Source organism: Petaurus breviceps, unplaced genomic scaffold, assembly GCF_028583685.1.
Source record: "Petaurus breviceps papuanus isolate PSGF00001 unplaced genomic scaffold, PetGlider_PUasm1.0 90919, whole genome shotgun sequence".
Taxonomy (NCBI): Eukaryota; Metazoa; Chordata; class Mammalia; order Diprotodontia; family Petauridae; genus Petaurus; species Petaurus breviceps.
In genome coordinates, this window is record NW_027187378.1 from 43,404,664 (window position 1) to 43,476,752 (window position 72,089).

A 72,089-nucleotide genomic window follows, 5' to 3' on the forward strand; every position below is an offset into this window, starting at 1 on the left:
TCCCCCCGTGGCGGCATGCAATCAAATATAGGATTTACAAATACCTTCACATTAAACATTAGTCAAGTTGTAAAGAAGAATTATAACCAATGGAATGAACAAGAAAGAAAAAACAAAACAAGAAAGAGAGAGCAAGTAGTTTGCTTCAGTCTGCATTCAGATTCCATAATTCTTTCTCTGGATGTGCGTGGCCCTTTCCATCATGAGTCTTTTGGAGTTGTCTTATAGCCTTGCATTGCTGAGAGGAACCAGTCTATCAAAGTCAGTTATCACAGACATGATGTGTCTGTAATTGTGTACAAAGTTCTCCTGCTTCTGCTCCCCTCACTCAGTGTCAGTTTATATAAGTCTCTCCAGGTTATTATGAAGTCCTTCTGCTCCTCATTTCTTATAGCACAATAGTATTCCATTACGTTCATATACCGCAACTTGTTTAATCATTCCCCAATTCATGGGCATCCCCTTGAGTAATGCTTTTATTCTGGAATTACAGGTTCCCCTCTACAGGAGTCAGAATCACTGTAACCAAGCCCTACCAAACTAATAATATGTCACTTTTTTTGAATGTAGGAACTGTTTTGTCTTATTGTGTTTCTATCCTTGGACTTCCCATAGTGCCTTGCATTTGAGAAGTACTTAAGGGATGCATGTTGAATGAAGGCATAACTATTTCTCCCAGCATCCTGCTTCTTGTCTTTATCATGATTGATCCATCTTCGGTTTTAGTACAGATCTATGTTCATATTGCATGAGGAAGGATCCTATGTTCATATTGCATGAGGAAGGATCAATTCAGTGTATCAGGTTAAGTTACAGTGAAAGTTGAACAGAAATGTGTTTGAAAGGAAACTGTCCACTACACAATGGGTAGTAATGAAAATGACTTATCTAGGCCGTACTTAAAAGCCCTGGGGACTAGCTTGCTCTAGAATTTCAATTTTGCAAAGTTGTAGTGAGACAAACATTTGGAAATTTGAAGGCATTATAAAAATGGGACCTATTGTGCACTATTATTATGATTCCTTAGACCTGGATGGCCTTCCCCCAATTAGGATAGTGTCTTTTCCACCAGAATTGTACTCTGGGTTACATCCTCTCCCCGCCCACCCCCTCAACTCTGTTTCCTAATTGAAACAATGGAGTATACTAGAAATTGATAATTTTTCAACTAATAATGCCAAACTGGCTCTTAGACAATCAGTAAATCTCTTGATTTTTGGCTAGTTTATGATATTCTATCTGCATTCCCATATAAGTGTCTTAGGAACTGCTAATTCTTTCCCTTTAGAAGGGAACAGGGGAAAATTGCTTATAATTGTAAGGTTGGGTGTGGGGACTGTTAGTGAACACAACTTCATTGAGTTAATAGATCAGGTGATGAACTAAGCTGGAACAAAGCATATACACCTCTGTTGAATCACCAAATCTTTAGATGAAAAAAAAAACTCATTGAAAGCCATTGAATAAAATGGAGTGATGTTGCATAGGAGGTGTATTTAGATTGGTAGAGGACACTTGGTCACACCCTGTGGGTTTCTTATAAAATAGCAAAAGTTTTGAACCAAATGATAAGAAAATCTATTAGTTCATTGGTGGAAGTTTTCCAGTTGTTGAGAACGAATCATCTGCAGGGAGGGAGAGCATTGTTCTCAGCCTCGGTCCATCCCTTGGTCAGAGGAGGACATTGTGAAACTTGGAAGGTTGGAGGATTTGGAATTTTCGTTAGTGTCCCAGCAGGATCCTCAGAATAACAAAGGCTGGATGAAGTGTCTGCATTACCAAGCAGGGATGAACCATGGAGTAAAGTCAGCTTTAAAACTCTACAAGGAGCTTAGCAAAAAAAAAAAAAAAAGGTATAATTTGCCTAGTGAGAATTTGAAAGAGAGTAAATGACTCCAAGGAATTAGAAGTTGTGAGTCATCCCTTTGTGACATATATTCACTAAGTTTGAATCCAATTTCTCCTGGATTCTGTATATGCTGGTGAGAGAGTGTATCAAAGACTTTTGGGGAAGATGTATCAAAAGCCACTATAACTATAGTACATATCCCTTTCCAAAAGCTAATTGAGCCTCGCTAATTGATTTCCACCAGTTCATAATCATGGATGGAAGAATATCCTGAAGATTTACTTAGACTTATGTTTTCTATAGTACTAGCAAGACAGTCACCTCCTGGTTCATCAGGAATACACCTAGAACCCTGAAGGGAGATATAGCAGTATATCAAAGTCTACCAAAATGCTTTCCATTTTTTCCAGCAATTCTTCTCAAATAAGAAGTTCTTATATATACACATAGCATACACACACATGCATATGTGTACATATATACATACACGCATACATATGCATATACATGTAGGTTCTCTGAGCACTGGACTATTGTCAAGTCAACCAGTATTTTTAAAATGTCAGGTACTATTCTGAGTGATGGGGCCACAAAGAAAAGCAAAACACGAAAACATAAAACACACCTCACTCTCAAGGATCCCACAATCTAACTGGAAAGACAGCATGTAAGTAACAATGTACAAACAGAACATAGAGATAGATACACACAGACATATGGAGTTATAGTGTTCAATTCTTATTGACTTCATTTTTTTCTGATTCTTCCTCATCTAGCCTTTAGAATAGGTCTATTTTCCTATTTTTAAGAAGTAAAATGTTATTTTGATGATTACTACTTTATAATATAGTTTGAAGTTACCTTTCTTTTCCTTTGATATTTTAAGTTTATTCCTTTCCCAATGTTTTCTATTAATAGTTTTTCTAGACCTAAAAAATTTCTCTTTAGCTTAATGTTAAATCTGTGAATCAATTTTGAAAATATTATCTTTTTTTTCTCATATTAGCAAAGCCAAGCCACAAGTAGTGAATATCTCCACAGTTAATTTTTTTCTCTTTGTTTTTAAAGAGAATTTTGTAAATGTATCTATATGTATATTAGATATGCTTATACATTTTATAGTTATTTTAAAAACTACTTCACCTTCTATGATTGTCTCCTGGATTTGGCAATTGTGATATGGAACAATGTAGATTTTTGTAGACTAAAACTCTAGTAAAGATATTATTCTCTGCTGATTTCCTAAAATTTTCTAAGGAAACCATAATTTCATATAAAATTCAGAATGGTTTTGTCTTCTCTTTGCTTACATTTATATCATTATTTTTTGTGTATTATTATCATCAGTATTTCTAAAATGATGTCAAATAACAATTGCAAAAAGGGGCATCTTTGCTCATTGGGAAGTCTTTTCATGTTTCTGCCTTACATATGTTGTTAGATTTGGGTTTTAGGTACAAACTTTTGTCACATTTTTCTAAGTATCCTCTGGTCATTATACTTTGTAGGATTGTTAGCATAGAGTGTTGTACTCTTTCATAGACCTTTTGGAAATCTTTTTCATATGATATTTTGCTAATTGTTTTCCTACTGTTGAAACATTTGTAGTATACTTAAATTCATCATAATAAGGGGATTTTGGATCAAAATTTTGTTTTTTTCCCTAGAATATAATTTAAAACTTAAAATGGATATTTATTAATGATATTAACAATGGTTCTTTTTCTTCACTTTAGCCTTCTTCAATTTAGTTACTAGGAATATATTTGTTTCATTTAGAAAAGAAGGTCTGGGGGGCAGAGCCAAGGTGGCGGAGTAGAAGCGGGACCTTCCTGTGCCTCCAGCTTCCATCTTCCCCAATCCATGTAAAAAGAGGACTCTAAACAAACTTTGGAGCTGCAGAACCCACAAAATGACACAGAGAAGCTAACCTCCCGCTGAGGACAGCCCCACAGGCCAGCAGGAACCGGCCAGCACAGGACTCTGGCAGCCAAGCCCAGCCCCACTCCGAGTTTTTAGCCCCAGGGTGGGCCTGACCAGCCACTGGCCAGAGGGACTCCAGATCAGCAGCAGCTGTGGCCCTTTCCAGATTTATCAACACATAGATGCTAAGGACAAAGTGAGAGGTCAGTGCAGTCTGGACTTTGGGACCAGTAAGTGGGAGTGCGTGGCTTTTACCACCCCCAGGGGCGAGAAGCTGCTGTGATGCCAGCACAGCCAGCCAGTGCCACGTGGCAGCTGCAGCTCCTGGCCTGCAGAGTGTAGGGGGACCAAGCACTGCTCTGAGGGGTAATCGCTCTTGCTTTAACCTTCTTGGATCTGGATTGCAGTCTAGGGTGGAGGTCCTGGGGTGTGTGTCCAGCTTGCCAGAGTGTGTGGAGACCTCAGGGAGGGCACCCATCTAATAACTCCGGTAGCTGAGAAAACCCCAGTGTTTGGGACAAAAGCTCCCCTGTCTGGTGGCAGAGTCCTACTGTGGCAAAAAGCGCAAAAGTCAAGTAATTGAGTGGCAAAATGAGCAGGCAAAGGAAACAAAGCAGACAGAAGATTCCAACATTACACTCCTATTTTGGGGACAAAAAGGAGCAAAGCATGGAACAGGAGGAAAACAGTGTATCAGCAATGCCATATTCACAATGCCTATAGAGATTACAAATATGCTGATATAATTATCCATCACAAAATACATCAGGTTTGCCATTTGGGGAAATAAACTAGAAAATTTATTAAGATACCAAAAGACTGAATCCCAAAACCAGAAAGTGAAAGCCATCAGAGTAGTTATGATATTGGCACAGGTAGATAAAGTAGAAAGCACCCACATTCTCAAGCCTTTAAAACAAAACAGGCTACCTCAGGCAAAGGTCCTCCTCTCCCCACTCACAGCAACCACCCAGCGTGCTCCCAGCAGCTCCGGCCCCTGGCAGTCCTCAGCAGGAGTCTTAACTCAAAAAAAAAAAAAAGGCAACTGCCACCAACTGCCAACCGCAGGACCGTTATCTCGGCTTTTCTTTTTTCTTGCTCTGCTATGTCAGCACGTCCATGGGGCATGGGAGATCTTTAAATCCCATAACCCTTACATTCGGCCCCAAGATTTTTCATGTCCCTTACTTGGCAAAAATACAGTAGGAATAACTGGTGTCAACAAAATTTCACAACAATATAACAAGAATAGCACACAATAAACACAAGAAAACATATTTTAGGGTGGGGCTTGAGCACAAGCTCCCCATCATTCCCCCCACCCCGAACAAATGGGGCCCCAAAATCTTGTGGTAAGGGGTGAAGATCTCTTCTTCTATGGCTACTTGCTGCTGAAATCGGATGTAGAGCTGTCCCTGTCCTTAGGGGTCCCATTTGAGAGGTCAGTTCTTAATATGCTTGATGCCAGGTCCAAGGGTGACACATCACAGTTGCAGACAGAGGGTGACATCCAGCTTAAGCTATCAGGCATCTACAGATGGAGGGTACCAAGCCTGTGGAAACAAATCTAACAAACAAGGTGAACAAACAAAAAATCAAGAACAATAACCAGACTATTGTAGCCTCACTCACGGTAGAATAAATGATTTAAGGTGATGGTATCTGGAACAGCAGCATACAAAGAAGGAGTCACCTTATTCAACTGTCTATAATCCACAGCCATTCTCCATGTCCCATCTGATTTTCTTACTGGCCAGACAGGATTATTCCATCTTGTGGTTGTAGGGACTAACACTCCTGCTTCAACATATTCCTTTATAGTAGTGGCAATTTCATCTTGCCCACCTGGCACACGATACTGTTTTAAAGTAATTACTTCAGAAGGTTCAGGTAAAGTGATTGGGTCCATTTTTAGTTTTCCTACTAAAACTGTATTGATTCCTATCTTCCTCACAGCAAATTGGTATCTTCCTTCAGGTAAATTCAGAGTCATGCCTCTCAATACATCTATTCCAATGATGTATTCAGGAATGGGTACAACAACCACAGTATATTCCTTCTTAGGTAACTGCCCAATTTTCATTGTTATTTTAACCTGTCTGGCTGATATTTCAGTGTCTCCTAGACCTGTGATGGTAATAGGAGTTCCATGTTTAAACTTATCAGGGTTTCCATAGATAAGTGTGGCCTCAGCCCCAGTATCAATCAGTGCCCTCGTCACAGTAGTTGATCCATTCTTCCAATATATTGTTAAACCAATATGGGGTCTGCAATCTCTTCTGCATATTTCTTTTATCTGGGCTGGGGCTTGGCCTATCTCCTATTCCCCCTGAAGGTGGGGCAAACGTGGATACAAAGATTCAGATTCAGAAATACCTGAGGGGGTGGTTCCTGCTTCCCTGTTCATTCTAATGCTAAGTACCTTTTCTTGGTACAGCTTATGCAGCTCTTCAGTTGGAATACCATCTATTCTTCTAAAGTCCACCCCAGCTCTTAATAGAGCAGTAAACAGTTCCCTTCTTGTGGGTCTATTTTGTCTCTGAATCCTCTGGCTGTTTACTCTTCTCTCTCCAGGCAATTTGTCTTTTTCCCATTCCCCTAAATCGCTTAATTGTGAAATCTTATCCAGCACCTCTGAAAGAGGGTGTCCTATTTCTCCAATTAAAAGAGTCAGAATTAGGTGCTTATATGCAGGAGGAGCCGTCTTCACTATGATATTTCTATGAGGAACTCCTAGGGGGGTATCATAATATGCATTTGCATCTCCAATCAGGATAGCAGTTTCATTACCTCCTCCTTTAACTTTCTCATACAGTCTCTAAGTGAGTACCAGGGTCTGTCTCCCCTAGGCCACATAGATTCAGTTGGATATTGCTTTTTGCAACCTTCTGCAGCTAAAGCTAGAAGACTCGTTTTGTTATTTCCTCCTTGCATATGGTGATCCCTAAAAGCCTGGTGTACAAAAGGATTCTGACTGATACTTATGAATTTTAAACAGTCCTCATTGTCCAGTGTTATTCCTCCTGCGCCTTCATCAGTGATTCTTACTATCCAAGACACTAAAGACTCCCCCATTCTTTGGGTAAATCTACTCAATATATCAGTGATCTCCTGTTGAGTGAAATCCTCAATTATCTCCCTGGACTCTGTTTTGCCTCGGTGGTTCTCCTGCCTTCTTCTTCGTATGGGGAGAGCTTCTCTTAGGAGACTCCTCATCTAACCTAATCCATTCTCCTCACACACATTCTCCTGGAAGCTGTCAGGGCAACTCTGCCCAGCCTGTACAAAAGCTGCATGCACATTCCTTCTGCTAGTTTTTTGCTTCCTTTTAGCTACATGAACAGTAGCTTGCTCCTGGACCACATGAGTCCCTCCAGTTTGTTCTTCTGAGTGCTGTGACACAGAAGAATCCCCAGGCAAACCAGCTGACTCCCTAGTCATCCTAGCTCTTTCCTTCAGCAGCTTATCCCTACTTTTACACATAAGGCGATAACTTGTTAGCAGCACCCAGCCTCTCCTGCACACTCCTGCCAGTTCTTTGCCTGGTTCTATGGGTATTGCTTTCAAACATCTTTCCAAATCTCCAGGTTCTCCCTCTTTTAGCCTTGGTTCCCAGTTTTCACAGGGCCCTGTGCTTTTAGCCCATTCTCTGGCTAGAGAGGAATAAGGCAAATCCTCCCATCCTGGAATAGCCATTTCTCCCTCTAAAGCCCCACTGCTTCCAAATAGAGGCCTGACATTTTGTGATCCCATCCTCGTCGCCAAATATATCAGCAATGCCATATTCACAATGCCTATAGAGATTACAAATATGCTGATATAATTATCCATCACAAAATACATCAGGTTTGCCATTTGGGGAAATAAACTAGAAAATTTGTTAAGATACCAAAAGACTGAATCCCAAAACCAGAAAGTGAAAGCCATCAGAGTAGTTATGATATTGGCACAGGTAGATAAAGTAGAAAGCACCCACATTCTCAAGCCTTTAAAACAAAACAGGCTACCTCAGGCAAAGGTCCTCCTCTCCCCACTCACAGCAACCACCCAGCGTGCTCCCAGTAGCTCCGGCCCCTGGCAGTCCTCAGCAGGAGTCTTAACTCAAAAAAAAAAAAAAAAAGGCACCCCCCCCCACCCCCCACCCGCAGGCCCGTCAGCCCGGCTTTTTTTTTTTTTTTCTTGCTCTGCTATGTCAGCACGTCCATGGGGCATGGGAGATCTTTAAATCCCATAACCCTTACAAACAGTAAAGTCAGAACTCCTGCACCTAAAGCTTCAAAGGTAAATACAAGCTGGTTACAGGCCATAGAGGACCTAAGAAGCGGATAAAAAAGTGGAGGAAAAATTGGGAAGAGAAATGAGAATAATGCAAGAAAATTACGAAATGAGAGCCAACAACCTGACTGAGGAAAATAATACCTTAAAAAACAGACTGACTCAAATGACAAAGGAGGCTCAAAAAGGCAATGAGGATAAGAATGCCTTAAAAAGCCAAATTTGCCAGATGGAAAAAGAATCTCAAAAGCTCAATGAGGAGAATCATTGCTTCAGAATTAGATTGGAGCAAATGGAAGCTAATGACTTTATGAGAAACCAAGATGCTGTTAAACAGATCCAAACAAATGAAAGAATAGAAGGCAATGTGAAATATCTCATGGGAAAAACCACTGACCTGGAAAATAGATCTAGGAGAGATAATTTAAAAATTATTGGACTACCTGAAAGCCAAGACCAAAGTAAGAACCTAGAAATCATCCTCCAGGAAGTTCTCAAAGAAAACTGCCCTGATGTTTTAGTAGCAGAGGGCAAAATAGAGGTTGAAAGAATCCACCGATCACCTCCTGAAAAAGATCCCAAAAAGAAAATTCCTAGGATTATTATAGCCAGGTTCCAGAATTCCCAGATCAAGGAGAGAATATTACAAGCAGCCAGGAAGAAACAATTTGAATATTGTGGAAACACAATCAGGATAACCCAGGATCTAGCAGCTTCTACACTGAGGGATTGAAGGGCTTGGAATATGATATTCTGGAGATCAAAGAAGCCAGGCTTAAAACCAAGAGTCACCTACCCAGCAAAACTGAGTATCATGTTTCGGGGGAAAATATGGTCATTCAGTGGAATAGAGGACTTCCAAGCATTCTTGCTGAAAAAACCAGAGTTGAATAGAAAATTTGACATTGAGATAGAAGAAGCAAGAGAAGCATGAGAAGGTAAACAGGGAAAAGAAATCATAAGGAACTTATCAAAGTTGAACTATTAACATTCCTACATGGAAAAACAATAATTGTAACTGATGAAACTTTTCTCAGTAGTTGAAGGGATTAGAAATATATATATATGTATATATACATATATATACATATATATATGAGGGTATATGGGCATATGAATACATACGTGAATGTGTGTATATATTTTACATATATATGTTTACATATACCTTTATATACATCTATAAAGGGCACAGGACCAATTTAACAGGAAGGGATGATACTTAAAAGGTGAAATTATGAGGTGAGAGGAATATAATGAGAGGAAATGGGGAGAGACAGATTGGGGTAAACTATCTCTTTCAGAAGAGGCAAGGGAAAATGGTTACAATGGAGAGGAAGAATAGGAAGGCAAAAGGGAATGGGTCAACCTTATTCCCATTGAATTTGGCTTGAGGAGGGAGTGAAATACACACTAAATAGGGTATCTCACCCTCCCGGAGAGTAGGGGGGGAAGGGGATGAGAAGGGGGATGATGGAAGGGAGGGCAGGCTGGGGGGGAGGGAAGTTGGAAGTACCCACTTTTGAAAACGGATGGGATCAAAGTAGAGAATAGAACAAGTGGGAGGTGGGATAGGAGGAAGGGAAATATAGTCAGTCTTTTACAATATATCTACTATGTTATTGTTTTGCATTAGCCACACATGTACAACCTATACTGAACTGCTTCTCTTCCCAGTAAGGGTGGGTGACAAGGAAGGAAGGGAATGAATCTGGAATTGAAAGTTTTAAAATAAAATATTCAATTATATATATATATGTATATTGTTAATATTAATTATATATTAATATTAATATATATGTTAATAATTATTATTAATACCATCTTATATGTAATTGGGAAATAAGATATACAGGCACTGAGGCATAGAGACCCACTGGAAATGTCGAAAGGGGTATGGGAGAGAGCAGATTGGAGGAGGGGATATCCTGTGGGACTGCTATTTTGGGGTGGTGGGTAGGGGAAAAATGGGGAGAAAATTTGTAACTCAAAATCTGGCAGAAACGAATGATGTAAATCAGAAGTTAATAAAGCATTAAAAAAGAAAAGAAAAGAAGTCTGGTAGAGTTCTTTACTACTAGTATACATGTTAATTTTTTGAGAGTTTGATAGAATTGTCCTTTAAATACATCTGGACTGCTTTTTTATAGTTAATTCATTAGCTTTCTAAGACTGGATCATTTAGTATCCATTTAGTGTTCTTTTAATTTGGGTATTTTGCATTTTATGTATTTTTTCTATTGCTTTATTCCATAGATCTGAATTCATAGTTTTGTTGTTGTTTAACTGTGGAAATAACTTGTGGTGGTTATTTTTATTTCTTAAGAATTTATTATGGTTTCACCCTGGTCATTTTTGTTTTACTAATTTGATTTTCATACCACTTCTTTTTTATATTAAATTTTAGAATATCTTTTATTTTTATAAAATCTACAATTCATTTAATATTACAATCATACCTTTCCACACAGCTATATCTGCAAATATATGTTTTTTAAAAGAAAAAAAAGACAAAGGTCACTGTATATATAGCCAACACTTCAAAGACATGTGTTACTGAATGTGATGTTCCATATTCGTGGTTCCTAGTTCTTCAAAGAAACAAGGGAGCAGTGCCTTCTCTTTGGAGCTTTCTTTCTATCCAAGCTTAGTTATTCTATCACATCTTTGAAACTGAGCTTGGTTATTATAATTTCTACCTCTGATTTTCTCCAGATTGTTATCTTTCCCATGGCCTTTGCTATCTCATTTCTGGATTATGAAAGTGACATTCTAAGAAGTAAAGAAAAGGAAGGAGTGTATTCTAAATATGGGGGGAACACATTGTTCAAAGCAAAGCAATAAAGGAAGGAATATTATGTATAGGGCACAGTAAATAGGCCAGTTTGACCAAATTAACTATTTGTGAAGGAATGTAATATGAAATAATAATAGAAGAGTAGGCTGAAATTAGGTTGTAAAAGATTTTAAATGCCAAACAGTGGAGTTTTTTTTTAATTTTATTCTAGAGGACATAATGAGCCCTGGGGGTCTTTAGAGCAGGGGTGTGAAATGGTCAGTCATATATTTAGGACTACCATTTTAGAAGCTGTGTGATGGGAGAAGAAAGAGACCAATGAAGAGACTACTGCAGTAGTCCAGGAAAGAGGTAATGAGGGTGTGAACTTAGGAGTTGAGAAAAGGTAAAGAATTTTGTGGAAGTAGGAAATGTCTGAACAAATTAAGATATAAGAATATAATGAAATACTGTTGTTTTGTAAGTAATGAGGTAAATATGGTTTCAAAAAGATATGAAAAGATTTGTATGAACTAATGCAGAGTGAAATGAGAAGAGCTGGAAGAAAAATGTATATTTTTAACATTAATGTTATGAAAACAATTTTAAAATACTTAAGAAGTCTGATCAAATAAATGATTAATCATGATTCCAGAGAGCTTATAAACAAGAAAGCTACCCACATAAAGACAGAAAGATAATAAACTAATATATAGAAATAAGAATAAAACTAATAAGAAATACATTTTTCCAAGTGCGAACACAGGTAAACGTGGAAATTTGCTTTGTTTGACTATGTTTATGTAACACAAAGGTCTTGTAATCCTTCCTTCCTTCCTTCTTTCCTTTGTTCCTTCGTTCTTTCGTTCCTTTGTTCCTTCTTTCCTTCCTTCCTTCCTTCCTTCCTTCCTTCCTTCCTTCCTTCCTTCCTTCCTTCCTCTCTTTCTCTCTCTGTGTACATATATATACGTGTGTGTATATGTATGTATATTTTTTAATAGATGGAGGGAAGTGGGAGAGGGAAACAAAATGAATGCTTGATAGTTACTAGTTATTTTTCCTGTGCTGTTTTTTTTCTTTCTTTTAAAATATGTGCTACAAAGGATGGCATGCTAGAAACAAAATTGGGAGGTATATATTGAAAATATGAGTGTGACATAAAAGATGTCGATAAAAATAAGACTTTTTTAAAAAGAGAAGTAGAATTGATAAGCCTTATAAACTGATTGGATATGCTGGAGGGTAGAAGAAAAAGGAAAGAGAGATATGAAGATCTGAGCATGATGCTAATGTTGAAAAATTGAGTAAAAGAATGAATGTGCCCTCAGCAAAAGCAAAAAAAATTAGGAAGAGAGGTGGGTTTCAAGGGAAGATATTGAATTATATACTAGACATGTTGAATGTTAGCTGCTTATAGGAATCCAGTTTGAAATATCTAATAAGTGATAAGAGACTGGAACTCAGGAGTTCCATAAACTAGTCCCATATATGTGTGTATGTATGCATATAAACACAAAAACATGATAGAGATAGATATACACACACATATATACACACATACATATATATACAATATCTGTATATCTGTGTGTATGTATGCATATGTAAATATATCAGAGTAATCTTCATAGGGGTCTAAAATTAATAACATGAAAATGATAGCTCAAATGTATATAATATAATACATTAAATTTTTTTTCCTTCATACAGAGCTTGGGAAGTTTAATGACTCATGTATACAAAATAAGGCAGGAATTTAAAACAAATTATTGAGATTAAGAATGTTACCATGGTATGGTTCCACCTGGTCCTTTTTGTTTTTGCATTTCTTCTGTCTCTTTAATTTTCATGGGGAAACAAAGGATCTTGTGGAACTGAAAACACCACCAGGTAAAAAAGACAATCTCTAAGGGGTGATTGCTGAATCTGCAGGAGACCCATAAGGAAATATGCAGGGCGGGGGTTAAAAGCCATTTCTCCCTTTGCCAGATAAGTGTTTGAGAACTCTAGATTATTTAGATACAGAGGCTCAAAAATAAATTAAATGTTTCTAGGATCTATTCAATGTCTATTCAATGAGATTAGCTGTTACCAATAAATAAATAAATAAACGAATGAATGAAGGAACAAACAGGTAATCAAATAAATAAATAGTTGGCCTTTAGAGATGAAGACTACTTTTTTAGAGAAAAGCAGCCTTAAAGCTTTTCTCTGATCTGATATGGGATGTGTGAAGATACTGCTTCCTTCTTGAAAAAGACTGAAACTAAAGTCTTTACAGAGGTAACAGAGTTTTCTGCTCTGTTTATAAGGAAAAGGTATCACCTCAGCTAAAACTCCTGCTCCCTCCCTTCAACCCTGCAAACCAAAAGCTGGAATCTGCCTCCAAGTGTCTTCTGGAGGACTTTCAAGGCTTGTCATTGATGTTGCATGTATTTGTGGGAGAGTGTGCCTCATGTTTTTTGGTAAATATTCTATTGTTACTCTTCTTTCTATGATATTTCAATAAATGCCTTTGCTTTGAACAAATCATGCCATCTGGTTGCATGGAATGAAGACATGTTATCTTTTAACAAAAAAGTAAATATATCAGTCAGGGTGGGGGAGTTCATGAACAATGAGTTTTTGAGTTGCTAATACAGATCTAGAGTACTTTGACCCTGGAGTAGATTTTCTGGGAGCCCTACATGTGCCCAGGGGTATACTTATTATCTAACTACTCTATGAGGTAGATATGGAAAGTATTATTATCTCTATTTGACAGATAAGGACATTGAAGTTAAGAAAGTTGAATTCACTTATCCAAGGTCTAATAGCCAGTGTCAGACCTGGGTCCCAAGTTAGGATGATATACCTTTGAGTCCAATGTTATTTGCTTCTAATATCCTGACTCTTCTTAGGATGCCTTCTAATAATATCCTTGCTCACAGAACCTAATTATAATCTTAATAATATTTATTGTATATTTGGAAAAAAGCCTTTTCATTTTGAAATCTCAATGGCTTTTCAAAACTTAAGTGTCTTATGAATAGACATCTGGGTCTCATCTATAGTCATTAGGGGAATTACTGTCAGAGATCTGTGTTTATTTCTACTGAAGAAAATCATCCTCTTGAAAATTTTTTGGATATAGAATTTAAGAAACTAAAGATTAGGATCTCTTTCTCCAGTTCCTCCTGAAGCCTCTATTTCAAGTAATGCTTAGGCCAATCATCCCTTATTCTTCAGTTTTCTCACCATTCCCTAGTGCAGGTACTCCATGCTCTTCAGCTCCCTTTAATCTCCACAATTAAAATGGAAACTACTTAAAGGCCGGGGCTATTTTTTTGTCTTATATTTATATCCCTAAGGCTTAGCTTAGTGCTTGGCATGTAGTAATTGATACTAAATGTTTGTTAACTTGAAAACTTTACAAAAGACCACTGAGTAGAGAATTTATTATCCTAATTTTGTAAGGCAGTAAACTGAGGCAGAAAAAATAAGAGAATGGACAAGGCCCTTCAGATAACCCAGAAAAAGGGTTAAAAAACAGATAAAAACTTCTTGTTCTCTGAGCCTATTCTTTTTGGTAATAGGTTGGCTCTACTCTGGATATTCCCTTTTCCATTCCCAGTTTTTCCCTTTCTCCAGAACCTTCTATATACACAATCCTCCAGCTGAAAACTCCTAGCTTCCTAGGTAATTGATATCTGTCTCTATCTCTGACAATATAAATAGAGCCCAATCAGACAGACTGAAAAAAGACCCCACTCACTTCCTATAAAATACCTCATCATCTCCCACATTTGAGTGGGACTTTTCTGTGGAGATAAGTCTACCATCCTTCACTCTTCAGAATGACTAAGAGCCTGGCATAATCTGTATGACAGGGCTGGAGATATTCTACCCTTTCATCTAGATCATCAATCTCCTTTTTCTTACTGCTGGTCTTCAAACTGATCACACCCGAGTTTGGGATCTTGTGTAACCTGCCCTGCCAGAGAAGTTTGTATCTTTGCCCTTTCAGTGAATTGTAAGTTCCTTGGAGATGGGAATTGTTTCTATTTTATCATCATTGTATCTCCAGCACCTAGCTCTGTGCATGTCACATAGCAGTCATGTAGTGCATGCTTAATGAATTGAATTATTGAATTTGGGGTGATCGAGATCCCCATAGATCTTTGCCTCATCCTTATCTCCTTTCCTGTTTCCCTTTGTCCATCCCACGTATCTATAGTACTTTATAATTCATAAAGTATTTTATTTACTACAATTCTATGTTACTGCCGTTATTATCGTATTCATTTTATATTTAAGGAGATGGAGACTGAGAAAGGTAAAATGAATTGGTCAAAAAGAGTCTAGGTCTTAAAGTATGACTAGGAGAATTGTAGTAGAAAAAAAAGTGGAACCATTTCACAAAGGGTCGGATGGTTCTCAGATCTTGGGCTTTTAAAAATAGGCTTAGAAAAAAAGAGGCAGAAAATGTAATGCCACTTAAATGTATGGGCAGTTAAACATACCTTGAAAAATGAAGATTTTTAACTTTGATGGTTCCATTTTTTATAATCTACCATCCACACTTTCATGCCTTGTTTCCCCCATCCAATTTGCATGGTCTAAAAAGAGATGGGGTTACTGAGTCAATTCCAGTATAGAGGAACATTGAAAAGAAGGGGAAGAAAAGTTGCTGAAATAAAAATAGGGGATTTTTTTTACAGTTAATAATAGGTGACATTCACATATAGAAGTTTAAAATTTACAATGTACTTTACCTGCCATACAATCTCATGTAAGGTAAGTGGCACAGGTATAATAACCATTTAATAGATTAGGAAACTGAGGCTCAGACTAATCCATCTTCACATAATTACCAAGTGTCAGAGATCAGATATAAACACATGTTTCTCTTTTCTTAGAGTCAAACACTCTTTCCTCTCCACTATGCTGCTTGTCTGTTTAATTACAGTAGTCAACATGTAGGAAACACCAGGCATGTTCCTGGGAAAGAATGCTGTTTGGAAGGCAGACACTGTTGCCATAGCAACACCTTTCAGGAAATTGTTTTCTCTTTAACACAATTTGAAAATAATTAGATAAGAGGCTATTAACCAATCTCTGGTCAGTAATAACATTCATTGGGAGGCAGTGTGCTGTTCTTTGCTAACATCCTTCCTTCCCTTTGCTGCTCTGCTCAACTGTCATAGATCCCTCCAACTGGTCCCCTGTTGTCACATCCCTGTTGCTAACCCTGGGTCTCCATTATGGTTCTTTCTCTCAGTGTGTGAAGGTCCCAGAAAGCTGGATGGGATTCCCTCAAAAGTTCTTTCAGTATCCATCCAGAGGCAAGTTCTTTAATGAATTCAAGAGCTTTTGGAATGTTTACTGGAAAATGTATTCAAATTAAGAGTCTAGATGTTGAATTTTGGGGATTAGGAGTGCTCAAGACTCTAAAACACCAACATGCCAGGTCCTGCTGAATGAATTCCTCTCAAATCTTCCCTCAACCAAAGAAAAGCAAAGTTTATTAAAGATTCGCCATATTGGGGAGACTCTTAAGGAGCCTAAGCATTTGTGATGTTTGTATTGACAAGCAGGCCAGAACAATCTGACACAGATTGAGTCTGAGCTAGATTGAATCTGACTGCCTTCATGGAGGCAAGATGGATCTTATAGAAGGAAAGACTGTGGGAGAGATCTAGGCATGGTCTAGCAATCTGGGGTGATAGGAGGATAGGTCCAGATAGATCTTATGGGACTGAGGTCAGACTCCAAGAGCCAAGAGAATGGGATTTTTGATGGGATTAAGGATGGAAAAGAGCTAGAGGTAACAGACAGTGGAGGGCTAGGCTAGGTTAAAGTTAACAAGAGATTCAATCATAGTGATCATGGAAGGCTTATGGCCAGATCCAGTGGGAAGATTCAAAAGAATTTAGGGGGATTCCCAGAGCCTGTACCCCATCACAGAGAGACCTGACTTTGAATCCCAACCCTCCAGATTTCAAACAGTATGACCCAGAGCTAATTATTTATCCTTTCTCTACCTCTGTTTCCTCATTCATAAAATGGGAATAAAATACAGAGTTAACTATATGGCCAGAAGCAGGGTAGGGTATGGAGGAGGGTTTAAGTATTAGAAACAGGCTTAGGGTTACTCACAGGGTTGTTTTTAAGAAAAGCACTTTTTAAAACTTAAAGTACTGAAGAAGTAAGTTGTAATTGTAGCTGTAGTTGTTGTCATTGTAGTTGCAGGTAATAGCTGCTGACTCACAAATTCTGACTGGACCTTCAGCAGACTTTTTCTGCTGGAAAGGTCATTCCCCAGAAGATCACACCCTGGCTCTCTAAGGATAAGAGCTGTAGAGATGGAAGAGACCAGAAAGGTGTTCAAGCACAACTTTCTCACTTGACCGATAAGGAAATTGGTACTTAGAGAAGTTAAGTGACTTGCCCAAGTCTACATAGCTAGTCAAGATTCCAGTCCAGGTCTTCCAAACTCCAAATCCAGTAGCATAGAGTTCTGGGCTTATAGTCATGAAGATTTGAGCTCAAATCTGACCTCTGATACTTACTAGCTTTGTGATCTTAAGTAAGATAACCTTTATTTGCTTCAGTTCCCTCAACTGTAAAATGGGGATCGTAATAATATATACCACGGTTGTGGTGAGAATCAAATGAGATAATATTTGTAAAATATTTAACACAATGCCTGGTACATAGTAGGTGTTTAATAAATGCCTGTTTTCTTTTACTCTGTGTAACATAGGCTGAATTCTAGGAGCCACATTATGTAAATGAAAAACATACAAATGAAAAACCTCAATAACTAACTTCCAACCTTGGCTGGTTCCTCCTTTCCTTATGGAAAAGAATCCAATCCAATTCAACAAACATTTACTATACTCCTGGTGGAGCAATTGTCAATGACAATGTGTTACAAAGGAGTTATGTATCTGTCTCATTGGAGGGTATTCTATACAGAGATTTCCCAGGTAAACATTTGGGCAACTGAGAAAGTCTTTGTGTAGGAGGTTGTACCTGAGTTGAAACTAGAAGGCATTTAAAAATGTTGAGACCTAGATAAGGAAGGAATCCACTCTTGGCATGAGTAACAGCCTATGCAAAATCACGTAGCCAGAAGATGGAATATCATGTATGGGGAATAGCTAACAGACCAAATTTTACAAGAATGGAAGGTACGTGAAAGAAGGCAATAAAGAACAAAGATTGTAAAGTTAGATGAATAAGTTAATGAATATAGAAGCACTGATTGTGTGCTTAGTATGTTCTAAGCACTGTGTGAAATACAGAAGTTACAAATAGGGAAATAAGACAGCACTTGTTTTCAAGGAACTCACACTCTAATAGGAATGGGTAGCCCATTTAGGAGGGTACAGCTGCAGGGCAAATTGAAAGATGCAGAGGCCCAAAGCAGTCAGTGGTAGGGTGGTTAACATAGCCAGTAGTAATTCAGGATGTCCACCCTGCAGAATTGGAACTTAGAGGGGATTTGCCCACCCCCAAGGGTCAGAGTGGAGAGGTGAATTCCGGGTTTTCTCAAGCAAGAGGTATGATGGGAAGGTTAAGGTCTGAAAGGGCAATGGCAGGTTTGGACATGGAGTCTGTAAGGGAGCGAGAGGGCAGGTTCAGTTTGGTATCTCACTAGAAGGAATACCAAAGCAAACAATTTGGCACTTTATCTGAGAGGCAATAGGGAGCCCCTAAAGTTCCTTGAGCAGGGGAATGAGATAGTCAGACCTATAATTAGGATTATTATCATGGCAACTGTTTGGAGAATGCATTGGAGAGAGATGACCAAAATAAAATGGGAGTTTAATTAGGAGGTTATTGATATAGCTTAAACAAGTAAGATTTGAGTACTGTGAGAAACATGCTTACTTTAGAAAGAACAATATTCATTGTGAAGCCAGGAAAGTTCTCATTTTATTTTTACATTCATTCCAAATGAATGGGTAACTCCTGAATGGAGTACATTTGCTCAGACAAATGCAAACCTTTTTATGGCATTCACAATTTGAATCCTTCACCCCCCACCCCCTGCCCTCCCTCCCCTTTGGCTAGATGCAACCTCCTGAAGCTCATGTTCTCTTACTTGGTATGTTCTACCTCAAACATCTCATTAACCATGAGTACAAGGTTTTGACCTTTTACCTGATCAGAAGCCTGGTTCTGCTAAGTCACAGCTCTAATTAGAACCAGTCACCTCTGACTTACATTCTGCTATCACTCAAAACTGTTTTTCATCCTGTGGAAACAGAATTCCTTCTTTTGTTTCCCACAGTACCTTGAATGAAGATTGTATGCATGTAGAGAAGGGAATGGGATTAGAAAGAAGTAGTGGAGTGACAACAAGATTTGGCAACCAATTGAATGAGGATGGTGGTAGTAGCGAAATGAAGAATTTAATTGTTTGAGCTCTTCTTTGCTAGGTTGTGAACAAAAATACTATCAATTCAACTTTATAGTATCACCCTGTTGCATTCAGACAGCATAACATAACATAAAGCAGTAGAACAGAACACAATACCTGAAGCACCATGGTCCTTGTGGGATCTTTGTAAGATGGGAAGAATCACACCAGCTACCTATTATCTATTGTCCTAGAACTAACCTATCTATGTTCAGAGAAGACCATTACTAAGGTAGTGACCTCCAGGAGATGATTCCTCTCGCCACCCCCATACTCAAACTGAAAGTTATGAAACTATCTATGGAAGCATAGAGGTACTATAATATGAACCATTACAGAGTATACTCACACCAAAAGAAGCCCAGAGCCTTAAAGCACTGAAGTGAAGACATCATTCAAACCAGAGTACAAGTGTTTGGGAGGTGGGAGGACAGACTTTCTACGTAAATAGGAGTTTGGGGATTCTCTGATGAATTATCATAGCAGAGAATTAGAATTAGGGCATAGTCCAGCATCTAGGTGTCATGGAGGATAGAGTACCAGCCCTGGAGTCAGGAGGACTCATCTTCCTGAGTTTAAATCTGACCTCAGATACTTACTAGCTGCATGGCCTTGAGCAAGTCACTTAACCCTATTTGCCTCAGTTTCCTCATCTGTAAAATGAGCTAGGGAAGGAAACGGCAAACCACTCTGGCACCTTTGCCAAGAAAACCACAAAGAGGGTCACAACATTCAAACACAACTTAAAAGACTTAATAACAAACAGCACACCAGAGAGTTAGTCAAGTGGTCAAGTAAATGGTTAAATTGCCAGGCTGGGATCTGAAACAGAGATCGATATTGAGGATCATACAAGAAATAAGATCAGGAACCCAGGAGCAGCGTGTAGAGCTAATCCAATACTTATAGCGTCCACGATCATGATAAAGACTGTGACTATAAACATTGCATGACATTTGATCGCAAAATATACCAAACTCTCCAGATAGAGGATAGAACTGAAGCATTTATTTAGACACCAGAAAACCGAATCCCAAAACCAGTAAGCTGATTCCATTATAATACCAAAGATATTCAGAAGCCATAATAACTCTGAGAATCACAGCATCCTTTAGCCTTCCCACAAACCAATACAAGATCAATATTTACTCACAAATCTCTCTCTCTGTTTGACTGATTACCTCTCTCCCTCACTGTCTCTCTGGCTCTGACTACCAGCTTCCTATGGGCTCTGTTTCCCTTCAGCAAACTCCTCCCGCCACAGGCTCCATGTGACTACATTCAGACTATCCAGGGGCAGAGTTTATCTTTACAGAAGGGAAAATTCCTGTGGGCTCTGCTCCACCCTTCAGCAAATTCCCTCCATCACAGGCTCCATGTGGTTACCTTCAGCCTATTAGGGGGCAGAGTTTACTTTCAAAGCAGGGGAGGTCTTCAAAATCCCCCCTAGGTCTATTAAGGGTCAGGGAAGATCTTCAAATTTCCATTCCCATTACACAGGGTCAGCTTGTCAAATCAACCCTAGACACACAGAAGATGTAAATCAGTTACTAAGCCAGGGTCAGCAACTCACTCCCAACCTGGGAGGCAAGAGAAACTCCATTGTTCCAAATTTACAGACTGAACCAGGATATGACAAAATGGAAAACCACCAACAGAGAGAAAAATTGTCTAAGGGCTTTCAATACTGTCTCTGTTTGTTAGCACCTCTGGGTAGACCTGACCCTAGCTTGCTAATAAATCCCAATGAATACCACCCCTTTCTAACCCCTATGCTTCATCACCCACTTTGGAATCAGGTGTGAAAGGGACATAGTTCTAAACATCCTTTTTACTGCACCTTGACACTTGTAATGCTCGGAGGCCATCTGTTAGGTGTATATATGGTTTGGTATGTGTTGATGTTCTGGGTTTTTGTATGCTTTTCTGTATTCAAAATTTAAACACTGAAAAATGAGCACTAGAGAAACCTCTTCAGTCAGCACCTACAATCTATTAAGGCAATTAATCAAACACATAGTTTGTCAACTTCTTGTTCTCTTATGTTTTATGATCAGGTTGTTATTTCATCAACCCAATAAAAAAGAATTAATCTTCATTGCATGGGAATCATTTGGGGAACTGAGGGTAAGGAACTCAGCTGCTGTTCTCTATCCTGTGGTCCTAATCAATCTTTGGGTTACAGGGGACCTCTCCACAGGGTGGATTGAATTATTTTTAACCATAATGAAGTCATTAGCTCTCATTGGTAGCTTTTTCATGCCTTATAGAATTTCTTACATTATCAGAAGATGGCCAACTCGGTTGCCCCTATGTTAGCAGCTCCTTCAGAGGACAGGAAGATCTTCAGTAATCTGATGGCAAAAAGGAGGTCACTGTTGCTAAAAATATGTAGAAATGTGAATTGAACAACTGAATAACTACGTTTATGATAACATATAATAACAAATAACATGTTGTGAACTGTTTGAACAACCAGACTCAGAAAGCAGGAAGGAAGGTATAAATGGCTTCTATTAACAGACATGGAAGTACTACTGGGGCAGCTAGGTGGCGCCAATAGTGCATACAGCACTGGGCCTGGCGTCAGGAAGACTCATTTCCCTGAGTTCAAATACGGTCTCAGACACTTGGTATGTGTTGATGTTCTGGGTTTTGATCACATTTTTGTTTTGATGATCACACTAGTTGTGTGATCCTGGGCAGGTCACTAAACCCTGTTTGCCTCAGTTTCCTCATGTAAAATGGGCTGGAGAAGGAAATGACAAAACACTACAGTATCATTTTCAAGAAAATTCTAAAATGGGGTCACAGAGAATCAGGCATGATTGAAACAACAGAATAACAATGAAAGTACCACTGAGTAGAGAGAAAGAGAATTTGTCAGTAGAGAGTCTGAAATATCTGAGAAGAATACTAGGAGGAAGTGGGAACTGATGGGGATGGAGAGAAAAGACTCTCTGACTGATATTATTAGTTCCACTGAGACTCAGAAATAAGGGATCTCTCTATGGAAGTCCGTATGTATTCTGCAAGTGGCATGTTGTGGAGAAAGACACAACAAAATGACATAGTGGAAAGACCATTACACCCAGACTCAGAGAGATCTGGGTTTGAATCCTGTCTCTGACATTTACTAGCTCTGTTGTCATAGATAAATCACTTATCAACTCGGAAGTTAGGTTTCTCCATGTCTAAAAAAGACATGAATAAAAGTACTGCCTGCCTCACTGGGCAGTGATAGAGATAAAGCGAAATGGTCTATGTGAAGCACTTTGTAATGCTTAAATACATTATAAACACTAGCAGCCATTAAGAGGTTACTACTCTTGGGAAAATAAACCCTAGACATTGATGATCAAAGTTTCTTGAGCACTGTCTAAATGCAGGGCACTATGTTAAATAATGTAGAGGAGATAGCCTATGGACCTTAGTCTTCTAATTTATCCTCCTCTCCACGTAGTTCCCCCATTTCTCTCTCCTTTGGTAAAAACCCTCATTGAGTTCTCTGTCTTGGCTGAACTTGGTTCCCTCAGTATGCTTTACTTACATGGATTTTAAAATAGATTTTACTGATATCTTTGTTCATTTTTTATACTATCTAGATTGTCTTCTGTTATCTCTTACTCTCTCCCCTCCTAATCTATTAACATACTTTAGCACAGATGTGATTCCACAGGGAACTCTTTGTTGTTGTTGCTGTTCTGTATTTTTTTTTTTTCATTTGTGTCTGACTCTTTGTGACCCTATTTGGGGTTTTCTTGGCAAAGATGCTGAAATGGTTTGTCATTTCCTTCTCTAGCTCATTTTACAGATGAGGAATCTGAGGCAAGCAGGGTGAAGTGACTTGTCAAGGTCACACAGCTAGTAAGTGTTTGAGGCTGTATTTGAGCTCAGGAAGATGAATTATTCCTGACTCTAGGCCAGGCACTCTATCCACTGATCCACCTAACTGCCCATAGGAAACTAATTTAATCCAATTTCTACATTTTAGAGAAACTAGTATTAGGAGAATATTAGCTACTTGTTCAAGGTCTATATATGGTTGTCCTTCATTCTCAAAGAGGATCAAAATAACATCACTATATTAGAGTCAGGTTACAGTGTGTCTGACTATGGCTGGTTAGACCCATAAGGGCTCAGAATGCTCTACCACATGTCAGGCAAAAACAGTTCATACAGACACTTGGGGGTGGATTCTCTAAGTTTGCTCATCTCGTGTTTCTTTTTGAGCTATTTCAGTTGTGCTTTTCTCATAGAACACTTCACTTTCTTTGATGAGGGCACACTATGCTGGGCAGAGTCATACAATCAGTTCCAAAGTTCTTAAGAGAGACCTTGAGAATTTCCTTGCATAGCTTTTTCTGACCAACAGGTCTAAGAGCTTTTCAGTAGCATTGTTAGGTTTACATCTGAGATTAGTTGATCAAATGGGATAATATTTGTAAAACACTCAGCACATTTCCTGGCACAAAAAATCCTCTTAATCCATGCTTATTTCCTCTCTCTTCCCCTCCCAAAACAGAATTTTTTCCCTTACAATGCATTACCTTACTTACTTGGGCACAAATTAGATTAATGAGAATCTAGAATGTTAGTCTCCTTACTAGTTCTTTTGTTAACATGCCTAGATCATTAAACATATTTTGAATTCAATATCCCATTTATAACTTTTTTGAAAGGTATTCAGTTCAGGGTATGGTGAAGCCAGCTCCAACCATTTTGTGACAGCTGATTGTTAAATTGTCACTGTGAGCAATTTATGTCTCAGAAATTGGAAAACACTGTAAATCAGAGTATGACATTCTTTTGTTGATTGCCTAACCTAAGAAAGTTATAGAAAAAAAAGTTAATGAGATAAAGTGTGTCATGTATATATTTTACTTTCCAGAAAACTGGTTGTTAAACATTTACCAGCACACATCTCTATTTAACTAAATATAAAGATATTTATTTTTCTTGGACACATTGAAGGAATTCATGAACCTTTTAAATGTAGAACTATCAAAAGCTATATTCTTTCAATTAAGAAGATTCTTTAAGCTAGGTTCCATTAAGGACATATCCCTAAAGGGCTATGCAGATTTATTTCAAGAGGTCAATGTACTTGAAGGAGAAAAAAATACATCTTTATTTCAATACAATTAGTTTCTTATGTAATCCTTTGAATTTTATTTTATGCATTTTAAAAATTATAGTCTTAGATGACTTTTATAGGTTTTACCAGATTACCAAAACAATAAGGGATGCATAACACACCCACACACACACATACAAGTGCACACAAGAACCCTTGATCTAACCTCAGAAATCTTATCATGTAAGAACACTTCTTTGATTGATTTACAGAATCAATAAGTCATTCAACCAACTGGAATGATGTGTAAAAAGATTTTCTACACATTGGGGTAGTATTTCTTTGAAAAGGTCAAGAAAGAAAAAAAAGTGAGATTGTGCTAACTAACTAAACAAACTAATTATGACACCGGGAACTTTTAATAGAACAATTTCGGCAATTCCCTAGGCCTGCTGAGTCTACTTCAGCAGTGGAATATATCATTTTGGGAATTGACAATTCCAATTCAAACCAAGCCCATAAAAAGGATCTGCTCTGAAGTAAAAGAGAAAGTTCCTTCTTTCCTTCCTTCCCCCTCAATTGAATATATCATCTTTCCTGTTCCAGAGAAAAGAGGATTTATCATATACCTGTGGATTCAACAGAGGCACTGGCCCTTAGAGACCATTAGAGAACCATAGCTAAGGAGAAGACTTCTAATAACTTGGAATAGTTAGGTATCCCTTTACCACATATGTGCTCTCTATTAGTGCCTTGCTACCATTTATAATTTCACTCTGATTCCACTCTCCCCAGGGACCTTGTACACTCAGAGGGATAATGTACTTCAGTTTGTGGAGAATGTTTCGTACCATTTATTCTTATTGATGTGCCTTAATAAATACCATTTTCTTTTTTAAAGCTAATGGAGGTTACTAACTGATAATCATTAGAAAGCACACAGATGGGGGTTCATTAATGATAATACTAGAGACCCCAGTCCTTCACTGTTACCTCATAGAAGACTTCCTCTGAGTACTGAGCCTGTCAATGCAAGTGGAAACTGGAGAAGCAGCCCTTGAGGGATTGCTAATTTTATTTTTAGTTGAAAGACCTTCTTAACAGTAACATTTTTTATAATGTAGTTTCATTTTTGCATAGTTCATTACTACTATAGACCTCTGAGTTGGGTTTTTTTTATTATTATTTATTCTTCTTCAGAGCAGATCCATCTATATATTTCAAAGGTGGTCCTGGGCATCAAATGTCAGATTTTTGATCCTGTACTTCTGTATTGTTCATTTTCAGAAACAATGTCTGCAGGAACTTGTGCTTTATACAAAAACATATCCATCTACATCTTAGATATCCTAGCCCAGGGATCTCTGAAATCCACCTCTAAACACAGTTGTTCACAAAGAGAATGTTACTGTTGTTTTGTTTTGTTTTGTTTTTAATTGTACTTTATGAGGATTAAACAAGTGTCAGAGAGAAGATAAACATGGTCCTTCTACTTCCTTCTTCTGTCAGCTACTCTGGGACCCCATTTTCTGGTCCTACGAATACCTGTTTTCCTCCATTCTGTGATGAAAACTGGAGCCCCACATAAGTAAAAGCCATGAGCGATCTATGTGCAGACACATTACCATTCTGTTTTTTTGAAGGTTATAGTTAATCTCCAGCTGATCATCAGCCCAATATTGATTAGCCACAAGACCCCACTGGCCAGCTATGCATAAGTGGTAATAAATTTACATTCTGGAACAAAGTTCTGACAGGGCCAATAACAACCTTAACACCCTGCAGGTGCCTTTATTACCAAATTGATGGAAGCTTCATTCCACTGACTCAGTAAATAATTGGTTTCAGTTTAATACTCTTGTAGTTAAAGGTATTTCCAACCAGATTTACTTGCTGAAGAAATATACTCCAGCCCTTAAGATTGTATTCTCAGGTGAACAGCTCCCCCAAACCCTAACCTAGTATTAAGTGCCCTTTAAAATAGATGGATTATACAGGCCTGCTAATGGGAAGGCAATTGATGGCTTTCTGCATCCCTGTCTCCAAAGATGGCACTTTATAAGATGCAGTCTGAGAGGGAGAATGATCAAAGAGGATCCATTTCATGGTCTCTTGCTAATGGTTGAGACTGTCAATAGAGTGTTCTGCTTTATGTCTAAATGGTATGCCAATTCAGAAGTTCCCAATTTTAAGATTGCTCAAAACAAAAATTCATACTTGGAAAACAAAATCATCAGGGAATGATCATTACAAAATAAGCTATTTCTCTATATAGCAAAAAATGCAAGGTCCTTTTATTCTATAAATTCCTCCAGGTCCTTAGAGGTATGAATTTATCTTGAAAAATTCTATTGATCTACAAATCTCCTGGTATAAATTTCTGATTTAAAGTAACTGTAAACCTGTATCCTTTTTTCCCATTCCAAAGCTATAATAGAAGGGGCCAGTTTTCTTCTTTGTTCTTCACCATATTTCTCCTTGCCTAATGATAAGATTATTAGAAATTAGTTAGTTCTTCTAGAATTGTTTTATTTTAGTCAACAAACCTTTCCTTAAGTGCTTACTATGTGCTAGACCTCACATATAAAAATTTCCTATTTCTATTTATTTTATATTTCAGTTATATATATATGCATATATAATTGAAATATAAGATCACACAATATATATGTCTTGATATATCTTTGTATATATATACACATATATACACATACACATATATATACACATATATATTCACCCTTGACCACACTAGAGTTTATGCTGAATGATAAAAGGAACTTCTCCTTATCTAAATTTTGTAACACACACACCCCAGTACCTAATATAGTACTCTACAAAAAAGGCACTGAAAATTTGTTGAAGTAAAGGGAATTACTCTATGAAAGATATTTCAGTAGGGCTATAACAAATCTGTAGGAGAAGGAGAAAATGGGCATTATCTCTAAAAGTCAGTAGCAATGAGTTTGAGTAAATAATAAGAGACCTCAGAGCTGCCTTCAATGAATTGAAGTTACCAGGTCCAGTAAAATTGCTTCTAAGAGTACTAAAAGAAGTTGAGATATGAGTAGAGCCTCTATCAATTATTTCTGAATGATCAAGAATGAGATGGAAAATGTTGAATGATTGTACCTCTTCAAAAGTCTATGCCAGTGAGCTTGATATCAATTGTTAGCAAAATTCTAGAACATATTATTAAAAGGTTGATTTGGGAGTGTTTCATAAAGGAAGCAGTGGTCATTAAAACATGGCATAGATTCATTAGGAATATATCATGCCAGAATAACTGCATTTTCTTTTTTCACAGGCTTACAAGACAGGGAGAGAAAGGAAATCTCAGTTGTAAATGTGAGTAGATTGCACGAAAGTATTTGTTAAATGAATGAGTGAAGGAATGAATACTTACATGAATGAAGTCGCATGTCTGTATGCATCTGTGTGTGTGTATGCAGAGAAAGGATTATGCATTAAGAATGAAATAGATATTGTTTTATGTGTATTCAGAAATGTTTAAAAAAAACAGAATACAAAGTTGGTAAAAGAAAAGAAGGATAAATAGCATGGGAATATGGTGGCTCTTGAGGAATCAAAAATAGAAGAGATGACATAAATCTGAGAGAAATAGTTGGAGTTTGAAGAACGAAAGCAGGATACTGATATTGAAATAAAAATAACAAACCTCCAAATAAAATAGAATAACTGCTCATTTAAAAGAAAATGAAATTTAATAGTAATAAATGAAAAGCCCTATGGTTGGGATAAAAAATAGAGAAACAAATACAAGAAATAAATACAAATACAAGAAATAACTACCAAGTAATTCATGTAAAAAAGACCTAGGGATTTTTGGCGAGCTATGAACTCAAAATGAGGTCTCATACAACTGTGAGACTGTATAATTCTATTTATCTCCCATTTTATATATTAGGACTCTGTGGCTCAGAGAGGTTTGGTGATTTGCCCATGACCATACATTTAACAAGTGGTAGAAGAACAGGAACAAATCTTGCCTTCTGACTCCAAAGTTCTTTCCACTGCACAAAGAATCCGGAATTGGGCTGTCAATGGAATATGAAAGGTTTCTGAGCAGAACATCCTTGAATAGGCTGAACTCATTGTACATTGCTCTAAAAAGGAGTTTGTTGCTTTCTGTGGGCACAGATCTTAGTGATGCCCCCTGCCTCCTGCTACATTGCACAATGAATAGTTTTAGTTGGAGGAGGTTGATTTCCGGGTAGTAGCTTTGTCATGATGGAAAATGTTAGGAAATTACAACAAAAATATTAGATGTGCAGCTGACCTGCCTTATTTTGGAAACTGCTCCCTGTGTTCAAACACAGAAAGAAAAACTGTAATAATAGCAGCTTTGTTTCCCCAAACTAATGCTTACCCAAGAGATAGTGAGATGGGTGGGAGATGAAATAGCTTTTGAAAGAAAAATATTTCGGGTGGGATTTTCTTCCTTTTAATTGACTGAGAAAAGACCCAACAGAGACATTTCTATTTGACAAGATGTAAATCAACCAGTACAAAGCTATTTACAGAGTGCCCACTGTCCACTTATCCTTGTGTATTGTTGAGGAAACAGAAGCAAAATCACGAGTCCTGGCCCCAAAGAACTGATTTTATACCCTACTAGAATGGGAGTAAGCTTGTTCATGAGGGGAGTGACATCAGCTCATAGCAAACCAGAAAGTACATAGTTGAGTGTTAAAGTATATGCTGCTTAATTTTAGTGCTGAAGGAACCCAGAGGAGGGGTTAACCCCTTGGCTCAGTCAAGCAAACTCTGGAGCTTGGAAGGAGACAAGCATTTATTAAGCATATAGTATACACCATGCAATTTGCTGAGAACTCACAAATGTTATCTCATTTAATCTTCATATCTCTGTAGTGTAAATGATTTATTAACACCAGTTTACAGATGAGGAAATTGAGGTAGATGGAGACTAAGTGACTAGCTTAAGGTCACACAACTGGATCTGAACCTAAGTGTTTCTCACTTCAGGCCCAGCATTCTATCCACTGGGTTTTTTGACCCTCTTTGGACCTGGGCTTGAATCTTAGATTCACTACTTAGCCACATGACTAAGTCATTTAACCTCTTGGAGACTCAGTTTCCTCACTTGTAAAGTGAGGTGAGTTGGACTACATAATCTCAATCTCCTTCTAGCTCTAATCTGGCATAAAGAAGAGAATGATGGATCTGCTATTAGAGAACATTGGTTTGAATCTTTAATACATACTACTTGTGTGTCCTTAGTCAAGTTACCTCTCCCTATCTGGGTACTGTAAATGAAAAATGTTCCCACTTTGACCTCTGAATTTTATGTTTGAATGAAGGTGAACTGGAACAGTCAGGAAACACTTGATAGTGTTTTATTAGTAGAAAGTGCATTAGATCTTAAAAGATAGCTGTGCTCATAGATTTAGAATTAAAAAGGACCTCAAAGGCCATCTAACACAATCCATTTTACAGATGGAGAAACTGAGGCCTACAAAAAACATTTAAATAACTTGCCCAATGTGATCTAGTTAATAAGAAACAGCTAAGATTTGAACCTAGGTGCACCTATTCCAGATCTAGTACTCTTTCCATTAAACCATGCCACCTCCTATATTATGATATTATAAGATCTGCATAAATTTTTGTTGTTGTTCATTCATTTTTTCAGTCATGCCTGACTTTTCATGGCCCCATTTGGTGGTTTTCTTGGCAAAGACACTGGAATGGTTTGCCATTTCCTTGTGCAGCTCATTTTACAGATGAAGAAACAGACAGACAGGGTTAAGTGACTTGCCCAAGATCACACAGCTAGTAAGTGTCTGAGGCCAGATTTGAAGTCAGGTCTTCCTAACTCCAGGGCCAGCATTCTATCCACTAAGCCACATAGCTGGCCTTACATGAGGAATACAGAAGACTATTCCTGGCAAACAAAAGAACCAGATCAGAGATAATAGGATCACAGGTTGAAAAGTGGAAGCAACATCAAGAGAACATTTTGTATAGTTCCCTTCTTTTATGGGTGAGGAAGCAAAGGCCCAGAGAGTGAGCTGTCCAAGGTCATACAGACAATATCTGAGGCAGGATTTGAACACAGGTGTTCTGATTCCAGAGCCACTTTGGAGTTTTGTTTTTTTTTTTATAAACTTGTGCAACATCCAAAATCTCATGTATACACAGACAACTTTTGCTGCTGACTGTTGGGGAGAAAGCAGTCTTCTGCTACCTTAGATTTCAGAGCTTTGTCTTTATGGTACATAAGTATAATGAAAGAAAAAGGCCATGGGATTTTCTGCTAGTTGGATGTTGGTGGGGAGAATTCTTCACTATCCTTGGGCTTCTCCTGTATGTCACCTGATGGTATGGTAGAAGTCTAAAGGATGCCTAGGCAAGATCTGGCCCTTCTTGTAATCAGACCTAGTGCAGATAAAACTGACAAAATTAAAAAGCAGCATTTTTTTTCCTTTTTTCAAGAGAGTGCTGGGAAAAGGAAAGCATGCACTGAATTACTTCAGAAATGTATACCTGCTTCTAAGAAAGCATGCCAGCTACCAAGGCTTTCTCCTTCCCCTATTTTCTGGTATCCTCTTCAGCTTCCTATGAGACCACACACTGACCTTGAAGTCCTCTGGTGAAAAATTTGAGCTTCCTTCTGTCTGCTCTTTGTTTAGATGAAGCCTTGAGTCCAAAATGAATTTAAAATGTTTTGCTTTGCAGAAATAAGCTCTGCTAAAGACAGAGATGCTTTGTGACCTCAGACCCTTCTCAGTCACTAAAGACCATAATGTAGCCATTTTAAGAGTGAACATTACTTTTGTAAAATTAAAAAAAAGGAAATCATCTTTCTGAAACTAATTTTAGCTCTGTAAGCAATGTTCTCTCTCTCTCTCTCCCTCCTCTCCCTCCCTTTCTCTATTTCTCTCTCTCTCCCCTCCTCTCCTCTCCCTGCCCCCATCCCTCTCTCGCTTTCTTAAAGGAAAGATTTTGGAACTGATTCTTTTTCTAAAATTATTAAATTTAATTTCAGGAGTGCTTAAAATTTAAAGACAATCCTCAGTGACTCATAGCCCTATTATTGTAACCATATTGGGGATAATAGAGTTCTACCCCCCAAATATCCCTCTTTGAAGAGAACACATTTCTTATCCTTCCTACCATTCTCCTAGGCCTTCCTCCACTTCCTCTAGGATCACATAGATATAGCATCTATTTCCCAAAACTATCTTGCCCCCAACCCTAAAATGGTACAAGGATCAATCCATACCTTTTATCAGTGTTAAAGTACCTGCAGTTGAAAAATCACTGGTAACCTCTCACAATATTTTCACCCCTTCAAAGGTTTTTGCCTCAGGTGGGAAAACTCTAGTTAAAAACTCTGCCTTTTACAGGAGGGAGATGGCATTGTACTGTAAGGCAATGAGCTTTGCTTTGGAATCAGAAGAGTTGTGTTACTGGTTTGACCTGTGTGATATAAGATAAGTCATTTCACTTCTCAGGCCTCATTTCTTCATCTGCAAACTTAGAGGCCTGAGACAGCTATTATTTAATGTTCTTTGCAGCTCAAACATTGTTATCTACTAGGACGAAAGCAGAACTCTCAACTGTTTAGGGCTCTCTTCCTTTGATTAGCTGGCAAGAAAGCTGGTATGCTCATTATTCTAAGTCTGGATGAAACGGTGTCTATACTATTTATAGGGATTCAGTTGCTCTTCAAAGTCTCATGGAACTTATTTTTTTAAAGAAAGGGAGGGAGTGGAATGCATGCAATTGTAAAGTTTACCAGCGGGACTTCTCATCTCATTTTACAATTCTATAGAATCTGTTATTGAAAGCACAAACTTTTCAACATTTCTATCAAGAGGCTTTGCCAAATTCCCAGCAAGTATCCTGAACACTGTCAGAGGAGCACTAGTTATTAGTCAGATTTTAATTTGTGCAAATCCATTAGCAAAAATGTCTAATTAAAAAAAATCAATAGATGCCTGTGACATTCACCAGGAAAATCTAATCGTGGGCTATTAGATTTTTTTTCCCCAACCATTAAATTAACTTGTGCACAACATGATGGACTCTCCAGATACTTTAATTAGATGCATATGAAAAGAAATTTTACAAAATTAAACAGAACTTCCATTTGCATCTGATTGGAGGGAAACAGCAGAAACAAATTTGTTTAAATCCCCTAAAGGTTGGTAATTGAATTGTGAAGGACTTTAATTCCCAGGCAACATCCTTGAAAACCAGCTCTTCCATAAGAATCTGTTTTAGGTCAGGAAACTTGATGCTCTTGTGTTCTCTCTCAATTAATTTCTTCCAGAAACTTTCATGACGATAATAGGCTTATAGGATCACAAATTTTGAGCTAAAAGGATCCTTAGAGGCAATTTAATCCAACTTAATTATGAATTTTCATTACTAATATAGAAACTGAGACCCAAAGAGATTAAATGACTTTACCAAGGTCACTCAGCAGATGTTCAAAGCGGTATTTGAATTCATGTTTTCCTGAATCCAAAATACAACTCTCTATGCACTGACTATGCAGGACAACACAAAAGCCAATTTTCAAGTCCTGAAATCAATGTCTGTAATATTTCAAGCAATGGAGTCATTGGGCATAGCTTAAATACACAAGGTACATCATCAGCTAGAAAGACTTGAGGAATGCCTTAGTGCAGGCAGGGAGGGCAAAGTTAGCCAAATAATTAATAAGCATTAGACACATTGGCATTCATTCTTAGAAGCCTTGATGGCTCTATAGGCTTCAAACAGATTTGTAACCAGTCTTCACATCATATATTGTCCACCCTCAGGCTCTATATACCTTCCACTACATTTTCCATGCAGAAAAGTATCTCATGGTGAAGGAAAATAGTATTAAAAAAACTCATTAGGATTTGCAGTTCTTCAACTGGTAATATTTTTTGTGCATTCAGCACTGTGGACAGCAGACTTTTCTGTTTGTTATCCTGACTTTACTTATCTCACAATCCATAGACTGAATGTTGTTCACATTTCTTCATTGAAATGTTGTTTGATTTATTGAATGGTATAGTTGAAAGTACTGGATTTTGAGCAAGTAGTTAATTATGTTTAAACCACATCAGTGAGTTGACAGGTGTCCATGAGAAAGTCACTTAACTTCTCAGTTTACCCATATACCTCTAGACTGATACTATGGGTTATGTGAGAAGTCATAAAGTATGCAAAATGACTCCTCAAACTTAAAGCATTGTATAAATGTTAGTTATCTTCATCACCATTATCATGTTACTGATCTGTTATTATGAATGAGTAGGACCTTTGTGACTCTGGATTAATTCCTATGGAATTTGGTACTTGAACTCTGATAACTAAAATGGTCATTAACAATCAAAAAGGGCAACATTAATATCATTTAACAACCTTACCCTTGTTTCCTTGTTTACAATTTTTCTAGAAAATTCAGATTGATCATTTGTGGTTTTATATATCCACCGACTCTTATTTCAAGACAAAGGTGTCAAAATATATACTAAGTCAATCACCACTTGATGAAGAAATAATTTTATTTACAGTGTTTTTTCAGGAATTTTTTCTGTCATTCACTCTCTTTTTTGTGTTGTTAGAGTTAATAAATAGATACATTATTTTCATGTTATTTGGAAAAGTACATTCTTTTCAAGGCTCTTCAGTTCATTCAATGATTGCCAACTTTTCTCTGATTCTGTTTGTTTGATTTTCCGTTTTTAAAGATGTCACTCAATTTATTGTCAATGTAATTTTTCCATTTTCTGAGTCTAGTTTTTCTTTTTCAACTGTAGAAGAAAAAAATATTAGCATTGTACTCTGCATTTTAGGCACAAGTTTGCTAGAAACAATTTTTAAAATTTAATTTAATTCCATAACTGTGTTTTTCTAACTTAGGAAAGAAACTTCCAAACTGGCATAGTCTACCCTTATCACTGAACATCTATCCCCACCAAAGAGTTCTTGAAGTAACATCCATAGGAATATCACAGAAGAAAAATTACAGAATTTCAAAAGACAATTTGGGATTAACATCTCAGAATAGTACCCTAACAGTAATTAACTATTTACTCCCTATTTGGACCAATTCTTTCTGAATGAAGAAAGGAAGGTCATACATCACAAGATAGGAAAAGAAGAGACTACCCTTAGATGGTTCAATAGCCAAATACTTTCAGGACATGAGAAGGGAAATATTCTTGACCAGTCAAAAGATACTTTTAGTCCTAAATTTGATTACTACACAAAAGAAAAAGGGCCTTTTGTCCTCAATGTGGCATAGCCAAAGAAGGAAGTCAGAAAAGAATTTTAAACTAAATAAAACATTATTTCTAAATATTTTAATCAAAAAGGAGGATTCAAATGTACTAAAAATTATATACATTCTTGTTATTCTTAATAAAAACAATAAAAGAACCACAACACAGTTTATTTTCCTATTTCAACCTTATAATAAGAATTAAACCATTGAAACAACTTACAAATAATATTACATCAATAAACTTGTGATCATTTTTAAGTATTATAATTTTTCTCTCTGCCTCCTTCTATATAGAAAATTGGGGTTAAAATATTGGTAGAAATATAAAACTGTTTGACACCACATAAGAGATAGTCCTGTTTCTTCTCAATTAGTGAATTACTATCATCATCATCATCATCAAAAAGTATCAATTTATTTTCTGATGCCATGTTAGAAGTCAATTTCTATACATTAAGTGTTCTTAAACCTGACTTGGAAAAGAGGGGCAGTCCATGGAGGAATTTCTAGTGGTCCTTGAACTTGGCTGGGGCAAAATATTTTTATTTTCACTAATCTCTAAAATAAATGTATCATTTCCTCCACTTGTGAAATTTAATATAAATACAGATGGTGGAGTAGAAGCAGGACCTCCCCGCTGCTCTGACTTTCACCTTCTCCAATCCATGTAAAAAGGGGACTCTAAACAAACTTTGGATCTGCAGAACCCACAAAATGACACAGAGAAACTAACCTCCCACTGAGGACAACCCGGCAGGCCAGCAGCAAGCAGCCAGCCCAGTGCTCTGGTCGCCGAGCCCAGACCCATGCCCAAGGCTTTAGCCTCAGGGCAGGCCTGACCAGCTGCCTGCAGCCTGCCTGAAGGACTCCAGATCGGCAGCAGCTGTGGCCGTTTCCAGATTTATCAACACATAGATGTGAAGGACAAAGTGAGAGGTCAGTGCAGTCTGGACTTTGGGACCTAGTAAGTGAGAGTGTGTGGCTTTTGCTCCCAGGGAGAGAAGCCCGCTGAGATGCTGGCACAGCCAGCCAGCGCCATGTGGCAGCTTCAGCTCCTGGCCTGTGGAGTGGAGGGGGACAAGTACCAGTCTGAGGGGTAATCGCTCTTGCTTTAACCTTCTAGGATCTGGATTGCAGTCTAGGGTGAAGGTCCTGGGGTGTGTGTCCAGCTTGCCAGAGTGTGTGGAGACCTCAGAGGTCACCCATCTAATACCTCCGGCAGCTGAGAAAACCCCAGTGTTTGGGACAAAAGCTCCCCTGTCTGGTGGCAGAGTCCTACTATGACAAAAAGCCCAGGGGTCAAGTGACTGAGGGGTGACATGACCAGGCAAAGGAAACAAAGCAGGCAGAAGATTCCAACATTAGACTCCTATTTTGGGGACAAAAAGGAACAATGCATGGAACAGGAGGAAAACAGTGAAGTCAGAACTCCTGAACCAAAAGCTCCAAAGGAAAATATGAGCTGGTTACAGGCCATAGAGGACCTTAAGAAGCAGAGAAGAAAAGTGGAGGGAAAATTGGGAAGAGAAATGAGAATGATGCAAGAAAATTATGAAATGAGAGTCAACAGCCTGACTGAGGAAAATCATACCTTAAAAAATAGACTAACTCAAATGACAAAAGAGGCTCAAAAAGGCAATAAGGAGAAGAATGCCTTAAAAAGCCAAATTTGCCAGATGGAAAAAGAATCTCAAAAGCTCAATGAGGAGAATCATTGCTTCAGAATTAGATTGGAGCATATGGAAACTAATGACTTGATGAGAAATCAAGATGCTGTTAAACAGATCCAAACAAATGAAAGAATAGAAGGCAATGTGAAATATCTCATGGGAAAAACCACTGACCTGGAAAATAGCTCCAAGAGAGATAATTTAAAAATTATTGGACTACCTGAAAGCCATGATCAAGGTAAGAACCTAGAGATCATCCTCCAGGAAGTTCTCAAAGAAAACTGCCCTGATGTTTTGGAACCAGAGGGCAAAATAGAGGTTGAAAGAATCCACCAATCACCTCCTGAAAAAAGATCCCAAAAAGAAAACTCCTAGGAATATTATACCCAGGTTCCAGAATTCCCAGATTAGGGAGAGAATATTACAAGCAGCCAGGAAGAAACAATTTGAATATTGTGGAAACACAATCGGAATAACCCAGGATCTGGCAGCTTCTACATTGAGGGATCGAAGGGCTTGGAATGTGATATTCCGGAGGTCAAGGGAGCTGGGACTAAAACCAAGAGTCACCTACCCAGCAAAACTGAGTATCATGTTTCAGGGGAAAATATGGTTATTCAGTGGAATAGAAGACTTTCAAGCATTCTTGCTTAAAAAACCAGAGTTGAATAGAAAATTTGACATTCAGATACACGAAGCAAGAGAAGCATGAGAAGGTAAACAGGGAAAAGAAATCATAAGGAACTTATCAAAGTTGAACTATTAACATTCCTACATGGAAAAACAATGATTGTAACTTATGAAACTTTTCTCAATAGTTGAAGGGAACATAAATATATATGTCTATATATGAGAGTATATGGGCATATGAATACATATGTGAATGTGTATATATATATTTATAGATATGCATAGATAGAGGGCACAGGACCAATTTAACAGGAAGAGATGATATTTAAAAGGTGAAATTAAGAGGTGAGAGAGGAATATAATAAGAGGAAATGGGGAGAAACAGAATGGGGTAAACTATCTCATATAGAAGGGGCAAGGGAAAATGGTTACAATGCAGGGGAAGAATAGGAAGGCAAAAGGGAATGGGTCAACCTTATTCCCATTGAATTTGGCTTGAGGAGGGGATGAAATACACACTAAATAAGGTATCTCACCTTCCAGGAGAGTAGAGGGGGATGAGGGTGAGGGGGGGGGTATGATGGAAAGGAGGGCAGGCTGGGGGGGAGAGAATTTGGAAGCAGCCACTTTTGAAAACGGACGGAATCAAAGTAGAGAATAGAACAAGTGGGAGGTGGGATGGGAGGAAGGGAAATATAGTCAGTCTTTTACAATATATCTACTATGTTATTGTTTTGCATTAGCCACACATGTACAACCTATACTGAACTGCTTATCTTCCCAGTAAGCGTGGGTGACAAGGGAGGAAGGGAATGAATCTGGAATTCAAAATTTTAAAATCAAATATTCAAATATATATATATATATTCCATTATTAATACTATTTTACATGTAATTGGGAAATAAGATATACAGGCACCGGGGCATAGAGATCCACCATGCCCTACTGGAAAAGTCAAAAGGGGTATGGGAGAAAATATGGGAGAGAGCAGATTGGAGGAGGGGATATCCTGTGGGATTGCTATTTTGGGGCGGTGGGTAGGGGAAAAACTGGGAGAAAATTTGTAACTCAAAATCTGGAGGAAATGAATGATGTCAGTCAGAAGTTAATAAAGCATTTGAAAAAAATTAATATAGATAGATGTATGTGGTTATATTTATGTGTGTGTGTTCTTAAGAGTTTATAGACTTCACCAGACTCCCAAAGGCTCCATATCACACACACACACACACACACACACACACACACACACACACACACACCTCCCTCTGCTATATTTAAAAAGTTATTAATCCAGAAATGCAATATTTATGGAGATGCAAAGAAAAGACAGACATTGTAGTAGGTGAATTAGAGAGAAAGAGACAGAAATACTAGTTGATAGCATTACCAGTAAGATGTACACTTAGAAAATAAGAACCAGGATTCTGACTATATTTATACTAGGAGGCATAAAAAGTTTGCTAGCTTAAATTGTATATTATGCATTAATTAGAGGTGTCAATTGGCTCTGTTGTCAATGCAAGACTTGCAATATACAAACATATTTGTGGAAATTAAGTACTTTAATTTCCAAAGCTGTGGTTGGACATGAATAAGAATTGCACAGGATGGACTAGTATGGATGTCTTGCAATTTGCATTATTGGAGGAAATCCCCCACACACACCTGCAATGAAATATTATATCCCTTTAAGTATTGGAATATGATTTGTTTGGATATATTCAAGTCAGTGCTTGTAGTTTAATTCAAATCAAATGATTCTCCAGTACAATGGAAGTGTCAATAATTAATTTAACAATTTCCCTTTCATGCTGTGAGCAACCATGCTTAGTCTTTAGGCATAATTAGTATTTTAAATCAACATATGCATATGAATAATTGGTCTCAATTTTTAATTACAGTATTGATAAATAATGTGTAATATTCACTTATGCACATGGTCAATCAAAAAGAGATATTAGGAGGATTGGCACTGAAATATAGGCAACCAACTAGGAACCAAGAATATGTAATTTTCATTTTTATTTCTGACACTGACCTGTTCAAAGTCTTTCATAGAGACTGTTAAACCTCAACTGACAGGCTAATAATTTCAAGTATTTTGCGTATTTAAATGGGACAAATGTACACATTTCTCAGAGACAATTCTTATGCAATAAACAAAAATATTAACCAAAAGAAATTTTCTTCATTGACTGTGCTGTTTCATTACTAACTCATGCTAAAGGCACTATTTGGGAACCTTGGGTATGTATATTGCTTTACAGTTTCAAGTTGATTTTCCTCACAACAATCATAAGAGGCAAAGACTGAAAAAAATGTAATCCTCATTTTTAGATGAGGAAACATGCACATAGAAGTAGGAATGCTAAGATTCAAAAACAAATTACTGAGTTTAAGACCATTATTTGTTGTAGGACAATCTATTTACTGCTCTTGTAAAAGTAAAGAGAAACAAAAGGAGACAAAAATAAAAACTTAGTTTAGAAGGTATATGAGAAATATGTGAACTATTTCTCTACGTTTTACTGTTTCCCAAATGTAAACACATGGATTGCTCATATACCATGTCAAATTTTATTGGCTTTCTATCATAGTTCCTCAGTGCTTGAAATTTATTAATTATTTTAAAAGTATTTATAGCTATTTCCCCCCCCTGGGAACAAAGAACTAGAAACTATAGGTATGTTCATTATTTGAGGAAGGGCTTAAAAAATATGTTGCATGAATGTGATGGAATACTACTGTGAAATAAGAAATGAAGTAAACAGTTTTAGAGAAACCTGAGAAGACTTATATGACCTAATGCAGAGGGAAGTGAACAGAACCAGCAGAATAACTAATATCATAATTACAATGTAACAAAAAAGAACAATTTTAAAAGACTTAAAACTCTGATTAACACAATGATCAACTATTATTCTAGAAAAGTGATGATGAAGAATGCTATTTACATGCTCACAGAGAAGTGAGAGACAAAAAGAGACAAGTGAGAGACACAGAGAAGTGAGAGACAAAAGAGAGAAGGGATGAACCTGATGCTCAGAATAAGACAAAAATTTTGCACATGTTAATATACAAAGTAAATCTTGTTTTAATATGCATGTTTATTACAAGTACCCCACCCCAGTATGAGTAGGAGGAAGAGAAAATAAAAGTTTGTTAGTTGAAAAAAAGGAAAGCTATTTTGATTAGTATTACCAAAAACAGTTCCTATTCTTCCCACCCATTTCTATCTTTCTATATATCTTCTCTTGTGATCTACCAAGAAACACAGAATTAAGCTAGGGAAAGTCCATGGTCAAGAAATTAGTTATTTACTATTCTGTTACTTGGTTTTAGTTGGAAAATGCTAGCCTAGTGATGTTCTCTGGTAAGGCCAAGTTTGACTTTTACTTGCAGTGCCAAAGATGTCCTCATATTACAACATTAATGAAGAATTAGTGGTGATGAATCCAAAGTAATCACCATTCTTTTCATCTCCCCTACTTCCCCCAAAGCTTAAACTAATAATAATAACCATTTCAAAGCATTCTTATGGGAAGGTTGGCATGACTAGAAGGAAAATCAATTGTTCTTAGGACAGCCATTATTGTAAGAATTAATCACCGCTATTTGCAATTACTGTACTGCACAATTATCAGTAATATTTATGCTGCGCTGACTGCTGCTAGTTGTCTGAGCTGCCTAAGTGGGACCCATATTGCTTCTGTGGTTATTATTCTAGAACAGAGGGTTGAGGAGGGGGAAGGAAGGAGGAGAGAAATAAATGGAACAAATGTGTAGAGATGACAGTATGAGGGGATCCATATCTCCCACTGTCAAGCCAAGATGGATTAAGCAGCCTTTGCCTTAGTACATGTCACAACACCAATCCACTCAGAGCTAGAAGTTGTCTTTGAAGGAATAGAAAAGGATTGAAAAGGGCTTGATAGGCGACAAATTAGAACAATTTTCAGCTTTAAATCTATTGTCTAAGCCTTCATTCACTCTTAAAGTAAATGGTGTTCAGTTAGTGGATGAAATGTCTGCTAGACTGTACTGCTCTTACCTTTAGAAGCTACAGCTTCTTCCATAGAGGCAATACAGTATTGCCGATAGAAGTCAGAAGTCAGGAAAATCTGGGTTTGAATCCTGATTTCCTAAAATGTTTACTAGTACTGTGACTCTGGGCAAATTATTTAACTTCTCTCAACTCCAGGAGCTTTGTCTTTAAAATAGAGATAATAATAGTACTTACCTTTGAGGACTGTTGTGAGGATCAAGTAAGATAATATATTATAGACAAATATCAGCTTTTCTTATGTTTCTCTCATTAGATAGAATCCACATACACATCTTACACTCTGCAAACCTCAAAGTAATATATGTATCAGCTACTATTTGTACTCTTCAACCAATGATCAAGCCTACTTGGCTTAGAGGAAAGACACATGTTGGGAAGTGGAGGATCGTATGTGAATAATGTTTAGTGAGATTGGAAAGAGAGGTTGGGTCCAGTTGCAAAGGTCTTTAAAAGCTAAACAGACAAGCTTGTATTTTATCCTAGAGAAAATAGGAAGCCATTAGAATTGGTTGAGTAGAGGAGTCACAAAGTCCTCACCATGTTTAAGGTAAATTGCTTTGAAATCAATATGTACTGTGGACTGGAGTAGGAAAAAGATTTGAGTCAGGGAGGACAATTATGAAACTGTAACAATAGTGTAGGTGAAAATCAAGGAAGGACTGAGTTAGGTGGTGACTGCATGAATGGAACAAAAGGCTTAGTTGTGAAAAATATAGAAATAACAACTGTTGGCAACTGATTGGATGTGGGGATGGGGGTAGGGGCAGAGGTGACTCAGATAATACCAAGAGTATGAACCCCAGACTCCAGAAGGATAATGATAGAAATTGAGAAGTTTAGAAAGGGGTAAGAGAAGGAAGATGTTGAATTTAATCTTTGACTGCTAAGATTAAGATGCCTCTGGGGCATTCTATTTAAAATATTATTAGGCAGTTGGAGATCTGGGAAAGTACCTAAGGGGAGAGGCTGGAACTAGTATATAGATCTGAGAGTCATCTCTTTAAACCTATACTTAAATGTCATAAGTTCATTCATTAATGCATTCATTAACTCACTCATATTTAGAGTTACAGAATGTCAGAGCTTAAAGGGACCCCAGAGACAATTTGGTTTAACCTGTCCCTGAGTAGGAGTCTTTAATATAACACATTTGATAAACAGTGATTGTAGAATTTCCATTAGGGGAAAGCCCACTGGTTTAAGTGGATAGGGTGCTGAACTTGGAAGCAGCAGTATCTGAGTTTTAATCCTGTCTGAGACATCAGTTAGCTATGGAACCCCAGGCAAGTTATTTAATCTCTACTCAGTTTCCTTCTCTGTAAAATGTATGTAATAATAGCACATATCTCATGGATTTAATGTGAAGATTAAGTGAGATGGTGTTTGTAAAGAATTTTCAAAAGCTCTTTATAAAGGTGAACAGTAAAGGCAATTCATTTGGTTTTTTAATAGCTTTAATAATATGAAGTTTTTCTCTAAGTTGAGGTTAAATTTGATTTTATTTAATTTTTACCCATCACATCTATATTCATGAGAAATAGCACAGTATGTTGAAAAGAACACTGGTCACAAAGTTAAAAGATCTAAATAGAAGTCTCAGTCCTGGGTCTTTCTTATGATTTGGTTGTTTGACTAAAAAGCACATCTTTATGCATAGGGAAGAAGGGGATTTGTAGGCTATTTGTAATTTTTGCAATTGAATGTGTGTTATGTTAAGAGATCTGACCCTGGGGGAATTTATCAAAAGCAATGCAGTTGAAAACATAAAGACCTTACTGGGACATTTGGCATTGCAGTCAGTGATTGAGTGGATGCAGATTTCAATGGGATGAGTCAGAGCATGAGAGAATAGAAAATCTATTTATGAGTTAGGCTGGGCAATATGTAAGGTTGAATGCTTGGGTATAAGAGGATGAGTTGGGAGTACTTAATTCAGCAATTGATGAGTGAGCAGTGCGTGGAGGAAACATGGTGCTGGGACTTATGGTCACAAGATGAACCTAAATCCCAGCTCTTCCACTCACTCCTCATGTGACCTGAGGTGAATCACTCAGTCTCTTTGAATCTCAGATTCCTCATCTGTAAAATTAAAGGGCTAAAGTTGATGACCACCAAGATTCCTTCCATCTCTGGATCATGGATTCCATAAATTTGAATGTAGAGTCCTAGTTGGATTAGCCCCTAGGGTTACCTTTGATTTAGAATAGAGTATGACAAATTATTTGGACATAAGAGGAGGAGGGTTGTTTACATAAGATTCCTTCAGAGTGAACATGAAAAAATGGACAAATTTATTTCATATTGCCGGTACAATTTCTCTTGACAGGGTCTGTTCAGTGAGCTCCAGAGCGAGTATATGTAGAACTGGTGCCAAAGCCTTCTTTATTACCACCTGCGTTCTACAATGGGTTGCTTGACCTGCAATCTGCAGTCTTAATCCTGGGCAGACAGTTCTCCCTACCGCTGTTGGTGGAGTTATTGGTTATGAGGGGAAAGAGCTGATACCCTTGAATGGAGGGAAGGAATGGTGGGCTTTTGGTGATCATGCATTATCATGATGATCAAATGCCCCCACTAGTACAACTTTGTGCAAGGTGAGACAGAAGCCTTTGCTTCCCCTTGTGTACAAGGAATCTGAAGGTTGTAAAAGAGTTTCATATGAAAGGGTTAGGTATCATGATGGAGTGGGGTGCTAGACAACCAAGGCCACACTCAAGTCCATCACTCAGAGTAGGGCGTCAAGTACAACTTGGGCCCATTTCTGGTACAATGTGCCCTTTTCTAGTATGGAGTAACATATCCCTAGTATAGATATTTAAAGATTTGGGGTGGGGCAACTGCTACTTGTTGAGCTTTTGCTTTCAACCTTATAGAAAGGGAGTAGGGTGTTACAGTGGACATAAGGGTAGATATAATGTCATAGTATTTGGATTCAAATCCTTGCTTTACCACTTACTTTCTGACATTGAGAAAGTCATTTAATATCTTTGAGCCTCAGTTTCCAGCCATGTAAATGAGATGATCACACTTGAGGGCCTAGAAGACCCCTTCCAATTCTCAATCAATGATCCCATGTTTCTAGTGCAGTGAACAGAACAGTTAACATTTAATGTTGATAGTATGTGCACAAAGGTCATATCTGAGTAAATATATGCTGAATCTCCACAGAGGAAAACCCTGCCACTGTCATCTTTAGTCAGGTCAGACTAGGATAATCACAACCGGGATAGATACAAATGAATTGTACTGTTGTATTACTTTCTGAATTTGAATGTAAAGTGTGCAAATAAATATCTGCATGTACTATGCTATTGTTATTGCATGATTTAAATCTATTTGTATTGTTATAAAATATGATACATTATTAATTTTATTTGAATAAAATGTAACCTACAGAATTATTTGTATAGACCGATATGGAAAGTGTTGGGTCATAACAATGATTTGCTCGTTGTCATTAAATAACAAGGGGCCATGTTAAATAAGATAGTTCCTACATAATATTTGGAAACTATTGAGTTACTTAGTAGAAAATGAGGATTAGGATGAAGGCAAAGGTACCCCTAGCACCATGTGTGATTAGCTTGTAAGATTGTATAAACATGGTGTCCTAAAACCTGCATGGCAGAATGAATCTGGTATTCAGAGAGCAGGGAAGAAAAGTTTTAATGAAGCCTATTAATTAATGGCAAAGTTTTGTGACCCAGTAATTAGCACTGATTCAAGACCATTTGGATTCATAAACTGTGAGTTTAAACATATTTGGTCTATGCTTCTCTCAAAGTTCTAAAAAGGGAAATAATTCTTCACTCCTCAAGCTAAAAACCTTTCTGATTCTGAAGCAAAATAATCCAAGTCCTTTGGGATCATATTAAAGGAAGAAAGTTCCCCCAAAAGGTTTGTGGATAGAACAAACTCTCACTAGCTTTAAAGTTGCAATCATAACATAAAACTCAGAGTCCGAAGACTTGGAGATATATGAAGAGGTAGAAGAGGCAAGAAAAGAGATCACTGAATTTATAGATGGGGGACCTAAATCCAAGTTCCTTCTCTTCTATTTTTTACCTGTATAACCTTAGGCAAATTGTTTTCATTTAGGACCTTATTTTCTTTATCTGCAGATGAAGAATGTAAGAACTATACAATGTAAACTTTGTAGGGTAGGGACTGCCTCATTTCTGTTTTTGTATGTCAGTGGCTTAGCCAAGTGTCTGTTACAAAGGAACTTAATAAACTTTTATTGATTCATTGATTAAGCTATAATAGAAAGGAATTAATTACTTGATCTTTAATGTCCCTTTAAGCTTTGAATTTTATAAATTCAAAAAGAGGCTCAGGATAATTAGGCCACTTATTTAAAATATTCAGTCCATGATAGTTGGACAATTTATGTATAATGAAGCAGACTTCCTGCTTTTGTCAATGGTTAGATCTACCTATAAAAATCCCTTTGCAAACTTGAGGATCAAGTGAAATGATCTCCTGAAACTTTTTTTTTATTCATACTTAAGTCATACTTAATTGTCTGTCTATCTATCTATCTAATTTGCTTATTTTTAATTAATAATTATTTTTTGTCTTACCCTCCCTACCATTACAAAAAGAAAAAACAAAACCTTGTAATAAAAATTCACAGTCAAGTAAAATAAATTGCTATGTTGTCCATGTCCAAACTATTTCTCTGATTCTGCATGTTTAGTCCATCACCTCTCTGTCAAGAGGTGGATAGTATTCTTCATCATTATTCCTCTGGATTCACGGTTGATCACTAATCAAAGTTGGTTCTTTCAATTTTTTTTTACTAAATCATATAATAATATCAATAGATATGGAAATTTTTTAACAAAATACTACACCTGTTTCTGTAAAAAAAAAACCCACTGGAAAATATAGGAAGAAATAGACCTTTCTTAATATGGTAAGTAGGATCTATTTAAAACCAAAGGTCATCATTGTATGTAATGGGGATAAATTAGAGGCATTTCCATTAAGATTAGGTGTAAAACAAGTATATCCAGCATCTCTGCTACTGTTTTATATAGTGCTAGAGAAACCAGCTATACCAATAAGATACAAAAAGAAAATTGAAGGATTAAGCATAAGCAAAGAGGAAAATACACATTACGTTTTTTGGCAAATGATGTAATGATTTACTTAGAAAAAAATAGAAAGTCAATTAAAATTAATATAAACAATATTTTAGCAAGGTTGCAGGATATAAAATTGCTCCATGTAAATCATCAGCATTTCAGTATATCAACAACAAAACCCAGAAGGAATAGGAAGAGAAATTGTACTTAAAATAAGTACAGAATGTATGGACTACTTGGGAGTCTACCTCCATAGGTTTGTGCAGGTCCAAATTTCCTGGAACCATTTGGTGGCAAGGGTGGTTTCCACAGGTTTGGGGCATCAAATAACATTGCCTGAAAGGTGTGTCTTTAGATATTCTTATTGTTCATACAGTGAAGGCCAGACATAGGTGACGGTTATGTGTTCAAGAAGTATGTGGTTTCATCAATGGAGGCTCCTAAGGAGAATTTTCCCCCTTTGGTCATGTCTTAGTGCCTCTTGTCTGGACTATTAAGTATCAGGAGGTAAGCCTGGGGAATGTATTATCTCTGTGTATCACTTTTCTGGGTATCTTGGTCATATAGTAGCATTTGTGGCACCTTTCTATTGACTCGGAGTCAATTTTCTAATAACGGTAGGGGTCAGGGCCATATTTCTAATTCAGCGACTGTCTGTGACTTTGTCTTCTTACCAAATGGTATATTTGAAAACTCAGGCATAACATTCTCTTGCCATCCACCTGGCAGTTAAAACTGGGGAAAGTGTTATTATGTCAAGACCATAGCCTCTGTGTCCCTCAATTCTCTTTTCCCCTTACTTCTTAGCAGTGAGTTATTGGCAATATTACATTCAACCAGTTGTTTGTCATGCAAATCAAAGCTTTTCAATCTTGGGGGGTGGGGGAGACAAACTTTATACCATTATGTAAATGAAAGGGAAATAGAGCATTTAAATAGTCAAAAATATTCCCAAATGTATCACTTAGGAAAATAAATCAATAATAATTTGAAGATGAAAATAATAAGAATAAGAATAACTAAAGATATCAGAAGAAGTCTCATAAAGAGCTGATACCTGAGCTGAAATTTAAATGAAGCTAAGGACACTAAATGGCACAGATCAAGAAGGAATGATTTCGTCTATGAAGGTTTAATCTATGCAAACATATGGAAGAAGGAGATGAAATAAGTAGTTTAGGAAACAGCAAGTAGACCAGTTTGGCATTAAAGGAGAGTATGTAAAAAAGATTGGTATAAAATATGTTTGGAATAGTAGACTGGAGCCAGATGATAAAACACATTAAAAGCCAAATGAAAGAATAAACAAACACATTTAAACATACATGTGTATATATATATAATTATATTATCATATTCTAATATATTATATATAATATTTTGTCTACATATACATGTGTATACATACATACACACATATACATATGTGTACGCACCCACCCATATACACACATGTATTGTATGTATGTGTGCATTCATACATACATGCATGTATATAATGTTTTCCCTCAAGAATTGGGAAGCACTATATATTCTTGAGCAGGAAGGTGATATCATCAGATCAGTGCTTTAGCAAGGTCGTTTTGAAAGATGTATGGAGGAGAAGAGATAAACTGAAAGCCTGGAGAGCAATTAAGAGGTCATTGTAACTCTATGGGTTATAGGTGATGAGGGCCTGAACTAGGGTGGTGAGAAAGGAATGTATGTGACAACAAGAAGATGGTTGAACAAACACCACGGCCTCCTAATTAGTCTCCCTCCTTCTAGTCTGTCCTCTCTCCAATCCATCTTCCACACATTTGCAAACCTTTAATTCATCCCTGATTGACTCTATCATTCTCTCTACAATAGATATTCCAAACCCTTTCTTCTCTACTCAAGTGGCCTATACTACCCCTTGCCTTTTCCTTCACTGTGAAAATAGAATCCATTCATCATGAGTTTCCTCTTCTCCCCTATTCCACATTGCAAGGCCACTCTTTATCATTGTTTCCTCTGCCTTTGCTTACTGCAGTTTTTGAAGAAGGTGAAGTTCCTCTCTTTACCAAAGCCAAAATTTCTACTTATTCCACCCCCTTTCTCTGTCTGTCTGTCTCTGTCTCTCTGTGTCTCTTTGTCTGCCTCTTTCTCTCTTGACTCTTTCCCTACTTCTCTCAAATATGTTTAGATCCCCATCCTTTAGAAAGAGCCATTTGATCCTCTCATTTCATCAAGCTGCTGATCTATATTTTCCCTTTCAGTTTCTCTGAAGCTGTTTCACTTTCTACTTATTTCTCAATCCTTTGCAATATTAATTGTGACGCAATCACCCTACTAAAATTGTTCTCTCCCAATGTATCAGTGATTTCTGCTAAATCCAAAAGCCTTTTCTCATTCTTCATTCTAACTGAGCTATATTCTGTAGCTTTAGAAACTGTTGACTATTCCCTTGTCATTGATCATGTCTCCTCTTCTGGTTTTCATAACTGTTCTTTCTTGATTCTTTTCCTAACTGTCTAATTCCTCCTGCTCAGTGTCTTTAACTGGATCATCCACTAAATCTTATCCACTAAGTGTGAGTATTCTCCAAGACTGTCCTGAGCTCTTTTCATCCATGTGCTTTCTTATGATGAATATCTCTGAATTCAAGTGACATATCTACCTAAATGCATCCAAAATCTGTATCTTGCTTTAATTACTTGCCTGCATTCTAGTGGTTTACCATATCCTTACCAGTCTTACCAGTTACCTACTCTACCTCGATGTCCCATATGCATCTCAAACTCATCATTCACAATAAACAAAAAAAAAACAAAAAAAACCCTTTTCACTAAACCTGCCTGTCCTTTGAACATTCCTATTTTGATGTCAGTGCCATCCTTCCATATGCCCATGGCCCTTACCATCTTGCCTGCTCTTCTCTAGACAAGGTAGGTAAGATGTGGCATCCATAACTGAACACAATCAGACCTAGACAGATAACAGCTGTGCTTGTCACCTCATTTTGCTGTCATTATTGCCATTAATCTTCAAATCTGAGAGAAGTTATATGCCCTTAATTTATCTTGAAAGAGGGTTACTTTATTTTATAGGATGCCAATACTATGTGTTTCATCACTGAGAGAGGACCACTGAACCTTTCTGGAGGTAAGTCATATACAAAACCTCTTAGAGCATAATCTTCAAACCACTCCTTTCCCACATAGGGTTAACTTTCAGAGAAATGAAACAAACAATCCCAAGTGTTTTTATTTTATAATGAGTTTTTCAGCTCAATGCAAACCACGTCGCTATTGATTGCTCCTCAACAATATGAATTTATCATAGGCTTGTTTCCTGGAGAATTATCAATTATGGTATTTTTTCCTTCTTTACACATTCCATCTTTCATAGTACTCAACTAAAAATTCTCTTCCCATCAGTCCCCTTCATACCCCTCCCCCCTGCTCACCTGCCTGGCTGATTAGAAAGTAGGACCTGCTATAAGTAGGATTCTTGAAAGATCTTCTATTTTGCCTTATGAGATCTATGCTCTTTGAATACATTTTAGCATCATAGGGCTTCATTAATTACAACCAAATAAGTATTTGGAATAGAACAGAGCATTTCTACTTATCTTCTCATCCTTCCTTTTCCAATGCCATGAAAGATGGGTTAAGGATGAGATCTGGTAAGGCAGTGAAAGGGGATAACAAATCATAAGAAAAATTTCAGCAAGCCTTTCTGATCTTATTTTCCAAGTAAGAGAATAGAATTTTAAACGAGGGGAACTTAGAGATCGTTGGGTCCATATCCCCTCATCTTATAGATAAGGAAATTGAGGGCAAGAAAGGAGAAATGTCTTTTAAGAGATTGCATAGGTAATAACAGGACTTGAATTTTATCCTTGGGCTCTGATTTTAAATCCATTGTTCTTTCCTAACTGTCAAATGAAACTACAGATCTTTAAAGGTGCCCACATTTAAAACTCACTAAGGACATTCTTTCACATTAAATGAGATGACCACTTGGGACTCCAACCTATCTGTCCTGCCTATTTACATATACTCTCTTGTTCTTGTTCAGTCGTTTTTCAGTTGAGTCCAATTCTTCATGACCCTCTTTGGGGTTTTCTTGGCAAAGATACTGAAGTGGCTTGCCATTTCCTTCTGCACTCCATTTTTTTCAGATGAAGAAACTGAGGCAGACAGGGTTAAGTGACTTGCACAGGGTCACCAGATAGTAACTGTCTGAGGTCAGATTTGAACTCAAGATGAGTCTTCCTGACTCTTGGCCTGACCCTGTGTGCACTATGGCGCCACCTAGCTGTCAGTGTATTCTCTACTGGAGCCAAATTGAACTACAATCTATTTCCTAAATCTGGCATTCCATCTCCTTCTAATGCAATCACACAAGGCAGTTCCAATGCCTTGAGTGCACTCCCTTCTCATCAAGATCTCCCAGAATTTCTTTCTTTGGTCAAGACTCAGTTAAGTTTCTTCCTGCTTCATGAGCCTTCCCTGACTCTCCTATTTATGTTAACATTCTCCCCCTCCACAAGCCACTGTATATTTCTATATCTGTGCACATGTTGCATTGCCTAGAGACACATACTCTTGGAGTGTAAGGATGATTTTCTTTTCCTAGTTGTTGCTTAGCAGTCTGAATTTCACTTATTAGAATAATGGAATTGGCTTTTGCCCACCAGTCCCTTTGACAAATATCTTTTCATACCATAATATGCGTTGCATCTCCATTAAAGCTCTCCTTGAAAGGCTTATCATGAGGTGAAGGTGGTCCAGGGTTTTCAAAGCCTAAGCCGGGGGACAGAAACTGTGGTGGGTGCTTCCAGGCTGAAAAGACTTTGCCTAAGGACTATGGATGAATCACATACCCGTTATATGGGGAGTGAGTGTAGCTAAATGCAAAAAAAAAAAAATCATAATCAGAAATTGGCTCATCAGTGATTTAATTTATTAAGTTGCAACTACTCCCCCTCCCCCACCCATACTCTTCAATCCAGCAATAATGTCCTTATTATCCCTCAGCAAAGATAGCCCTTCTCCTAATTCATGCCTACCTTTTTACTTGCCATCTCCCATGCCTAGGATGCTCTCCTTCTTCATTTTCGCCTCCTGGATTCCTTGGCTTCTTTCAAGACAATTTAAATCCCACCTTTTTTGATAGGCCTTTTCAGTACTCCTCCTCCCTATGGCTAATGAGTTCCATCTGAGATTACCTTCCCCTTATCCCATCTAATATATGTACACATACACGTGCATATATATACATATATATATATAAGGATATGTAATGTACTATGCATATGCACGCAAAAACATATGTGTGTATATTGTACATGTATGCATGTATACTGCTTGAAAGTTGTCTCACTGATTAGAATGTGAGCTTCTTGAGGGCAGGGGCATTGTTCCTGTCTTTCTTTTTATCTCTAGCAACTAAAGACCCTTTAGAGTCTGGCACAGAAGGACTTGATAAATGCCTGTTGGCTCACTGACCAAAAACAACTCATGAACCTCACTTTGAAGAGAGTATGATCTATACCAACCAAAGGAATTCTACTCATAATAATCAAATAACAGATCTTTTCATATATTTAAAGTTAATAATGACTTTAGCATTATTTGATTGATTTTTAAAATAAACATACCAGAATTTATATATTTTAAAAAGTATGTCCCTTTCAAAGCATTCTCTACCCATGCCAGGAGGCTATGTATACATATTCCAGTTGTGCTAGCATGCTTCCATATAGCCATCTCCTCTTTTGTAATGATTTTCAATCATTCTTTTGAATCCCCTTAGTGGTGACAAATCATTTTTCTTTGAGTGTAGATTTTTTTTTGTCTCCATTCCTTTAAGCAATTTTGAGGCCTAAGGCAAGCAGCATTAAATGTGTCTCAGGTATTGAGATAGAAAATAAAATTAGGAAGGAGAATTAATTACTATAGTATAGGGGTTCTTAATTTGTGTTTCACAGATCCTCCCAAAATCTAGAAAATTTAATAAGAAAAAAAATCCATCTTTATTTCATTTCAATAATTTGTTTCCTTTGTAATCTTATGTATTTTATTGTATGCATTTAAAATCATTATTCTGAGGAGGGATCCGTAGGCTCCACAGTCAGCCAAAGGGATTCTTGCTAGAATTGCTTCTGCTGAGACCATACCTGCCTAGTCTTAGATGTTTGACAGATTTTTTTTTGCTTTTGCTTTTTGGAGGCCATTGGGGTTAAGTAACTTGCCCAAAGTTACACAGCTAGTTTTTTTGTGTGAGTGTTAAGTATCTGAGGCCGGAACTGAACTCGGGTCCTCCTGACTCCAGGGCCGGCGCTTTACTCATTGCACCACCTGGCCGCCCCGCCAGCTTCTAAATTTAAATTTCAGTACCCTGTACAGCATCCTTGTTCCTCTCCCTTCCCACTTACCCACCAGTTACAGAGATATTTTGAAGCCAAGTCTAGTAAATAAGTTAGAGTATTAAGCTTAAAGAAAACTGTTACTTGAAAAAAAAAAAGCAAAAAATAAAAAAACAGACTATGAAACAATACCATCTTGTATGGCTCCTAGTTAGCTAGCTCTGAAACCAGTTCCAAATGGGGATTTAATTTCAAAAATTCTAAAAATGACTGAATGAATGAAGTGGAAAGCATGCTAAGTACTGGAAAGAGGAAAAAAAGAAATACAATGTAGCCTTTGCTTTCAAGAAGATAATCTTCAAACATGAGAGACAACATACCGGTTTCAACTACAAATCAGATGGAAAGGCCCCATGGTTTTTAGGTTACAGCAGTAAAGCAGAAGGCAATGTATCTCTTTTTAATATCATTTCCATTAATAAAGCATATTGTATTCTAATACTGAACCATTTGATGGTCTAGAAACAGAACTGGTGATTTGAGGTGGGGCTACAGCTGTTCCAAGTGCTCTTGATTTACCTGCCTATCAACAGCAAGAAGTTGGTTAGTAGTTAAGGCTGGTGCTGGCAGAAGTGTCAGGCCCCTTAATTCATGAGGATTCTTTTCCTCAATGATGTCTGGTGGTTGGGGGGGGGGGCATTGCTATTCCGAGGCTCAGGGCCCTGGATTATATCCACCAGTGCCTGTAGGAAAGTGGTGATCAACATGTTTTTGAACCAACCAGATTATGCTACTTCCTGTCTTTCCTACAGCAAGACTTCCTTATGTGAGTTCAGCAATGCTGGCTTTCCAGTCCTATCATTGGCAATCAAAGTCAGTGATCATGCTGATGGCAGGCCCTTCCTCCACAAGGGTTGGTCCCCTTGATGATGACTGCTCAGCATAAACTAAAGAAGTTCTGGAGTTGGAGGCAATGTTGTTCCCATGATTCTTGTATTATCACTGACCCATCGGTGGGAGTGGATCAGAGGTTGGTGTTTGGGTTGGCATAGATGAGAACAAATGAGGAGACTGAGAAGTCAGAGAAGAAGAAGGAGAGTCTGTAAAAATTAACCTTTAGGGTCAGTGTTCACTAGTCACAGACGTCCTGCTCCTGCCCCAGCTGTCTTGTTAACCGACATGGGTTGTACCAGAAGCAACCACTTCTTTCATAGTCTGTGAAGAGAACAGCAAAGAAGCACAGATCTGCTAAGTGCTTCATGCTTCACCATCCCCAAAGCCTCCAGGTGGGCATGTGCACTCTGAAGAGGGGCAGAATAATTAAAATGAGCATATCAAGAAGTTGACGACTTATGGAAGGCCATTCTTCATTCAGATGTGTGCGTGCTGGTGCTGTCTTCTCCTTCTGGGCAGGAAGCAGAGCTCGTTGGTCTTTATATCCCAAGCACCTAGCCCAGGGATAAAATACAAGGTTTGTGCTTAATCGTTATTTGTTGAGTAAATCAATGAATGGATTTCTTTTATTTTTTTAAAGCAGTTTGTTTATATTGCAGTTATGCCTAGTACATTGGCATCAGAATCAAACCATTAGCTTTTTTGCTTTATCTTACCTTCTGGGTACACTCATCTCTTTAAGACAAATGCTTTCATTTGCAGAGTAACTCTCCCTCTCTCACCGAATGGTGACAGAGTATCAATATTTTCAAATAATTTCTTAAAATAAAATAGACATGGTAGGTCCAATCATCTTGGTTATGAATAATAGACAGTCATCACCCTCGGTTAGTGCTGTTGGAAATCACATAAAATAATGAGCAAGAAGATGAGCATCTAATAGGTTTTTCAGGAGGTTGGGCAAGAGCAGGAGGAGGGATGATGTAGGGAGCCTGGCCCTATGGCTCAGTGAATAATTATGGCATGGATGCTCTTGTAGAGGGCAGGGTCTTCACAATTTTAATTTTCTCTCTATTCTTTATGTAGAAGAGATATGTTGCCAGCCTCTTTTGGTGGTCATGGTTTGGCTAATTTCTGGGTTTCTCACATCCAAATAATTGGCTATTTTCCTGCATTTTAGGTATCACAGAAAATATTGGACCTGGAGCCTCAGGGTGTGGTGTAGGAGTGTTAGTATCACCACTGTCTTTAAATATCTGAAGAACTGCTCTATAGAAGAAAAATTCACAAATTTTTAGGCTTATTCTGTGTAGCTCCAGAAGGCAGAATTGGGATCATTGCTTAGATACTCCAAGGGCGGGGGGAGGGGGGATAGATTTCACTTCAACATAGGGAATAATTACTTATTTCTGTAGACTAAACTAGACTAGATTTGCCTAAAAATGAAAACGGCTGCTTCACAAGGTAGTAAGTCCTCCATCATTGAAACACCGAAATTATGTTCCCTCATTCATTCCTTTCACCCTTTTCTACCTCCCTGCTCCCTTCTCATTTCTTCTTTCTTTTTCCAAAGACTCAAATTATCTAAGTCATTCTGGGAATGGGATAATAGAGTCAAAAGATGTATAAAGAGAGGAAACTATTGCGTATTGGCAAGTAATGAGGGTCTTCAATAAACTACCCAGGAGTCCAATGCCCTCCGTCTGGTTGCCCCTACCCTGGCTGAAATTGGAACAGATGCCTCTGCCAGCCTGCCATCTGCTCAGAAATTCTCGGGGCCATCTGACAGTTTCTGTGTGAGGCTCTATTTGCCTGCTTCAGTAGTTTGCCAGATTGGGTCTTTGAAATTCTAGTGTTTACAAGGGATCAGCCCATTACTCTCCTGTTTGCTTCCTTTTCTTCTTCTAGAGTCTCTTTTAAAGGAAACAACACACAAGTCCTCTTGCCATATAATTATTCAGGTGGGCATCTTTAGACCCTCTGCAAAACTGGCTGCAAGGGAACACCTGTAGTGATGCCACCCTCCCCTCCTTTTACAAAGCATCCTCTAGGAGAAACAGGGAAAGGAGAATAATGTCTCTACCAGGTCAGGATAATCCAAAAAGAATTTCATATTAAGGAAGGAAGGGGAAAAATTATAATGTGCTTATAAAGTTCCAAGAATTGTGCTGAATACTGAACAAAGTATAAATCTGAACCAGGAACTTTTGAAGTAGGAAGGTACCCATGTGAGTTTTAATCTTATTTCTTAAATAACCCCTTTCCTTATCATGGTCTAACTGCTTTCTACCCTCTCCAGGATTTAAGAGAATTTCCAAAATTGTCTGAAGTTCTGACTACTGAGAGAAGGACTTATGATGAGAAGAGTGACCCTGAATGATTATGGGTTTCTGTGTGTGTGTACTTTGTTTTGTTTTGACCACCACATGTCTTGCTATCTGTCTGTGAAGTCAGGGGAGGGCTGAGATCAGTATGGAAAGAGGAGGCCCCCATAATGGTGAAAGCATGAATCCTTGAAAGACTGAAGAATAATATGGAAATATATTCAGGGAGGTTAGCCTGAACACGACTCTCTTGAGGATGCCAGTTTCAAAACATTTGGAATGACTCTACCAGGCGCACTCGGTACGGAGCAATTAAATGCCAGTCAGTGCATACTTGTGCTTAATTATCATGTTAAGAATACACAGTAGTTCCCCACATCTAAATGCTAATTTTTACATTTGAGATTTTTATTGAAATTGATAGAACTAAATGCAATGTTTTCCACTGCACAGTGAAAGGGAATTTGGATTGGGAAATGGTTCATGCTAAATCCTTTCCTGCATTTCTTTCCAAGGTAGGCAAGAATAGTCTCTTTCTCAAAGTATTCTCATGGGAGATGGATGTGGTGCATCAGGTTTAGAGGCAGGGATTGTAAAAATCCCAATTCTAGCATGTTCTAGCTGTTTGATCCATAGTAGGTCACTTATCCTCTCTGAGCCCCAGGTTCCCAATCTGTAAATTCAGTACTTAATACTTATACTACAGATATTTTCCTTGAGAAAACTGAGGCCAGGGCAGGTTAAGTGACTTTCCCAAGGCCACACAAAAAGCTATAGAGACAGAGTTTAAACCCAAGTTCTTTTATTCTACTCTTTCCTCTGTGCCACAAGTTCTGCTGGCTTGTTCATTGAGAGACACATTCATATCATTATAAGAAAATGGAGTATAATTTAGTAGATCCCAAGTAGAATGTGAATCAAGAAAGTGATGTGGCAGGAAGGAAACAAACAAACATAACACTATATTAGGCAGCATCAAGGGTTTCATGGTATCCTGAGAAGGGGAGGGAGGTCAAAGAGTCAGTTAATCTCCAAACATTTATTAAACACTATGTGTCAGGTTCTATTCCTGAGAATGCAAATACAAGCAAAAAGAAAGACAGTTCCTTCTTTCTAGGAGCTTACATTCTAATGGGAAAGACAGTACATAAAAGAAGGCTGAAGTGGGGGCAGGTGCTGGCATTTGGGGTATAAGGGAGAAGTTTAGATTAAAGCATAGTAGAAAATGAAGAGATGACTGTCCTAGGAACCTTCTTTAAATGGAGACTCTAGGAAGAGCCATTCAATCAAATGGAGGTATACCTGGATGTAGGGTACTCCCAAGGCGTGAATTCCAGGGTTGAAGTGATCTTCCAGGATGAAAAGTTTTCTGGGCCATGATGGAGAATTCTGGAAGGCAGCCTGTTGGGAAATAAGCTGGCAGAATCTGTATTTTGGCCTGGTCAGATCGCATTTACTTTGCTGTGTTGAGTTATCAGTGTCATGTTTTAGAAGAAAAATGAACAAATTCTTCTGTCTATGAGACATATAATAGAAATTAGAATATGGGAAGCCTAATTCTTTGAGCCTTAGTTTCTATAACTGTATTCAGTGAGGGGTGGGAGGGAAGAGGTATTCCAGCCCTAAATCTATGTATGTAAAATTACATAAAGGAAAACTACTATAATTCTGCCTTGAGATTATTGTCTAACAATCTCAAGTATCAGAAATTGAGCCATTACTTAGCAAAACTCACCTGTATAAAATAATTGAGAAGTCATAATCCAGCCTCTCTTCAACTGTAAAGTGGGAGGATTAGACAAGATAACCACTAAGGTTATCTAGTTCTAAATCTATGTTTCTAGCTCTAAAGTTACAATGCCATGATCCAACAAATACCTCCAGGGAAATGTAGTTTATTATCCTTTCTAACCTCCCCCCCCCCCCACCATAAAGGCAGCATATTCCACTGCTGGACAACTCTGTGAGGTATTGCAAATTTAATCTATTTAAACCTATAATTTCTATCCATTGTTCCTAATTATGTATCCTGCCACCAAGAAAACAAAATTTCTTCCTCAATTCATTCATTTATTTATTTGTTCTCTCACATGAGCACCCTTTGCATATTGTAAGACAATTATCAGAGTCTTTTCTTCTCCCAGGCTGGACTAAACTTTACCAACTCTTTTAACTAACCCTGATATGCCAGGTTTTCTAGTCTTTTACCATCTTGGTGAATCTTCTTTATCTGGAATTTAAATCTATTTTATTCCTATCAATATGTTGCCTAGAACTGAGGGAAATGTTCCAGATGCTCAAGTGATCAGGGCAGAGGACATCTGACTTTCACCTATCTCCTGTTTGACCCCTTTATGATTTATGTTGCTCCCATCAAATCCGTATGACCTTGGGCGTGGCACTAAAAGCAAACCAAAAAAACACACTTAGCCCAAAATATTGATTATAAATGGTCAGTGAAAAATCCAATAAAACAGTATAATGCTGCAGAAGCATGCAATGGAATTTGCCAAAGACAAAGAATTTGGCAATGTGAAGTGTTCCCTGGTGTGTGGTGCAGCATTATGTCTTAAGCAATGCCAATTTTCTAGTATATTTCACTTTCAAAAATAGATGGATTGCTGTGCTCTAATGGCTTTCTGAGGCTGCCCCTCCCAATGTTCTACTCTGCCAGGGAGGCTCCTCAAGATGCCCTCTTGTTCTGGACAATCCATGACTACTCCCTCTTTTACTTCTACCCATAACAATGTCTAGCTAGGAATCACTTGTCTTTTAAATTATTTTATTGTGAAGTATTTGACTGAATAGTTTGCAGGCTGGCTGGCCATCTTCTGCTACAAACAGAAGCCCTCAGAGGGAAACCCTAGAGAAAGACAACCTCTGTAGCATTCCTCAGCTACAGAAAAGGCAAGGAGAGGTCTTGCAAGTAGAATTACAAGGGATGAAGTTTCCTAAAAATAATAAGAGCTCAGAGTTGACAGAAACCGAAGAGATCATTTATTCCAGCACATTCCTGAATTCCTAGGAAACCCCCTTGACGACATTCCTGATAATCAGTTATCCAATCCCTGTATGAAGATACTTCCTTCCTTGCCCACCTTTGGGGATTCTCACCATCTTACAAGGAGATATTTTGAATTTTGTGACAACTTTAATTGCTCTATTAGGCCACAATGTCTTTCACACATTGACTCTTTTTTGGCCAAGGAGAATACCCTTCTACGTGATCAGTCCTTAAATATTTGAAAATTGTGATTATTCCCTCCTAAATTTTCCCTTCTCCATACTAACTATTCTCCACTTAATTCAATCATTCATCTTATGGAATGTTTCAGGTACTCTTGCCATCTCGATCACCTTTCTCTGGACTTATAGAAGCACTTTGGATTGTAAATGTTCTTTTTAATATATGGTACCCAGAGGATAGAGAAAATACTCTTAAGATGGTATGACCAAGGTACAATGCAATTCAACTTTCAGCTACCTTATTCAGTACCCTAAATTTCTACAAACAACATTTGCTTTTCTTGCTTTTCATACCCTTAACCTTCTTGCCTCTTCTGTACGTGAAAACTCTCTAACTCTCTGGAGGTGTGTTGTTAAGAGACACTGTTGTCTGTTGGCTCTCCACCTGCCTGTCTGAAGGCTCTTTCTCAGGCTTATCTGTGGGATCATCATACAAAGTACACAACATTGCTAGGATTTTTCCTGTACCTTCTCTTCTCTTTCTACACTCTCACTCCTGAAGACCTCATCAGTACACATTGGTTTTATTATCAACTCCCTATGGAGGACTTAAAAATCTAAATATCCAGCTTTAGTCACTCTCCTAAGTTCTTGTCCTACATTGAACATTGTCCATTTGAACTAGTTGTCTGATAGGAAAATATGTCTAAAACAGAACTCATCTTTATCCTTTTTTTAAAGCCCACCCTTCTTCTGAATTTCCTAATTTCTTTACTTCAATTTCTTCTCTATTTTACCTTCCTTCACTTCCTTCCACTCAGAGTAACAAAATCAGTGGCTTCCTCAATTCCACACTTTTCCTCACCCCACATATTTAATCACTTGAAAAATCTTAAAATTCACTTCTTCACAACATCTCTCACATATATCACCTTCACTCCAAACACTTAATCACTACTCTGGTTTATTTCCTTATTTCTTTTGGGCTGGACTATTGGTCTCCCTGCCCCAAGTCACTCCTTATTCTAATCCATCTTCTTAAAGCAAAGTTCTAACTTTCTAACTATTCTACTCAATGAATTATTTATGCAAATAAAAATTTTGTGGAACCCAGATGTAAGGAAACTACTATTGGTGTCTGAATATAGGCTTCCTCTGAATACAAGCAAAACCATAGAGATGGCTTTAGAAAGAAAACTACATATAAGTGTAAACCAAAAATCCCAGTTTATAAGATATATAGGGTTACATACATGCCATATTTAGGGGAAAGTTTTGTTTTATATTTAGGCTGATCAAATATATTTCAAGATCTTAGAAGATGTAAACAAGGTTTTTAACCTCACTGACAAGTTTATTTTCTTTTACCTACAATTTCCATTCTGTCACAATTATATTTAGCAAAACAGGTCCCATTACCTGATTTGGTAGAATGCCACATCTTTTCTGAGAACAGACTTTGAAAGCTCTCCATCAAATCTCTTTGATGTTTTTATGATTGTTACTTAATGTTTTTGTGTAAGGAAGTTACCTACTTGTAATTGAAAACAAGAAGAAACAGTTTTATTGTGGTTTAGGTAATGCTGCCTAGAAGATGGGGGATCTCTGCCAGGCCCTAATTACACTCCTATTGTATTTCAGCTTCATGCTTCCTGAGCTACAGAGGGGGTAAAAGTAGGGAGTGGGGGGGCAGGGAATAGAAGATAATTGAACAAGGTGAAAATGAATGCTCATTAATTTCCAGAATACATGAGGACTCATTTCATGTGAGAGGGCTGTAAATATGACTTTTAATGAAGTTATGACATGGTTGCCAATAAAAGTCATTTACTCTGCAGTATTACAGTTAATTATACACAGCTGGAGCCATTTATGGCCTATCCCTTGTTAACTTTGCCTTCACTTCTGATTAACCCTTCCATAGAAAAAGACACTGGATCAGAGATCAGGTTCTAAGGACCTTTATCCTTAGGAGAGACTTTAAAATAGACCATAGGAATAGAGACATTAACAATCAATAGGAGAGCATTCTCATCTGCTCTTCTTTGTGATGTTTTTGTCCTTTAAGACATAATGGGAAAAGGCAGAGAAAAGCAGACACAGAGAAAGGAAGATAGAGACAACTCTGTGTCACATGTACCATTTAATCCTAATGTCAGATGAACTAGGCTCCAGTCTTGTTTTTGATGCTTATTACCTGTGTTTCTTTAAACAAGTCACCTGACCTCCCTGAGCCACAGTTGCTTCAGCAGTAAAATAAGGAGGTTGGATTGGATGGCCTCTGGGATCCCTGACACCTCTAGACCTATGGCCTAAAGGTGGTAAGAGTTTGTTTTGAATTCATAGTAAAAGCGCATATTCCTTTTTCTTTGTCCATCCTCAAAGAGGACCAAAATGACATCACTATGTCGGGGCCTTAGGTACCTCGTGTTTGACTGTGACTGATCATTCCAATGTGAGCTCATGAGGTTTTACCATAGGTCAGGCAAAGATAGTTCATTACAACATTTGGGATGGGGATGTCTCTAGATTTTCACATCTCATATTTCCTTTGCCTACTTTTAGAGACAACATGGACTTGGCAATATCATCTATCCATTCTTTTCCCAGAAAAGTTCCTTTGCCTAAGACCTGCTAGGGTCTCAGTACTCTGGGCATATGTGGTATGTGGTGGGAAGTAGTTTTAATAAACAAGAAAGATGCTTACTATTGATTGGGGAATTATGCCTCTTCTTCTATGACTGAGCATTTCCTTTCCACCTAAACTAGCTCCAGCCTGCTCTAGGCATAATTTCAGAAACTGTAGCTTGGGAATTAGAACCATCGGCTTTCCTTTGTGAAAGGGAGAGAGAAGACTACGATGCAAGAACAAGAGAGAGAAAAATAGTCTCAATCAATAGAGACAGACAATTCAGAAATAAAAAACTCCTGACAAAATTTGGGAATTTGACTTTGCCTGTGGGTAGAACTTGTTCCTCTAAGAAGTCAACAATCCAGCTGCATACAAAATTAAGTTCTCTAGGAATAGTTACTTGAATATGGGTGTTAACTGACTGTTAAGTAGAAAACTTTTTTTGTTTATTTCATTCATGTCGACAATGGACCTTCCTAGCCTTTTTTCTTTGGGGAAAGAGAAGGGGTTGATTTTCCTGCCTTAGTAAGTATAGTATCCCGAGCTTAAGTCAATATTTCTTTTAAGGACTTCATGAAGATTTTGCAGGGTGAGTGGGAGGAGGAGTTAGTCATCATTTTGAACATTAGTTCTCTTTGCCTATATATATGTATAGGTATAAGTGTTACAAGTATAGGAAACTATAATGTGGACTGATCCCCAGGATTTTTTCCCTGAAGATACTGTTTTACTGAATTCCCTAGGTATAGTCCTTTATCTCATTATCTCAAAAGCCATGTGTAGCCTCTCTAAATTAAGTTAATTGAAGTTTCCAATTAGCTTGGATTCAGATTCATTTAGGTTTTATTATGTTTTCCATTTAAAGACCCATCCTCATATGTTGCCATATTTAAAAGGCAGGGAGAGTCCTGCTAAGCTTTTGTGTGTGAAATAAAAACCTGTGAATTGTGTAAGGTGTACCACCTACCCAACCACATATGTAATCCACCTCTTCCCCCACAGTTTTGGATGGGACATTAATCCTCTTATGTTCTATTCTCTCTCTCTCAAAGATTTCTCTTATAGTCAACCTCATTAATAAACAATTTGGGGCTACCTCCCTAAGACTTTAGGGACTCCAGTAAAACTGCAGTGAACTGTCTCCTACTATCTCATATCACATCCTTTCAGAAAGCAGATATACGAAATCCCAGTTAGAGCTTTATTTTTTTATTTAAGTCTTATGTTGAAAAATGCCCACTAGAACGTTTATAGAGGAGTTCCCTGATCAACTTGGAGAGGTAAACCTTTGTTTTTAATAATATGGATTATTCCCATTAATTCTAAGGAATTGAGGGAGATGTTGAATTGTGGGGGGGGGGGTGATGAGGCATTAGGGAGGATTAATGAGTTTAGATGGTTTGGGTTATCTGATGTAGGAGTTATTACTTTGTACTAATACCATAAAATGGATTCTTCAAGGAAGAGATGACCTTTTTTTTTTTTTTTTTGAGGAAGAGAGACCAAGAGAACAAAAGGAGAGTGACCAGGAACCAGGGGAAAATTTCCTTATGCATTATCAAACCCTCTTCTTCCTCTAGCTGCTAATAGGTGCCTTAACAGAAAGTAGTGACTTCTAAACATAATCACTTTGGACAACTGAATCAGCTCTTATGCCCAGAAGATATCCTTGGCCTTTTGAATGATGTTATTAATAGATATATCCCGTACTTTCTATATTCAATCAATATTCTAAATTGTAGCCTGTAACCTCATTGAATTAAAAAGAAAACTCCTTTGATCATCTTCCTACACACATCTATATTAGGAGGTCACAGGGAAGGTACCATAAATATAGCTATAGTCTGGCTCTAACTTGGAAGCCATTGAGGCTTCAAGGTGGGGAGCATCTAGCTGGAGACAAAGGGGATCAATCTAAAGGGAAACAGGAGTTAAAAAGAAAGAAGTAGGATTTCCCAATGGGAGATATCCATGAAGCAATACCTAAGAAATGGTACGAAGGAGTTAGGCATGGAAAAATCAGTTCTAAGCAGGAACATAATATGGGGCCTAGTTCTGAGGTAGACTGAATTTACATTCCTGAGGTTATCAAATGGCTCACTGGCTACTTAATGCACATGCATCACTGTACCTGCCTATGCTTCTACAAGGTATCTGTGAGGAGGATAAAGTTTGGAAGAACAAGAATAAAAGGTGTCTTTAAGGAAATGTATGGAAGAAACAGAGGATCGTGCTGGCCATGTGGTAAGAGCAAGGAATGAGAGGTGGACATCCAGAGTGCTCCACTGATACCTCCCTGATGGCAGTTAGAACTGAGAAAGACTGTGAGGACATTGCACGCCCTGTGCTAAATCATGAGAGCATACAAATGAAAATGTCCCAGAGTAGTCACTAATAGGTGGTGGTGGACCACTGGAAAATAGAACAGGTCCATCTGAGCATTTACCCTAAACTCCTGATGCCATCATATCTTTGCTTCTGAGTCTTTCAAGTTGATCTCAGCATCCCAGAATCCCAGAATGTCAGAATTAGAAGGTGGATTTTAGTGCGTGTGAAGTGGCTTTTTGTTTCTTAGAGTTATTTATGTATAAGTTATAATATTCTTATTTCTTAGAGTTCAGTTTCCCAGGATCCATAGCCATAACAATCTCTTGTTACCAGGTACTAGATATGAGTTTCCATAACCATGGTTCACAACATCTCCACCACACTTGCACAGCATTATATGTGATAAATAATATAAACATCCACTGTGACTGCGTAGTGATATACAGGCATGGGGTGATGTAAACTTGTGAGGCTATTGCTGGCAATATGCCTTCTTTGTCTGTTGCCCCTATAAAACAGGTGGTCATTGGCCAGTGAATGGGGAACCTTAGGTTGATATAATAATAATAATAATAATAATAATAATAATAAAATTATGTGTGTGCGTCAGCTGCCCCCATTGAGGCTTGAGGGGATTTAGGGGATGCACTAGTTGTGCCTGTCTCAGCTGACCCCATCGAGACGAAGGGGTAGTCGCCCCCCCCCACCCTCCACCCTTCTTGCTGGCCCCTGCAAGAAGGGTGATTAGGGAATTTGTGCTCCCATTATCAGCAATCCTCTTCTGAGAAAACTAGGCTAGAATAAAGTAAGGTTATTAACCCCTTCTTAGTGTCTTTCCTGTCTGGCTGGATCAAGAGTGAACCTCTGCTAGCAGGCCTCCTTTGTGCTGTGGTTTTTTTGTCTTATAGGCCTTAGCAGTCATAACTATGCTATGCATTCATGTAGCACATTCATGTTTCACTTCCTCCTGAGGCTGCCCAATGCACTTCTAGACCAATCTGTTAGGAAGCTTTTCCTTATATCAAGACTAAAAGTTCCTCTTTGTACCTTTCATTGAAGCAGTCCTAGTTCTGTCCTCTTGGGTTAATCTTTCTCACCGTAGGAGAGGCCTCCAGGTACCCCAAGTACCTAAAATCACGTATCTCCCAACATCCTCAACTGCTGAGTTTCATTGTTTGCTTTTCTTCTTTCCATGGATTTTGTGTGGCATTATCATCGTGAGTCAGAAGTAACAACAGATTGGAGTGGAGGGTGTCCTGGTACGGGGCAGAAGGTGGTTCAAATGACCATTTTGGCATTGACTTTTGTAACCCTAGTCACGACACTCTAAACTTTCTGATCCTCAATTTCCTCCTATTCTATAAAATGGGAAATAATAATTTTTATACTCCCTACTTCATGGGAGTATTTGTCATAAGGAAAATTAATACTTAAGTGCAATAACATGAGCTATTATTCTGAGTTGCTAGAGTAGGCAGTTGCCGGCAATTGGATATGAGTTGTAATTAGCTATGGTTACTCACGTTCCTAAGCATTACATTTGAGAAAGTTATTCTGTGGATGCTGCACTCTGCAGGAGAGCCCTGATGCCTCAATGTGGGAAGCTGAGTGCACCGGCTGCTCTGAGGAGTTTGGAATAGTCCATCTGTTTTGGGTTTTCAGAAACCCAAGGTGAAGAAAATAAATAGCAAGGAAAACCAAAAATGAAAAATGCGCCTAGTTTGAGACCTGCAACAAGGCTGCATGTACTCCTAAATCTCTCTTCTCTTATCCAGATGTTCTAAGCCCTGCTGGGAGGCCTGACCAGGAACTGGAGAGGAAATCATTTAGGTCCTGCTATTTAGGATTTTAAACTTCCAGGAACTAGAGCATTCTAGTCCCATCATGTTCATTCCCTAGTTTGCTTGTTTTTAAAATTCTTTAACTGTGTGTAATGCTTCATGTATCATCTATATAATAATATCGCAGAAAGGCAGATCAAGGTTCCCAAGTGTCATGGAGAATGTGTATATATATATATATATATGTATGTATATAAAGAAATAGATAGATATAGATACACACATATAAGTACATAGGCATCCATGTATATAAGTGCATATGCATGTATATGTATATATGTGTATATGTATGTATATGTATATATGTATAAATCCAGGACACTTTTCACTTTAATAAGTTGTTATTTATGACGCCTAAGAAAAAGCCAATGCACTTGATCAGTAAAAGAGATGGTAGATCTATATCTATCTATATTTATAAATATTATGTATATATATATTCACACATCTATTAGTATAAATACACCCACACCCCCATATATATGTGTGTGTGTATACATATATACACATATATATATACATATATATATAATTTTAAATAATCACATAAAATATAAAAAGAATGATAGTGAGGAGGAAGACACCTGAGCTAGGACACAAACTCTGCCCCCAAAGAGCTTATGATCTAACAGGGAAGTAAAAGACCATAATAGATATCTATAACACCTAGTAGTATAAAATTAATGCATGATTTTAAAAATGACATAATATTAATGACAAAGGTTTCTAGGAGTCTCTTTTTGAATATGAAAATTTATTAATTTGACAAATCAAAAATAAAAGATCTAGTTATTTGAAAGATACTATAATCATTGTCATTGGAGGAACAAAGTGGATGGGAAAACAAACATATATTGGCACACAGTTGCATTGGAGTAAGTCCACTCAAACAGGCATTTACTGGACATACAGTGCAAGTCATATCAAGAAGCATTATTAAACCCTAGTACATAATAGGTACTGGTGCTAAGTGCCTACTGTGTGCCAGGCACAAGGAACTATGGACTGTGAACTCAGCTTATAATCTAGTAGAAAGAGGAGATTTAGCTGGATCATGATAGTTGGATGATTATATAGTGCTTTCAAGGATCCCAAGGTGTTATATTTGCTACCAAAGTCCACCTTTTAAATACTAATATTCTCCAAGTGATTTTACAGGCCTCAAATTTGTCATCATCACAATCTAAGAAAAATGAAAATTACAGTTGACTGCCTCAGTGGATTACACACTGGGAGGCAAGTAAATCTGTTTCAGATGTTTAGTTCGTGACTATCCCGGCTTCATCTGTGACCCTCATCCCCAATAGATTTTTACAACTTTAGTAGAGGAAAATCTAACAAAACTGTCCACCAGTATTCCCATCTTCATCCCCATAGTGAGTGACTGATTGTAGCCAAGCTTACTGTCTAACAAATTTCCAGCCTGAGCTGTCTCTATATGTTCCACAATTATCAAGGCAACCTGATCCACTTGTTGAACTGCTTCTTCTCACTACCTGCACCTACAACATGGGGTAGTGTATCAATAATGCAGTATTCACAATGCCTACAGTAACTATAAATATACTGATATGGTTATTAATCACAAAATATAATAGGCTCTCTACATGAGGAATATAGCTAGAACATTTATTCAAATACCAGAAAATTGAGTCCCCAAACCAGAAAGTCAAAGCCATCACAGTAGTTATGAAGTTGGCACATGTAGTTAATGTAGTAAACACCCACATTCTCAAGCCTTCAAAACAGAACAGGCTACCTCAGGCAAAGATCCTCCTCTCCTAACTCACAGCAACTGCTCAGCATCCATGCAGTTTGGCCCTTCCCTCCCCCAGCTCTCACCTCCCACAGTTCTGGTCCCCAGCAGTCCTCAGCAGGAGTCCTTACCAGAAATTCTGGATGGCTCAAAAAAAAAAAAAAGGAGTTCTCACCACAGCTGCTGTTTCCAGTCACCCACTGACTCTAGCTTGGCTCCAGCTTTTTCTTACCCCACCCCTTCCTGCTATGTCAGCAAGTTTCAGGGGCATGGAAGATTTTCAAATCCCATAACCATTACAGGCAGTCAATCTCATGCTTCTGCCTTTATAGAGGCAGGATTATAGAGGCTATTCCAGGAATAGCCTACCTACTCACTTGTATTCTTAGACTCCCTAGCTCTATTCACTAATAATTACTTTGTCTTTGCTCCATATATGTTGTATATTGACTCGTCTGTATGTGTATTTTACCTTACTCTGAGTAGAATGTAAACCCCTTGAAGGTGGGGGCTGTTTCATTTGCGTCTTTGGTTCCCCCACACTTAGTAGAGAGCCCGACACATAGTAGGTGTTTAATAAATGTTTGTTGAATCAAATTGCTTAGCACAGGGCTTTGCCTGTGTTGGATACGCAATAAATAGAAGAAGGAATAATTCACATTTCTCTGACACTTTAATATTTAGAATTCTTCAAGAAGGATAACCAGTAGCTTGATTTCATAGATAAGGAAACTAAGGCCTACTGAGGTGTTGTGACTTGCCCCAAGTCCAAACCTTGAACTCTGGTCTTCTGACTCCCAATTCAATGTGGAAAGGTAGTGTACGGCAGAGGAAAGAGCCCTGTGCCTGGAATCAGAAGACGTGGGTTCTGACCTGGGACATAGTGCTTCAGTCTCCTCATATGTACCAGGAGGGGTTTGAACCAGATGATCGCTAAGGTCCCTTCCAGCTTCAAAAACCCTATTTTTACAATTTTACTTTTCAATATATAGAAGGAATGTTGGGTAGATGGAAGCAAGAGCATGATACATTGTAGCTTTAGTCTATGTAGCTAATTGTCTTCTTCCCCTGTCTAACCTTGAATGTATATTTATTCAACGTGGAATTCTGGCCCCTTCTTTCTTTTACTATTTTCCTCCTTGGTTCAGAATAGAAATTACACTTAAATGTTTCTGCTACCCCAGTCAAATATATCTATTTAATTCATGAGGAAGTTGGCTTTGGAAAAACAAACCAACAAAGGAGCCCCCTGAGCACCAGTTCCAGGGCAGGGCATAGGGCCCCTGGGTGCTGTGGGCTCAAGACATCCCTCTTTGGAGCAGCCATGGGGATTTGCTCTTTCCTCTCCTTGGTAGCAAGCCAAGAAGGGAACTTTTTATAGAGGCAATAAAGAGCCTGAAACTACCCCATAAGCTTTGGTGTCAGGCAGCAAGTCTCCTAGCACTGTTCCTAATTAACTTCTAACCTGCTGGCAATGGGGATTTTTTCTCTCCCTTTAACTGCTAATGAAGTCTGGAATCTCAAAGTCTCCCTTGATTTTTACTGGTACAGTGAAGTCATTAATTACAAGCACTGTGTATTCTGGGCTTACTGGGACCTTTTAAGGTGCCATGTGGTGAAGGCCCTGGCATCTTTCTCTGTTTTAATGTGGCATTTCAGGCCTGCTACAATTTGGTCTCAATCTACCTTTTCACACACAACTTCCCATTACTCCCCTTCACACACTATAGGCTTCAACAAAATTGGAAGTGTTGGCTTATTTCACTCTATTCCCCCCCCCTACACCTGGGTATATCCATCCACATGCTCCCCTGAGTATGGAACACCCTTCTCCTATTCAATAATTACAGCTTTTAGCTTTAGCTAGAAGACCCTTAGAGATCATCTGATACCACCTTATCATTTTACAAACAAGAGAGAGGGAAGGTGGCCATTAAGGGTCAGGATTTAAACCTGGGTCCTCTGGTCCCAAATCCAGTCCTTTTCCACTACACATGATCTCATGTCCTTTTTGATTACATTATCAATTCTTTCAGGGCGTGCTTTGCTTTTCATCTTTGTATCCTGGTATTGGCATGTAATGCTCAGTGCTTCAGGTGACTGTAGGGACAATGACAACCCCACAACCCTGTCCCAGGCATCACCTAATTAATTCTTTACCTTTACATGTTCAAAGGTAGTCTAGTGGGTATTGCTGGAATGTCCTCATTAATTTCCAAAATTATGGAAAATTCTAATCAGCTTATCCCTGACCTCAAAGTAAAATAAGGGAAATATCTTCTTCATAGAATAATTTTCTTTGCTCAGTCTCTAATGCCAATTTTATAGGCTTCAAAAAACCATTATTAATGATGAGGTAGCTTATTAACATTACCAAATACTAAAGAAAGCCAAAGATTTTTGTTATATATGGAAGGCTACAGTGAGATTCCCAGCTTGGGTCTCTTCATACAAGGGAAAGAAAATAGCTGTTGGCCAGAATTTCTCTAACCAGCCGTCAAGACTGCCACCTGATGCCCAGCCTGGTCTCAGCTACCTTCTACTCCTTTTTAAATTTAATTTTATTAGTTTTTGCTTTTCAGAGGGGGGAAGCCAGGGCAATTGGGGTTAAGAGACTTGCCCAAAGTCACAGGGTAGTTTTGTTTTAAGTGTCTGAGGTCAGATTTGAACTCAGGTCCTCGACTCCAGGTCTAGTGCTCTATTCACTACACCACCTAGCCACCCCATCTGTCTACTCCTGACTCTTATTTGTCATTAGCTCTTACTTTTACTTTTCCTTCAAGGCTCATCTACTTGTGTCTCAACCTCACTTCTCTGTTTTCCTGGTCTGTTGCCCCAAACTTGAATGTAAGTTTCTTCATTAAGGCCCTTCGAATATCAGAATAAACTGTCTCCTGAATAACTTCAGCTGACCTCAGACTATCCTTTGCCAATATAAATTTCCTCATAACAGCCATTAATAGTAGAACCCAAGGATACTATCCTTCCAGAAGAGTTCTCCAAAGTCTTTGTGATCTTTGGTACCAACACCAGCAGACAAAGTTTGTGGACCTAGATCTTTGCTATCTAGAATTGAATAGCCCTATCTTCTAGCATAGAGCCTCACACATAGTAGGGGTTCAATAAATGTGGCTGAATTGAATTGTTACACTTAAAAAATAAACCTCCCTTTCCCATGCCTTCTCCTACCTTCCTTTGAAATGTGAAAATTATAGAGGTCCTGATTTGGGATTGGGGTAAGATTATATAAGGAGGAAGAGTAGAAATCATTTAATATTCAGATTTTCAATGGATAGTTTTCTTTCTACTTCCCAAAGTGAAAAAAAAAATCATTCTGAAGCCTGGTGGGAGAAAGTTAAAAAAATTAAGAAGCACACCAGAGGCATCCAGAAAGACCACAGACTGAATTGGATTCTGGTGATTTCAATTAGTTTAAGCTTTCATTTAAGTAAATAGTTCCTACCCTGTGGGCAGAAGACCTCTCCGTGGGTGGGGAGGTGGAGGGGAGAAAAGGGAGAGGTTTGAAATGAGTTATCACAAGGAGTTTTTTTTTTGTTTTTGTTTTAAGCAATTGGGGTTAAGTAACTTGCTCAAGGTTTCACGGCCAGTTATTTCTGGGTGTGGTGGTAAGTATCTGAGCCTGGATTTGATCCCCAGGTTATCCTGACACCAGGGCCGGTGCTCTTACTCCATGCACCACCTGGCCAGCCCTAAGCAATTGGGGTTAAGTAACTTGCTCCAGATGAGGTCATGAAGAGTCAGACGCAACCGAACAGTGGGCATCACCTCTGAGACTCAGTTTCCTTGTCTAGAAAATAGGGCTGACTTGTTGCAAATGAAAATTCTTTTTTGAAGTGAGCAATTGAATCTCGTCAGGAGACCTAGATTGAAAGCCCTCCTCTGCCATTTATTAGCTGTGTGATCTTGGACAAGTCAATTAACCTCTTTGTTTCAATTTCCTCAACTATAGAAATGTAAACATTAATACCTATAATACTTCCCTCACAGGGTTCTTGTAAAAATCAAATGAGATCATATCTTCAAAGTGTTCTGTAAACTCTAAAACACAATTTAATTGCAGACTTAGAAAAGTAAGCTGCCTTTGCCAGGGTTGGCAGCAGCCTCCATTTTCTGTATAATATAGTCAGAAGGCCTAAATCTGAGTCCTGGTTCTGACCCAGCACCTAGCAGAATGCCTGACACATAGTAGGTGCTTAATACATGTTTAATTCTTGACTGATTATTGATTGATAGACATTAGCTAGATTTGTGAATTGGGGCAAATTACTTTGTGTCAATTTGTATCCATAAAATGGGAAGAATAATGCCTGCCCTAATACCTACTTCAGAGGGTTATCATGAGGCAAGCACTTTGTAAACTTTAAAGCATCATAGAAATATGAGCAGTTCTTATGTTTGCTACTAATATTGTTATTAAGGACCTAGGCAAAGTGGTTTGGATGTATCCGTGGATTTTGCTCATTCTCTAAACCCTCAAGATCTTTGATAAAGTAGTTGGAGAAGCTTTACAGAGTTGATGCTTGTGCCCAAAGTAATTCCCATCCCTCTGAGGCGTACTCTTAATGGGAGGGAGAAGTAAGGAGGATGAGTGACAAGGGATTGTAGACTTCCAGAGTGGGAAGAAAACAGCAAGTAAAAAAAGGAAGAAAATCCAAGAACTGCCAGAAAGCATCAGCTGCTTCTTATTTAAGGATTTATTTAATGACTGCAACCAGAAATGGCCACAG